Below are 54474 nucleotides of genomic sequence, written 5' to 3'. Positions count from 1 at the left end.
GTCCAAGGGGAATGGGAAAGCCGGAGCTGCTGCAGGTCATGACTGAATCCAGGCAGGGGCAGGTTTAAGGGTCAGAGTTTGGTCAGCAAATCCGCTGCCTGGGGTTCAATGGTCACGTCGCCTTAGGCTTATTTAAACATGAAGAGGAAAAAAACAAAACACACACAAACACCCCAATCAAAAATCACAGGCCTAAACAAAAGTGGACTCTAACTGTGCTGGCTTGCATTTCCATGTATTGGAACCTCCCACCACAGCAACATGTTTCCTTGGCAAAGTGTTCTATGATTCTGTCCAGCTCCAACCTTGCGATCTCATCTTTCTCTGTTTTAAGGAGAGCAAGGTCACGCCGCCGTGTCTGTAATAGTGTTGAACACATATAGTTTTTGACACATCCTAATGTGCTTTTCGCACATTCATCACCAGCCACATTGTAGGGTGAGACAGATTCAACACATTTCCATTTCTGGTAAGGTAAAACATCATCAAGAGAACTTGACACTATGAAATTCAAGTAGCTCTGGACTCCAACTGACAAATTGAACACCTCTATGTCTTTTGTAAAATAATACCTCTTGAAAGACATAATCTTGTGAATTCCTCTGAGTTTAAGAACTTCCTCCTTTGACTTTTCTAAAGTTATTCTGAAGTTGTCTGGGATGGAGGAAACCAGATAGAATAACGACCTCTTCATATCTCTCACACTGAGATTTTAGTTCCCCAATCATATTGTCTAAGACGTCAAATATTTCCTTTGATAGTTATCTTTTGCTTCTAACACAGAATCATGTGCAAATTCATCATCCCGGCGGTGTACATGTCTCTTCCTGTGACTTGAATAGTTTGCACTTTCAAAACCTATTGCTTCTTACCTGTTGTGAGATTCTTTTATAATTTCCTCACACTTTTCTTCAGATCTGAATTTGCATAGCTCATTCACTGTGCTCTCAAATATCCAGAGCACTTGAAACAGATCAATTTTCTTTGACCAAAGGACTCCAGAGACTGCAGCCACCGTGACTAAGATCCTAGGCCACTATAACAGGTTGAGGTAGAACATCCAACCCATCAAAGACAGGTTGCTTTTTGCTCAACATATGTCTCACAACTCTTGCATTCAATAACAATTCCATCTTCTAGGCATTCAATTATACTCTGAAAATTTACTATCATTGCCTCAGTGGCTTTCATTCACACTGCCCATCTAGTCTTGCAGAGTACCTTTAAATTTAAAGGACTCCTTTGTTCTTCAGAAGCCTGTCCAATTTCATCTGTTGCATCAATCCTTCCAACTTCTTCAGTGCACCATCAAGTTCCTCTTCTCTTTGCAAAACTGTACTCTCTCAAGTAAGAGTTTGAAGATACAGATTATTTTTAGACTTAATCTTTAGTTTTTCCAATCAATGATTAGAGTTCGCAAAACATTTATATATTTCCTGCAAAGTTGTGAAAACCTTCAGGGCCAGACTGGCCTTAACTTCAGCAGCATGCACCAAAACTAGGTTAATCTGATGTGCTGGACAATGGATGTATGGTGCATACACGTTGTCTCCCTTTCCTGAAAGCTATTCTCTCATTTTTGCTTGCAAACTTCCATGATCCCCAGCCATAACATTGGTCCCATCATATCACTGTCCAGACATATATTTGGGTTGTAATCCATAACTGCAGAATAAAACATTAGTTAACTGGTCATACAAGGATGCAGCATCTGTCTCATTGCCACAAAACTAACAAAGTGATATTTTATAGCTACTTTTCCTTTGGTATGCTCAATACCAACACAACGAAGCAAAATGGCTATTTGATCAACATGGCTAATATCCGTGGTTGCATCTGCAGTGACAGTAACAAAAACTTAGCTTATTTGTAGCTATTAAACATGCACCTCCTGGTTTCTGATGCCAAAAGACTCATAAGTTCATCAGTAATTGTCTTGCTCAAGTACTGTATTTGGTTCTCTTGGTGTCACTGATATGTTGGGCAAAAGCTGTATTATGTCTGGCAAGTAGCTTAATTATGCTCAAGTACATATCACAACTGTTGCTGTCCAACACTTCACAGTGGCTATGGAAGGAGAGATGTAAACTAGCTAAAATTTTGACCGTGTCAAGCAATATTTTTAGTATTTCTTGCCATTTCCTAATATTTTCAGCTGCTTGTTTATGAAAACAAGCATTGATACTATGACCCTTTGTGAACTGTAGAGCTGCTATATGACTGCTTATGTTGTTTGCTCCTCCCATTAAGAGACGTTGATGTTAACATATTCTTCCCGTCATTTGAAAATCTATTACCCACATTGATTTGTGAGTGTCTGTATTCCTGGACAACCAACAAATGTGACAGTATGCATAATCGGAAAGATATGGGTATGTTAGGCAGTTGGCATGCAAATCTACATGCAGTGCATTTTTCATTCTGTAAAATGAAAAGGAAAAATGGTAGTTCGTCGGGAAAAATGGAAACTGTCCAGTTGGTATATCACTTCCAGTGGACTGGCAAGAATCAATACATGAAGCATACGCAATAGGGCAGGTGATAATACTGAATCTGGAAAGTGACTTTTATCAGATGGGAACTTCAAACCTATTTCAGCAGGAAGACAGCTTTGACCTGCTTCATTGCTGACATGCTCATCTGCATGATCTTTGGTTTGGTTTTTTTGTTTTAAGATAATCTGTGGTATCTTTGGCTTTATTGGTTTGTAGCTCATCGTACAGGATCTTCAGTTGCGCTGGTTCCAAGCAGAGTGTCTCTGGAAATATCATCAGCTCCTTACCACTAGAGGTGCAACTTCCGTGGTACCGCACTACTCGTTTTCCTGACTTAAACCTTGCCACAATGACAGGTTCATACTTGCTGAATTGATATGCAGGTCCTGACTTTCTACTTCAGACTGCGGGGGTTGATCAGGAAGCGTATAAAAACGCGGTTACCTGCCTTTCATATCCGTTGTTCTTCTAGATGTGCTGCTCACGTCCATTCCATGTTAGGTGTGCGTGTGCCGCATGCACCCTGCTGCCGGAGATTTTGCCCCTAGTGGTATTCGTAGGGCTGGCGCTAGTCTTCCCTAAAGCCCTGCACTCATGCGCCTGCATAAGGGGCGCCGCTGGCCCCGCACCATAGGCGCCGACTCCGTGGGTGCTCCAGGGCTGGGTGCTCTGCACCCACCAGCAGCCAAGTTCCCCTCCCCGCCCCACCTCACCTCCTCCTCCGCCTCCTCCTCTGAGCGCGCCGTGTCCCTGCTCCTCCACCTACCTCCCCGCGCTTGCCACCACCAAACAGCTGTAGCAAGCTCCGGGAGGGAGGGGGGAGGAGCAGGAATGTGGCCCGCTCAAGGGAGGAGGCGGGGAAGAGGTGGGGCCAGGGAGGGAATTTGGGAAAGGAGTCGGAATAGGGGCAAGGAGGGGGCGGAGTTGGGGCGGGGACTTTGGGGAAGGGGCTGGAATGGGGGCGGGAGGGGGCGGGGCAGGGTGGAGTTGGGGCGGGGCGGGGCCAGGCAGAAGGGAGTTGAGCACCCACCGGCGCCAGTAGAAGTCAGCGCCTATGCCCCACACCCCTCCAGTTTCTTCTCGCTGTCCACTCAGACAGTGGGGAAGGAGAGTGGGTCATGGAATTGACATGAGCAACACATCTCGAAGAACAGTTACGAAAGATAGGTAGCCATTTTTTCTTCTTCAAGTGCTTGCTCATGTCAATTCCCTGTTAGGTGACTCACCAGCAGCATCTCTGGAGGTGGGCTAGGAGTCCAGGGACACAGCTCTTCTGAAACTTGCATTGTCTCTGGCCTCTTGGGTAGTGGCGTAGTGAGACGCAAATATGTGCACGGATGACCATGTCACGGCCCTGATAATGTCCTGTATTGGTATTTGTGGTAGGAAAGCCGCTGAAGATGCTTGTGCCCTTGTTGAGTGGGCCCTTATGATGGCCGGAGGCGGGGTCCCCACTTGCTCACAGCAGACCCAGGTACAGGCCGTGATCCAGGACAAGTTCCTCTGGGCTGACACCTGGAGCCCTTTCATTCTGTCTGCTACCGCAACAAAAAGCTGCATCGATTTGCACAAGGGTCTTGTCCTATCAATATAAAAGGCTATGGCCCTTCTAATGTCCAGAGAATGCAGATGCTGTTCTTCTTCTGTCTTGTGAGGTTTGGGGAAGAAGACCAGCAGAAAGATGTCTTGACTGATGTGAAATTGCAACACTATGTTGGATAGAAAGGCTGGGTGGGGAAGCAGCCAGTCCTTATCTTTGAAGAAAACCATATTTTTGGGTATGTGGCCAGAAGCAAAAACGGGAAGCAAAAGTGGATGGGAACCTGGGAGGCAGTGACCATGAAATGGTCGAGTTCAGGATCCTGACACAGGGAAGAAAGGAGAGCAGCAGAATACAGACCCTGGACTTCAGAAAAGCAGACTTTGACTCCCTCAGGGAACTGATGGGCAAGATCCCCTGGGAGAATAACATGAGGGGGAAAGGAGTCCAGGAGAGCTGGCTGTATTTTAAAGAATCCTTATTGAGGTTACAGGGACAAACCATCCCGATGTGTAGAAAGAATAGTAAATATGGCAGGCGACCAGCTTGGCTTAACAGTGAAATCCTTGCTGCTCTTAAATACAAAAAAGAAGCTTACAAGAAGTGGAAGATTGGACAAATGACCAGTGATGAGTATAAAAATATTGCTCGGGCTTGCAGGAGTGAAATCAGGAAGGCCAAATCACACCTGGAGTTGCAGCTAGCAAGAGATGTTAAGAGTAACAAGAAGGGTTTCTTCAGGTATGTTAGCAACAAGAAGAAAGTCAAGGAAAGTTTGGGCCCCTTACTGAATGAGGGAGGCAACCTAGTGACAGAGGATGTGGAAAAAGCTAATGTACTCAATGCTTTTTTTGCCTCTGTCTTCACGAACAAGGTCAGCTCCCAGACTACTGCATTGGGCAGCACAGCATGGGGAGAAGGTGACCAGCCCTCTGTGGAGAAAGAAGTGACTATTTGGGACTATTTAGAAAAGCTGGACGAGCACAAGTCCATGGGGCCGGATGCGTTGCATCCGAGAGTGCTAAAGGAGTTGGCGGATGTGATTGCAGAGCCATTGGCCATTATCTTTGAAAACTCATGGTGATTGGGGGAGGTCCCGGATGACTGAAAAAAGGCTAATGTAGTGCCCATCTTTAAAAAAGGGAAGAAGGAGGATCCTGGGAACTACAGGCCAGTCAGCCTCTCCTCAGTCCCTGGAAAAATCATGGAGCAGGTCCTCAAGGAATCAATTCTGAAGCACTTAGAGGAGAGGAAAGTGATCAGGAACAGTCAGCATGGATTTGCCAAGGGTAAGTCATGCCTGACTAATCTAATTGCCTTCTATGACGAGATAACTGGCTCTGTGGATGAAGGGAAAGCAGTGGACGTGTTGTTCCTTGACTTTAGCAAAGCTTTTGACATGGTCTCCCACAGTATTCTTGCCAGCAAGTTAAAGAAGTATGGGCTGGATGAATGGACTATAAGGTGGATAGAAAGCTGGCTAGATTGTCGGGCTCAACAGGTAGTGATCAATGGCTCCACGTCTAGTTGGCAGCCGGTATCAATTGGAGTGCCCCAGGGGTTGGTCCTGGGGCCGGTTTTGTTCAATATCTTCATAAATGATCTGGAGGATGGTATGGATTGCACCCTCAGCAAGTTTGCAGATGACACTCAACTGGAAGGAGAGGTAGATACCCTGGAGGGTAGGGATAGGATACAGAGGGACCTAGACAAATTGGAGGATTGGGCCAAAAGAAATCTGATGAGGTTCAACAAGGACAAGTGCAGAGTCCTGCACTTAGGACGGAAGAATCCAATGCACCGCTACAGACTAGGGACCGAATGGCTCGGCAGCAGTTCTGCAGAAAAGGACCTAGGGGTTACAGTGGACGAGAAGCTGGATATGAGTCAACAGTGTGCCCTTGTTGCCAAGAAGGCCAATGGCATTTTGGGATGTATAAGTAGGGGCATTGCCAGCAGATCAAGGGACATGATTGTTCCCCTCTATTCTACATTGGTGAGGCCTCATTTGGAGTACTGTCTCCAGTTTTGGGCCCCACACTACAAGAAGGATGTGGAAAAATTGGAAAGAGACCAGCGGAGGGCAACAAAAATGATTAGGGGACTGGAACACATGACTTATGAGGAGAGGCTGAGGGAACTGGGGATGTTTAGTCTTCAGAAGAGAAGAATGAGGGGGGATTTGATAGCTGCTTTCAACTACCTGAAAGGGGGTTCCAAAGAGGATGGCTCTAGACTGTTCTCAGTGGTAGCAGATGACAGAACGAGGAGTAATGGTCTCAAGTTGCAGTGGGGGAGAGTAGGTTGGATATTAGGAAAAACTTTTTCACTAGGAGGGTGGTGAAACACTGGAATGCGTTACCTAGGGAGGTGGTGGAATCTCCTTCCCTAGAAGTTTTTAAGGTCAGGCTTGACAATTTAGTCGGGGATCGGTCCTGCTTTGAGCAGGGGGTTGGACTAGATGACCTCCTGAGGTCCCTTCCAACCCTGATAGTCTATGATTCTAAGCCCCTGCAGATCCTGCACTTATCTTGGACTTGAGCCTCCCCCAAGCATTTTTGGCAGCTGGAATGGGGGTTGCTCACCGGCACTGGCATGAGTTTAGTATAGGGTGCACATGGTTTGAAGCCCAAGGATCAGAGCATGCCCCGTCCCTGGAGCAACGTCCCTTAAGGGGACTAGCTAACTAACAAGAACTAGAACTGACAACTACTAACTATTTACAAGAAGAGATCTGTAAACCACTAGGGGAGGCTTGCCGAAGCAAGAGAAGAGGACTGTTCCAGCAGCCGTCATGGGCAGTAAGAAGGAACCGGAGGAGTGCGGGGCTGGCAGCACCCCTTATGCTGGTGCATGAGTGCAGGCCACCAGGGGATACTAGAGTCAGCCCTATGGATACAACTAGCAGGGAAATCTTTGGCAGGAGGGCACGCGGCACACACACAGCTAACATGGAATCGACATGAGCAAGTACTTGAAGAAGAATGATAGTTTCTGCTGCTTAGGATCTCTGGAGGCAGTTTGTAATAAATGTCGTTTTGCTTTCTAAAACCAGACTTGTATGTGTATTTATGGTTTTTCATTTTCAGACATCTTCCAGTGTGAAAATAACTAAGTTGGAAGTCTAGGTCTAAATAGAATGTATTTTTGTGCTTCTTAATTTATCCTTCAGTTGTGAGGGTAGTCCTAAAAAAATGTTGATTGTCTCTGCAGAATTTAGCAGTGACAGGCAGAACCAGAGTGGGGAATGGGTGCAGAGAGTGCTGTGGGAGCGGCTGGAACGTATGGCGTATTCAAGTAGTCAGAATGCAGGGGTGCAGCCTTTAAGCCCGCTCACCCTGGATATGCCGGGCTAACTGGATGTCCTTAAGCATAATGGTGACTCTCTTGCCGTGAATAGCACAAAGGTTGGTGTCCTCAAAGAGCCCCACCAAGTAGGCTTTGCTCGCCTCCTGCAGGGCCACAACAGCCGAGCTCTGAAAGCACAAGTCAGTTTGGAAGTCCTGGGTGATTTCATGCACCAGGCGCTGGAAGGGCAGCTTGCGGATGAGCAAAGCTCAGTAGATTTCTGTGAGCAACAGATCTCTTGCAGGGCAACAGTGCCGCACACGCCCCTGGGCCCTGGTCTACACTAGGACTTTAGGTTGAATTTAGCAGCGTTAAATCGATTTAAACCTGCACCCGTCCACACAATGAAGCCCTTTATTTCGACTTAAAGGGCTCTTAAAATCGATTTCCTTACTCCACCCCTGACAAGTGGATTAGCGCTTAAATCGACATTGCTGGCTCGAACTTGGGGTACTGTGGACACAATTCGATGGTATTGGCCTCCGGGAGCTATCCCAGAGTGCTCCATTATGACCGCTCTGGACAGCACTCTCAACTCAAATACACTGGCCAGGTAGACAGGAAAAGAACCGCGAACTTTTGAATCTCATTTCCTGTTTGGCCAGCATGGCAAGCTGCAGGTGACCATGCAGAGCTCTTCAGCACAGGTGACCATGATGGAGTCCCAGAATCGCAAAAGAGCTCCAGCATGGATCGAACGGGAGGTACGGGATCTGATCGCTGTTTGGGGAGAGGAATCCATGCTATCAGAACTCCGTTCCAGTTTTCGAAATGCCAAAACCTTTGTCAAAATCTCCCAGGGCATGAAGGACAGAGGCCATAACAGGGACCCGAAGCAGTGCCGCGTGAAACTGAAGGAGCTGAGGCAAGCCTACCAGAAAACCAGAGAGGCGAACAGCCGCTCTGGGTCAGAGCCCCAAACATGCCGCTTCTATGATGAGCTGCATGCCATTTTAGGGGGTTCAGCCACCACTACCCCAGCCGTGTTGTTTGACTCCTTCAATGGAGATGGAGGCAATACGGAAGCAGGTTTTGGGGACGAAGAAGATGATGATGATGATGAGGTTGTAGATAGCTCACAGCAAGCAAGCGGAGAAACCGGTTTTCCCGACAGCCAGGAACTGTTTCTCACCCTAGACCTGGAGCCAGTACCCCCCGAACCCACCCAAGGCTGCCTCCTGGACCCAGCAGGCGGAGAAGGGACCTCTGGTGAGTGTACCTTTTAAAATACTATACATGGTTTAAAAGCAAGCATGTGAAAGGATTACTTTGCCCTGGCATTTGCGGTTCTCCTAGATGTAGTCCTAAAGCCTTTGCAAAAGGTTTCTGGGGAGGGCAGCCTTATTGCGTCCTTCATGGTAGGACACTTTACCACTCCAGGCCAGTAACACATACTCGGGAATCATTGTAGAACAAAGCATTGCAGTGTATGTTTGCTGGCATTCAAACAACAGCCGTTCTTTATCTCTCTGTGTTATCCTCAGGAGAGTGAGATATAATTCATGGTTACCTGGTTGAAATAGAGTGCTTTTCTTCAGGGGACACTCAGAGGAGCCCATTCCTGCTGGGCTGTTTGCCTGTGGCTAAACAGAAATGTTCCCCGCTGTTAGCCACAGGGAGGGGGGAAGGTTGAGGGGGTAGTCACGCGGTGGGAAGAGGCAAAATGCGACCTTGTAACGAAAGCACATGTGCTATGTATGTAATGTTAACAGCAAGGTTTACCCTGAAAGAGTGTAGCACTGTTTTATAAAATGTGTCTTTTTAAATACCGCTGTCCCTTTTTTTTTCTCCACCAGCTGCATGTGTTTCAATGATCACAGGATCTTCTCCTTCCCAGAGGCTAGTGAAGCTTAGAAAGAAAAAAAAACGCACTCGCGATGAAATGTTCTCCGAGCTCATGCTGTCCTCCCACACTGACAGAGCACAGACGAATGCGTGGAGGCAAATAATGTCAGAGTGCAGAAAAGCACAAAATGACCGGGAGGAGAGGTGGCGGGCTGAAGAGAGTAAGTGGCGGGCTGAAGAGAGTAAGTGGCGGGCTGAAGACAGGGCTGAAGCTCAAATGTGGCAGCAGCGTGATGAGAGGAGGCAGGATTCAATGCTGAGGCTGCTGCAGGACCAAACCAGTATGCTCCAGTGTATGGTTGAGCTGCAGCAAAGGCAGCTGGAGCACAGACTGCCACTGCTGCCCCTCTGTAACCAACCGCCCTCCTCCCCAAGTTCCATAGCCTCCACACCCAGACGCCCAAGAATTCGGTGGGGGGGCCTCCGGCCAACCAGCCACTCCACCACAGAGGATTGCCCAAAAAAAAGAAGGCTGTCATTCAATAAATTTTAAAGTTGTAAACTTTTAAAGTGCTGTGCTTAAAGTGCTGTGTGGCATTTTCCTTCCCTCCTCCACCACCCCTCCTGGGCTACCTTGGTAGTCATCCCCCTATTTGTGTGATGAATGAATAACGAATGCATGAATGTGAAGCAACAATGACTTTATTGCCTCTGCAAGCGGTGATTGAAGGGAGGAGGGGCGGGTGGTTAGCTTACAGGGAAGTAGAGTGAACCAAGGGGCGGGGGGTTTCATCAAGGAGAAACAAACAGAACTTTCACACCGTAGCCTGGCCAGTCATGAAACTGGTTTTCAAAGCTTCTCTGATGCGTACTGCGCCCTCCTGTGCTCTTCTAACCGCCCTGGTGTCTGGCTGCGCGTAACCAGCAGCCAGGCGATTTGCCTCAACCTCCCTCCCCACCATAAACGTCTCCCCCTTACTCTCACAGATATTGTGGAGCACACAGCAAGCAGTAATAACAGTGGGAATATTGGTTTCGCTGAGGTCTCAGCGAGTCAGTAAACTGCGCCAGCGCGCCTTTAAACGTCCAAATGCACATTCTACCACCATTCTGCACTTGCTCAGCCTGTAGCTGAACAGCTCCTGACTACTGTCCAGGCTGCCTGTGTACGGCTTCATGAGCCATGGCATTAAGGGGTAGGCTGGGTCCCCAAGGATACATATAGGCATTTCAACATCCCCAACAGTTATTTTCTGGTCTGGGAATAAAGTCCCTTCCTGCAGCTTTTGAAACAGACCAGAGTTCCTGAAGATGCGAGCATCATGCACCTTTCCCGGCCATCCCACGTTGATGTTGGTGAAACGTCCCTTGTGATCCACCAGAGCTTGCAGCACTATCGAAAAGTACCCCTTGCAGTTTATGTACTTGGCGGCTTGGTGCTCCGGTGCCAAGATAGGGATATGGGTTCCGTCTATAGCCCCACCACAGTTAGGGAATCCCATTGCAGCAAAGCCATCCACTATGACCTGCACATTTCCCAGGGTCACTACCCTTGATATCAGCAGATCTTTGATTGCGTGGGCTACTTGCATCACAGCAGCCCCCACAGTAGATTTGCCGACTCCAAATTGATTCCCAACTGACCGGTAGCTGTCTGGCGTTGCAAGCTTCCACAGGGCTATTGCCACTCGCTTCTCAACTGTGAGGGCTGCTCTCATCTTGGTATTCATGCGCCTCAGGGCAGGGGAAAGCAAGTCACAAAATTCCATGAAAGTGTCCTTACGCATGCGAAAGTTTCGCAACCACTGGGAATCGTCCCAGACCTGCAACACTATGCGGGCCCACCAGTCTGTGCTTGTTTCCCGAGCCCAGAATCGGCGTTCCACAGCATGAACCTGCCCCATTAGCACCATGATGCATGCATTGGCAGGGCCCATGCTTTCAGAGAAATCTGTGTCCATGTCCTGATCACTCACGTGACCGCGCTGACGTCGCCTCCTTGCCCGGTATCACTTTGCCAGGTTCTGGTGCTGCATATACTGCTGGATAATGCGTGTAGTGTTTAATGTGCTCCTAATTGCCAAAGTGAGCTGAGCGGCCTCCATGCTTGCCTTGGTATGGCGTCCGCACAGAAAAAAGGCGCGGAACGATTGTCTGCCGTTGCTCTGACAGAGGGAGGGGCGACTGACGACACGGCTTACAGGGTTGGCTTCAGGGAGCTAAAATCAACAAAGTGGGTGTCTTTACATCAAGGAGTATTTCAGGCAGGACTTCACGGAGGGTTCCAATAAGAAATGGTGCACCTAAGTTATCGTTCTTATTGGAACAAGGAGGTTAGCCTGGCCTCTGATTGATACATGGCTAGATTTACCTCGCTGCACCTTCTCTGTGAGTGACTGCAGTGTGACCTAGAGGAATGAGTCCCCTAGACAGGGGAGGAGGCAAATGAGTACAAAACAAATCTGGTCTATTTCTTGTTTTGACCCACTCCATCTATCTTTTACATCTTTGGCTGGCAGCAGACGGTGCAGAAGGACTGCATGCCATCCACATCTCATGGCTGCTCGGCAGAAGATGGTACAGTACGACTGCTAGCCATCCTCATCTCTTGCCTGCCTGGCAGAAGATGGTACAATACGACTACTAGCCATCCTCATCTCTTGCCTGCCTGGCAGAACATGGTACAATACGACTACTAGCAATCCTCATCTCTTGCCTGCCTGGCAGAAAATGGTACAGTACGACTGCTAGCAGTCCGTATCGCCTGCCCGCTCACCATAAGATGGTTCAATAGGACTGACTGCAGGACTAAAGAGAATGACCTGGTCAAGTCACTCCAAATTTAGTCCCTGCACCCATGTCTGCCCAGGCGCTCCCAGCCGACGTGGCCAGGAGCACCTCGGACACGACGAGGACGACTACCAATCGTATTGCACCGTCTGCTGCCAGAAGGCAATGGGTTGCTGCTACAGTGCAGCAAAGCCGTACCGCGTCTGCCAGCACCCAGGAGACATAGGGTGACGGTTACCTGAGCGGGCTCCATGCTTGCCGTGGTATGGCGTCTGCACAGGTAACTCAGGAAAAAAGGCGCGAAATGATTGTCTGCCCTTGCTTTCACGGAGGGAGGGAGGGAGGGAACGGGGGCCTGACGATACGTACCCAGAACCACCCGCGACAATGTTTTAGCCCCATCAGAGTGCTCCATTGTGACTGCTCTGGACAGCACTCTCAGATGCCCGATTGTTTGCCGTTGCTCTGATGCCGGGAGGGGCGACTGAGGACACGGCTTACAGGGTTGGCTTCAGGGAGCTAAAATCAACAAAGGGGGTGGCTTTACATCTAGGAGTATTTCAGGCAGGACTTCATGGAGGGTTCCAATAAGAAATGGTGCACCTAAGTTATCGTTCTTATTGGAACAAGAAGGTTAGCCTGGCCTCTGATTGATACATGGCTAGATTTACCTCGCTGCACCTTCTCTGTGAGTGACTGCAGTGTGACCTAGAAGAATGAGTCCCCTAGACAGGGGATGGGGGGAAGCAAATGAGTACAAAACAAATCTGGTCTATTTCTTGTTTTGACCCACTCCATCTATCTTTTACATCTTTGGCTGGCAGCAGACGGTGCAGAAGGACTGCATGCCATCCACATCTCTTGCCTGCCTGGCAGAAGATGGTACAGTACGACTGCTAGCAGTCCGTATCGCCTGCCCGCTCACCATAAGACGGTTCAATAGGACTGACTGCAGGACTAAAGAGAATGACCTGGTCAAGTCACTCCAAATTTAGTCCCTGCGCCCATGTCTGCCCAGGCGCTCCCAGCCGACGTGGCCAGGAGCACCTCGGACATGACGATGACGGCTACCAGTCGTACTATACCGTCTGCTGCCACAAGGCAAGGGGTTGCTGCTACTGTGTAGCAATGCCGTACCGCGTCTGCCAGCACCCAGGAGACATAGGGTGACGGTTACCTGAGCGGGCTCCATGCTTGCCGTGGTATGGCATCTGCACAGGTAACTCAGGAAAAAAGGCGCGAAACGATTGTCTGCCCTTGCTTTCACGGAGGGAGGGAGGGAACGGGGGCATGACGATATGTACCCAGAACCACCCGCGACAATGTTTTAGCCCCATCAGGCATTGGGATCTCAACCCAGAATTCCAATGGGCAGCGGAGACTGCGGGAACTGTGGGATAGCTACCCACGGTGCAACGCTCCGGAAGTCGACTCTAGCCTCGGTACTGTGGAAGCGCTCCGCCGAGTTAATGCACTTAATGCACTTAGAGCATTTTCTGTGGGGACACACACACTCGAATATATACAACCGATTTCTAAAAAACCGACTTCTATAAATTCGACCTTATTCCGTAGTGTAGACATACCCTCAGTGTCCCACAGCAAGAGGAGGTTATGGAAACAAACTACAGTTCCCAGGCTGCTGCTGAGAAATGTGGTTTGTTTCCATAACCTCCTCTTGCTGCATACTCCACTACTGGAGCATGCCCAGTGGCTGCAACCCCTGCTGGATAGGTAAGAAATTCCTTCGACTCCCAGCCACTGCTGGGCATGCTCAAATGCTGTGGGAAGTTTGCAAAAGCAGAGCAGGACAGGTCGGTGGGTGGAACCCTGGGGCTGATGGCCAGGTGAGATGTTAGAGTGTAGACACATGCAACCCATTCAGTTGCCCTGAAGCAGCAAGATGAACCCTGCCCCCTTGCCATGGTGACTGACTCAGTTACTTGTGAGAGTGGGACCCTAGAATCGAGTGGGAGGGGGCAGATGGCAGAGGAACAGGTGGTGCAGCTGCTCAGGGGTCCATGTGTAACGATGACAGACCCCGGTCATCAGCGGGCGAGATCAAACCTGGGGCCTCTGGAGCTTAGTGCATGAGCCGCTACTGCATGAGCTAAAAGCCAGCTGGCTCTTAGCTAAGACTGTAGAGCAGACTCATTTTAACTCTGTAAGTGGTCTCGGTGCCACTAGATGGGACAGAACACCACACCCAGAAGGTGTACTGTATGGGTTACATATGCACTTGCAGGACCCCTGCAGGCTCAGCGCTGCTCAGCCACACAACATACACCTGGCCCAGGCTGCTGCCATTGTTTGCAGCCTGCTGGAACCTGTAGGAGGAGCAATGCACTGGTCCCCACTGCTCACTTTTGAGTTTGCCTGCGGAGGGAGGCCTCCAAAATGGTGGCTCTGCCATGAATTCTGATTAGCGGGTACCACCAATGATCAGAGGCCCCTCCTCCCCTCCAGCTGACCAGGCAAATTCAAATGTGGGCAGCAGCAACCAGCAAGGCTGCTCTTTCTTGTGGCTCTGACTGCAACTCTGGTAGCAGCAGCAGCAGCAGCGATTCAAGGCTCTGGCTCCGGCTCCTACGAAAGCAGTTCTGTCTTTGGTGGGAGCAGTGGTCCTCGCCCTAGGAGGCAGCAGCAGCACTGGTACACAGCCCGGGCCAGAGGGAGCAGATGGCAGAGCCTGGAGCTGGGGAGGAGGGGAACAGGGGAGCAGAGGCAGAGATGACTGCAGGGGTGGGGGAAGGGAGTTTATTTTAATGAATGTGGGATATGTGATGGCATGTGGGGTACCACAATCTAAACCTGGACCGCGGGCCATCTTTTTGTTCCTCTGCCACTGGCAGATGGGAGAGGGAGATGGGGGACCCAGATTCGGAGGAGTGGGGAGGCAGTCAGCATTTGCTGACCCTTCTTACTGTTAAATCTGCCACTCTAGCCAGGATATGGCATAGCAAAGGCTAGCACAGGTCAGGACAGAAAAGCATTGGCAAAATTGTACAAATGGTCCCCAGAAACAGAATGCCTGAGCAGTGGCCTCAGAGTCTGCTTTTCCACAGCCAGCTGGGATGCAGTAAAAGATTCTTTCAGTACACTGACAATATTTCAGTGGCAGAGTGCAATTGACAAATCAGAAAAGATGGAAGGTGATTTGGGCACTTTCTGTGCTCAGGGTATTCTGGCTTGGATACCCCAGTCTGTCAACCTAGAAGCCAAGTGGCATTATGCTGGTGAAATTCCCCTTGTCACCACTGCCTTTTCTTGGAGGATAATCTCTTTGGATAATCTCCCAATCTCTTTCAATTGTTCCACGCTGTGCAATACCCCATGCTCTAGGTCTAGAGTTTTTCCATAGTTCAGGAACCAGCAAACTTTCCTTATCCCTTCAGCACCTTCTTACAAACCAGAGAGCTATCAGTGTCTTTTCAAGTTGGAAGAGGAATAACACCTTACCACCCAACCGTGTGTGCACACATGCATAACCCCTTCTCCCCGTGTTCCCTTTCTTCCCATGTACCCCTCCCCATCTTGTGTATTTTTAAATACTAAAGAATACAAAAGACAGTGAATGAGGGAAATTTCAACCTTCCTCTATTTGTTTATTTGCTGTTGTTGTTTTAAACTCTAAAATTACAAAGACAGCAAATTATTTCCTACACAAATTACATTTACAAAATAAAATGAACAAGCGTCAATCCTATGAGATTTTCACTTGGTTTTAAACAGCAAACCCACCAAATATACTTTTTTGTTTTTACTGGAATATTGGAAATATCCCCTCCACACTGCCCTCCCAACCACCCCTCCCCCCACCCCCATCCCCACCCCCCAAACCTTAAGCAATAACAGTACACAGCTCCAGTTCCATAAAGCAACTTTTGACAGATTCAGTATCGGTTACATTTCTTTTTTCCCCATTCCCCCCCCATCAAAAAAATCCACGCCTAAAGAAACTGTTGGTCTTGTGCCCTTTCTATTGTAGATGTATGGCTACATACCAAAGCTATGGATCAGGAAGTGGGCGCTGCAGAGTTGGAAAGCACTCAGAGAACCCAGCATAACAGTCAGTGGTGAAGAGATGGTTTTCTTAACCCCTTCTCTTAACCCACAAGATATTACAGACTCTGGAGGGATTAGGATGATGCTTCTCATGCAGTTGGAAGCAGAACCTCTTTTTTCTCTCATTTCTTTTGAGGGGGTGGGGGAATTAGACCTCACCCCCATTTCCACTTCAATTCCATCAACCATGATTTTCTGCAAATCCAGCCTTTTTAGGAAAAATCCACTTTGCAAATCCCACCAGGAAATTTCCACTGATCCCCGTTTTAAAGCCTCTCAGTTAAAAGGCAACCTCCTCCCACAAGAGCAAAGTAGGTGGACAGATTACCAACTCCAGCCCATTCCTCTCACTGGGGTGGGGAAGACACATCACATGCATCATGAGCTGGTCTCCCTGTCATTAGTGTGTGTGTGTGTGTGTATATATATATATATATATGGGAAATGCTGAACCATCAGACTGAGGTTAAAGAAAATGTAATTTATGCTACAGCAATTAATCCCATGTAATCAAGATCTTCCAGCACAATTATTTTTCTCAGACCCCCTTCATTTAGAGGTCTTTGTCCCCACACTCTGGCATGGGCAAGTTCCATGCATAGCCAATTTACCTGTATGATACCCTGGAGCTGGTAGGAGACTGGGGAACTCAATTCCCTTTTATCCAACATGGATTCCCCCCTGCTCCCAACACACAAATAAGTATTTCATACATTAAAAAAAATAGAGAGCTCTAAGATTACAACAGAAGAAAAAACAAACCAATAACACTTGTAAGACAAGTCTCAGCACTGCGTTGTTGTTTTTTTTAGTAATTGAATTATTTTAACTATTTCAGGGAAATAACAGTCCAGTCTTTTATAAAGTTGCAATAGAAAGAGAGAAGAGAATAAAGAAGAAAACTATTTACAGAAGTAGAAGTGAAGAAAAATGTCCAAGAAAGATCCCAGACTTGCACTTCACTTCTTCTTGGCTGATTTCTTCGCACTGGACTTTGCTTTGGGTTTCGATGGCTTTGCCTTTTTGGGCTTCAGTGCCTTCACTGGCTTGGCCTTGACAGTCTTTGGCTTCTTGGCTTTCTTTGGAGCAGCCGCTGGCTTCTTTTTGGCTTTCTTGGTGGCAGCTTTTGGCTTCTTGGCTGGGGACTTGGTGGCAGCTTTCTTGGGTTTAGCTGTTTTCCTGGGCGTCGTGGCCTTCTTGACTTCCTTCTTGGCTTTCTTGGCTGGAGGTGGCTTCTTGGGTTCATCGGCCTTGGCCAGGCGGAAAGAACCAGACGCGCCGACCCCTTTGGTCTGCTTTAGGACACCAGTGGTGACCAGCCTCCTGATGGCCAACTTGATTTGGAAGTCAGCGTTCTCCCCCACTTTGTAGTGGCTCTTAATGTATTTCTGGATGGACTGGCGAGAGGAGCCGGCCCGGCTCTTTTCAGCCTGGATGGCGGCCACTATCATGTCAGAGTACTTGGGGTGGTCTGTTGACTTCTTGGCCGCCTTGGCCCGTTTGGGCTTGGCCGCAGGAGCCGAGGCAGAATTCTCCGTCATCTTTTGCTTTCCCTTCGGGCCAAGGGAATTGGAAGAGCCCTGTGCACGGGGTCCTCAAGCCGCCTCGCTGCCCGCTGGCTCCCACGCACTCTCGCCACGTGCGATGCTTCGTCCCAGTGGCCACGCGGAAGGCCGGCCTGCGAGACGGGCGCCGGGCTTCTCCTGGCAACGGGCAGACGAGCTGGCCCCCTCACGACCGGCGTCCCCTCCTGGCGGTGGCAGGTGCTTCTCTGTGGCTCGGTCCCTTGTGGGCCTGGTCTGCGTTTCGGTGTCTGTCAGTCAGGGCCTGGGGTCCCCCTGTCAGGCTGTGAGTGGCCGCCCCTCCCCCCCGTCCGCGGGTCTCGGTCCCCCCCGGCAGGCTCGGCTCTGCCTCCCTCTCCGCTTCCCGCGCCTTGTCTGGCTCTCCAGGCAGCAGCCGGCGCATCCGGGTATTTAGCGCCGCGGCGCGGACCGCGGTGAGGACAGGGCTGCTGGCTGCCTGCTCAGGGCCCCGAATGGCGCCGCGCCGCCGACATCTGTGTTTCTTCCGCCGCCCCAAGCGGCCCTTTTCCCCCTCCCCGGGCGGCCCCGCGCCCCCCCGCCGCCGCCCCCGGCTGCCCGGGTCCCTGGACTCCCCGCCGCCGGGCCCCGCTCTCGCCGCCGCCGCCCCCCGCCCGCTCAGGCCGCCCCAAACGGCGCCGGGTGCCGCCGGGGCCCCGCCACATTTCCCCTTTGCGCCCCCCTAGCCGGGCGGCCGGGGGGGCCCCGGCCCGGGCCGAGCGACCGGGGGCAAGGGCCAGGTCTGGGCCGCCGGGGGACCCCGATCCCGGCCCGCTGCGGGCCCCGGGACCCCCTCGGGGGCCCCGGGAACAGACCCCAACTAACACAGGGAGCCCCGAGCCGGGCGAGGCGCAGCCCGACCTGGCTGAGGAGGGGGGGAGGGGTGGCTCCCCCAAGCCTGGGGAGGGTCCCCAGGGGGGAACCTCCCGCCCCCAGCCCCGGGACCCCCACTCCTGCCCCCTCCCCAAACTCCTGCTCTGCAAAACTTTCTTTGGTATTAGATGGGAAGTTTGCAGCCATCCCCCTCCCCCAGAGTCCCCCTGGCTGCCCCCTGCCCGGGGCTGGGGGCACACGGGCAGGGGGCACGGCCCAGCCCTGCCTGAGCTGTAGGCGGGGCACCGGGGGCAGGGAGGGGGGTTCCCTCCATTACCCCTCTTCCCAAAAAACTACCGCACTGGGCTGAGAGATTCCTAAACAATAACAAGCTCAACTGCCATGGAGAAGAAATTGGGGGACACAGACACCCCACCCGCCTCATACCTTACTCCAGCCCTCCGCACACACCCAGCCAGGTACCCCCGGGGCTGCACCTGCCCCCTCCCCATCCCGTTTGCCCCCCACAAACTGGTTTGGGGGCTTGCACAGGGGCAATCCTGAGCTGTTTTATTTCCTCCTGCATTTTTTAGTGAGGAATCGATTTTAGCGTTTCAAAACGGATTTCTACCCTCTTTGAGGGGACCAGGGGAGGGGGAGCCTGGGACTGGGAGAGGGGCAGATTATCACTAGTGTAACCGTAATTTACATACATATCCCGGGAAAGTGTTTAATTGCTATCAGGAGATTAAATGTACGTGCCATCGCCATTTTGCTGGAAGGATAGGTTGTTTTTCTTCCCCCTTTTCCATTTATTTTTTATAACAAATATGAATATAACAACATCGGGGATGCAAACATTGAGGTGCGGAGCTGAAATCTGAGATCTTATGGTACCGAGTCACTTCAGGTGGAGAAAGTTAAAATGCCTCTGAAACACTTTTTAATAGCCATAAAATAACCTGGAATCCTAACAACACGAAAACCACCACCAAACAAATATATCTACATACATGGACCCACAGATCGGTACCCACCCCCTCTTCCCAGCTCAATTGCAGGGTATGACATAGGGAACAAGCATACAAATAGTTTGTCAGTTTATAAACCATGCACGGGCAGAATTATTTTATTTAAATACAGGATTTAAATAATCAACCGTTTGTCCTTGAAATTTCCATATCTGTTTCTCTCCAGCCCTCTCTCTGTGTGCTTGTCCACCCCGTCTAATAGCTTTCTCCTTTTTGATTCAGATGGGTGTTTATTTTAACTGCGGGGAAAGGGGAGAAGTGAACACACGATTTAAAAATAAATAAATACACGAAGCAGAGAAAGAGACAATCTAAGAGGTGCAGCTCGATAGTTTTTTGGGGGGGAGTTATTCAGTGAGCTCTGGGCAAAAGTGAGATTATTAGGTGAGGAGGGGGTAGGATCTGACCTCCTAACATATTTTGATCCAAATTGTGGATCAATTCCTTTACAATAGGCACGCAGGGATTAGACGCAGCACGCTGTTGCTTCATTCAACAGCTACATTTGCATCGAGTGCCTCGTGTACTTTAGTAGCAGTTTAACGTGTATGTGACAGCTTATTAAACACGAGGGGATTTTTTTTAAAGACGTGGATGCATAACGAAACCAGCAGGTTTAAAAAAAAATTAATACAAACAACAAAAAACCCCAGCATTCATCTTGGAGTGGCTCATGCAAATGAGTCTATTAACATGCTTTGCTAGAACGAAAATTTAGATAGAACCGCAGCAGCAAACAGCAAAGTAGAACGGGGTGAAAAAGTAATGCATTAAATTATTTGCAAAGTCCTGAAGCGCAACAGGGAAATAAACGGTGGAGAGGGATGGAAAAATCCCATTTTTATGCAAGAGCCATGCAAAAAGATATATCGAGTGCATTGCAAAACAACAACAACAACAACAGAAAAGGGGCATTTGCTAAACATTGAGGTGGGCAAACTTCTGGGAGGGGAGATCAATTTATACAGTATTGTCCCCATATATATTTATGTATTTAGTCGTGTTGGCTGTAGATACAACAGGAATGATTTCAGTGGGGGGGGATTTTAAATAGATTTTCAAGGCTTAAATAAAAAACTAAACTTAAATATACTTTGATATCGTTCTGTGTTATGCACTCGGGGAACAATACATTGCTCTCTCTAATCTTTTAAATTTTAAATCACCGACGCTAACCCATTAACAATCCTGGTGGAAGGTAGCCATAGCTGCTTTGAAGTATTTCAGTCAGCTGATTAACATTTAAAGAGGCGGATAGATAAAGGATCCCTGAGTTTAACTACAGGCCACCGTAGGATGCCCCAGCAATGCACTATGGGAAATGTAGTATCCTCCTCAACGCGTTCTCTTGCTAAGCAACCAATCCTGTGGCTACGCTGCTGCTTAGGGTGACCTTGCAAGGCTGTTGAAGGCTACTGTATGAAAAATAGAAGCTAAGCGTTATTTCTGATTAATACCACGCCATAGTATCATGTTTAGGATACAGAAATATATATCTGTATAAACCAGTCGGAGAACACTTCAATCTCTCTGGTCACTCAATTACAGACCTAAAAGTGGCAATTCTTCCACAAAAAGACTTCAAAACCAGACTCCAGGGAGAGACGGCTGAATTGCAATTAATTTGCAAACTGGATACAATTAATTTAGGCTTGAATAGAGACTGGGAGTGGATGGGTCATTACACAAAGTAAAACTATTTCCCCTGGTTTATTCCCACCCCCCACTGTTTCTCAGATGTTCTTGTCAACTGCTGGAAATGGCCCACCTTGATTATCACTGCAAAAGGTCGTCCCCCCCCCGCCCCGGCTCTCCTGCTGGTAATAGCTCACCTTACCTGATCACTCTCCTTACAGTATATATGGTAACACCCATTGTTTCATGTTCTCTATGTATATAAATCTCCCCACTGTATTTTCCACTGAATGCATCCGATGAAGTGAGCTGTAGCTCACGAAAGCTTATGCTCAAATAAATTTGTTAGTCTCTAAGGTGCCACAAGTCCTCCTTTTCTTTTTGTATATACACACACAGTACCTACTGTCCTTGTGTGGTTTCAGGCAATACTTTTGTGATCAAATGCATGGCCATTTGTTGTAGCTTATGGAACAGAGTTATAGTACATAAAGCACCTGTGATGCAAAGCTGGCATGCCCATTATTTATGAAAAATGCAAGAATGCAATAAGTAATCCTACCTCCCTTTGACTGAGACTATGCCCCCATCACGTTACCTGTGTTCACAAAGCGGGGGTTGTATTGGATCCCAAGCTGTTGTCTTGTTGGATGATCACATAGCAGTAGATCTAGCTGGAAATTTAAGATGGTACAGAAATTAAGCAGCAGCCATCTATAAAAGCGGGGCTTCCTGTTGGCAGCATGTGTCACTGGTGATTTATGATCAGCATTGCTAGCTGTTGTTTTTTAGACTGAATTTAAACTGCAGGTTTTGATCTATAAAGCCCTAAATGGGCTGGGATATTGCTGCTAGAGAGACTCTGCCACACTGCCACAATTGCAATCAGTGAAGGCATTTGTGTGGGATCCTCCTTGATCTAAAAGAGCAGTGGCTGGTGGTGGTGGTTTCTGTGAGCAGCCTCTGTGCTGACACAGGCTTCCTCTCCCATCTAAAATAGCCCAGACTTATTGAACTTCTGAATATACTGCAAGACACGACTATTTGTGTGAGCTGCCATGGAGGTGGGCCTTTGAGATTCATCAGATGGGTGGGAGAGAGAAGAGTTGGGTATTTTATACACAATCTAATTTTGTTTATGTAGTTCATGGCAGGGACAACACCTAGCATCTTGAATAGGATCCCCCCCCCCCTTCTTTTTAAATAAATCTAATAATACTACTTCTCCCTTCCTACCATTGCACCCTCCGTTGTACTGAACTCTCTGTTCAAATTTTCTTTGCCTTAGAATCATGAATATTTCATTCAAGACAAAATTAACAATAGCAGGGAGTTCTCTACCCTACTGGAAGGGACAGTAGTAGTTGGTGCTCTTACAGATTTCTATTTTCTGTTTGAATGCATAGTCTTTTGATCTTGGAGGAATGCTTATTTTCAAGCCTTGGCTAAATGCAGAGCCTGCTTCATGTATTAACAGTCCACGTGGCATATTCAGATGATGTACAATCTGAGTTTTTCTACGTTTCTAGCTCTCAGGGTTGCAAAGAAAACATTTAAAAATGGGAGCCGAGTGTAACTTACACACTTGCTTTCTTCAGTCTGCAGGCAGCCTGAAATAACAGCCCAGCAGCCCCTTACTAATCTCCATGGACAGTCAATGCCAAAGGCTAATGAAAACACTTAATGTTGACATTACCTATGCCAATATTGATCAGTATAATGGATGGAACGTTGGCGGGGTTGGTACAGGGAAGCACCTGGGAGCTGCACAAACAGTCAGGGAGAGCCACAAAGACAAAAGGGCTTAAAACAGCAGTGCTCTTCAAAATGCCACTACTTTCCCACTGAGTGATGCTGAATGACAAGAAGGCATCAAATAAATAAAGTTTAGATACTAGCTAACAGCCATATCTAACCTTTGGTCTTTGTGTAAACCTCCCATTGCCAGCAGGGGGAGTTGTGGTACAGCTGGTGAACAGTGTGCAGTCTGAAATTCAGACCCCAGACCATAGTTAACAATGGAACTTTGCCATCTCCACTGAATGAGTTGAGACCATGGGGCTTGGCAGAACCTTACTGCAGGTCAAGTGCATCTAGCTGTGGCTTGCGGAGAGCAGCATCCATCAGGGCTAGCAAGCACTCAGCCCCTGAATCTTCATGCGCTCAACACCAGGCTGTATAAAGCCAGCAGGAAGGAGCAAGCAGCAGCTGAAAGGCATCAGGTGCTCCCTCCTCAGCCCCTTTCAGGGATATTCAACATAAATAAGAAAAAATGCAGATACTAAAGTTTTAGGATAATCAGCATTAGGAATCTGCCATGGAGATTTGGCCCCATGGAGTACTTCTGCCCTCCCTCTCAACCCCTCTTACTGTGTTGAGCATCTTCTGCATCATGGTGTGTCTTTTGACCCATGACGAAGACCAGATCTACTAGCTCCCAACAGTGGCATCAGAAGAGAAGCAAGGTGACCAGATGTCCCTATTTTATAGGGACAGTCCTGATTTTTGTGTCTTTTTCTTAGATAGGCTCCTATTACCCCCCACCCCGGTCCCGATTTTTCACACTTGCTATCTGGTCACCCTAGGTCTGTAATAGATGAGCATGTTCATTAGGGGCACATTCCCAACTAGCCTTTCATCAATTGCCTACATAAAGGCAGTTCTATTGCCCCTTATTGGAGATATCGTGAGGGTACTGCCCCCAGTACTGACCATCCAGAGGAAGCAGCCTTCCAGTCTAACAAGTCAGGCATCAGCAGCCAGATGGGCTGCATGTCCAGCAGAAGGCCCATGCTTGGGAACTTTATCTCATCATCCCATACGGTAGGCTTAGATGCAGGGTCAAACTCAGCCAGCCCAAAGGAACTCTTTGACTTCTCAGCTGCAATTTCTACCATGCAGCAGTATGTAATTACAGGGATCAGCTCAGTTGGTGGGATTGTGCTCATTACTTGGAGCACAAGGAGGAAGAGAGGGAGGTATGTGTCTCATGCCACCACTCAACACTGATGGATCTGGTGCTTCAGTAATTCAATACCTGAAACTTCCTTGATGGCAAGAGCCTGGTCATATCAGGTGTTTTAGCATCAAGGAAATTTGCATCTACTGTTTCTGTGTGGGCTGCATTGGACTTTGGTCTCTTGGTGTCAGTGAACTGTCAGATCATAGTAGCACAGGACCTACGTGTGCAATGGCATCATCTCAGAGATGAGGAAGAATTATGTGATTTAAATGTGCGTCCCCACATGTGAGGATTTCAAGTGTTGCTGGTGCTAATCAGCAGTGGTTGAGAAGTCAGACATTCTTCATCCAAAACCCTCTGGTAGACAGCTCTCTAATTAATCCAAGTGACATGAGTTACATTCCTCTCCTTCCCCACACCCATTTTGACTATACTGCCTCAGATTAAGTACTTCAGGTAAGGGACTTTGCATTCTTAAATAACTGCATACTAATCGTGCTACAAGAAGGCTGCAGAAGATGCAGCAGCTAGTAGCTGATGCCTTTTGAGATAAAGAAATTCAAAAGGTCACTTGTTAGTGTCTGTGAGTGGATTAAGGGGAGGAAAGGGCAGGCTCATTATTAACGTCCATTTCTTTGAGGGATGGGCTTTTTTCTTTTGCTAGGATTCTAACTCATTGAAGGAATTATTTCCCCAGAAGTAGCGAGTACGCATCTCCCTCTTACTTACGTGTGTGTGTGTGGGGGGGCGCGCCTAAGTGCTTTTTTCTACATTGTTTTACTTAAAAATTGAGTTTGGACAATGCCAACCAGGCCTTTTCAATGGAAGAATGCAACTGGCCAATGACATTTGGGATCATGCAGCCAATTTGGCATAACTGTATAGTTGGTTAGTGCTGTGTTAATTTTGATGGAATAAGTGGACCTAGAGCAGTGGTTTTCAACCAGGGGTCTGTTTACCTCTGGGGATGCACAGAGGTCTTCCAGGGGGTACATCAACTCATCTAGATAGGTGCCTAGCTTTACAACAGGCTACATAACAAGCACTAGCGCCATGAGTATGAACTAAAATTTCATACGGACAATGACTTGTTTATACTGCTCTATCTACTATATACTGAAATATAAGTACAATATTCATATTCCAATTGATTTTATAATTATATGGTAAAAATGAGAACATAAGCAATTTGTCTGTAAAAGTGGTTGTGACGCTTTTGTATTTTTATGTCTGATTTTGCAAGCAAGTAGTTTTTAAGTGAGGTGAAACCTGTGGGTACGCAAGACAAATCAGACTCCTGAAAGGCACACAGTCATCTGGAAAGGCTGAGAGCTGGTGGCCTAGAGAATCAATTACGTTAACATGATCTGTCAATGTCCCACCCTAAACAGTTCAATGTGGTTCAGGGTTTTGAGTACAGAGAGCTCAGGTTGTTTAGGCCCATGCCACCCACACTTGTCCCTTAATATAAAAAAACAAAAAAACAAAAACCCCACAAACCTGCTCCTAAATAGGGAACAAGAGCTGCACCTTTAATAGTGGGTAGTGGTGGGATAGAGCAATTAGGACACATCATTTTTAGGACTTTTTTTTTTTTTTCCCCTTTTTTGGGAAGAGGTGCATGATTCCTTAAATCAGACTGAATTTTAACTTTTACAAGAACACCTTACTAAGAGATCTGGTGGATTCTTCCTCAGCTTGGTTCCCAGAGGTGATGCGTTTCTAGAAGATATCATGGAGTTCCATCACAAGTTATCGGGCTCACAGCAGGAACTGGGTAGTTCTAAGGCCTGTGTCAGACTAGATGATCAGAATGGTCTCCTCAAGGCTGAATCTATCGGACTTTGAGAAAATTCTCTGCTATCCCAACCACTCCAGGCCTCCCAGAGTTTCTCTGAACACAGCAGATAGCAGCAGAGAACATCATCAGTTACATTAAAAACCCACTTAGGATCTCCTTATTTAACATGCCAACATTCTTCAGGAATGACCACAGTCCCGCTTAGGATGTCAGTGCATGGCCTTGGGCCGATATGGTGTTTTGTTTGTTGACTTTGCTGTGGGAGCTCTAAGAGGGGGGAAGAGGAGTTGAGAGTCCCAATAGGATGGACCTTGGATCAGCCAGCTGTTTGTTTTTACTGCACTTAATAGGGCCAGCCCCCTCCAGCCAGGAAGATAAGGCACAAGCTCAAGGTACAAAAGTTCCCTGGCATCCGCTAGACCTAGCTCTGTCTGAAACAGATCTCCCCTGCTCTGTCCCACTCCTGCTATATAAAACTTAGTGGCAGGAAAAGAGAGCTGGGTGGGGGCAGTGGAAGGAGCTGGAGGGTTGGCTGCAGCTGGAGCGAGATGAGCCAAGGGTGATTTTGGACACTGCTTCTGTGACTAAAGAGCTTTCATTCTTCTCGAGGAGCCTGCAGCGAGCGCTGGCCAAAAACAGAGGGCTGCTGCTGTTAGAGAAGAAGGAGTCAGCCACAGGAGGCCAAGCTACAACAGGAGAGGAACTTCAGATGGCTGCTCCGAAGACCAGAGGCTGGTTTATGAGATCAGTGCAGGGCTAATATATCAACAAGTTCTAGTCCCGTATGCAAAGGTGTGAGAACAGGCAGAATCCGGACCTACCTTTAAGCCTCTCAAATGAGGAAGAGGATGCAGCTCAGCAGCCTTCCTCTTGCATCACTGGCTTCTATTGCATGGATGTCTTTACAGGCAAAAAAGGAAGTCTTTAGCTAACCCTGTTGTATTTGAGCTGGGGCCCACAAAAAGCTTATCACAATCTTTAGACACCGGTCAGTTTCCATAGTCCAAGAATCAATTAAGGTGCCACAGACTTTGACCAATTCAAGTAAACATGTGCATAACTTTCCCTTGCTGCTCCCTGCACACCTACCTGACACCCTTAGGGTGAATTCACCTATAATTAAATTAGCAGATGACACTAACATTAGTGGGATAAACACACAGACAACCAAGCTGCAAAAGGTATCTGGATTAGGGCAGCCCTGCACCCAGCGGGGGGAGGAAGCCTCGCACAGATACACCCCTACTCATTCTATAACAAATCAATACATCCACCGAGTGAGAGCACTAGATTTTCATCTCATCCAGTCCATGCTACTCCACCCTACCCTTTTAGCAAGCCGAGCACTAGAGTTGGCTAAAAGGAATTGTGGCATCAGGTTTGTGCCCTGCTCCACCATGAAATTTGAGCCCCACTGATTTCAATGGATGTCAGGAACAGAGATATCTGGGCCTGGATACCTATTTAGCTGGCTAGTGCCTCAACTCTTTCAGCATGGACTGATGTCCCCTCTACCTCCAATTGTTAATGCCTTATGTTCCATTCCGAAGCACAGTTCCAGCATGTGACACCCCTCCCCTGCAATTGATATATGGAGTCTTACATGGGGTCCAAGCAGTGGTGAGCTGGAGCCGGTTTGCACCAGTTTGCTGGAATTGGTTGTTAAATTTAGAAGCCCTTTTAGAACCGGTTCTCCCTCACAGGACAACCGGTTCAAAAAGGCCTTCTAAATTTAACAACTGGCACCTGAGGTGCTGACTCCTTGGGTGCTTTGCACCCACCAAATTTTCCCTGTGGGTGCTCCAGCTCCGGAGCACTCACGGAGTCGGTGCCTAAGGTGCCACTTTTGATGTGATCAGTGGCCACTCCCCCTGCTTCCCTCCTAGCTACTCTACCCCGCCCCTAGGAGCCAGAGGGACCTGCCAGATGCTTCCTGGGAGCTGCCCCAGGTAAGCACCATCAGGACACCACACCTCGCCCCCCCGGCAGGTCCCTCTGGCTCTTAGGGGTGGGGTAGGCACCCACTACAGTGGCCCACGAGACCCTCCTGCTCAGTGCTGGGGGCAGTCAGGGGACGGGGAGGGGATGGATGGGGCAGGGGTCCCAGGGAGGAAGGGAGAGTCAAGGAACGCGGCGGGTTGGATGGGGCAAGAGTCCCGGGGGTGGGGGTGGGCCACGACCCCCTCGTGGGGTGAGGAGTGAACTGGTTGTTAAGATTTGGCAGCTCATTACTGGGTCCAAGTGCCAGGGCAGGCCTGGACACTGAGGTGCTGCTTTTCCACAGCTCCAGAGACTGTTTTCTGAACAAAAGCTCAAGTGGTCACCTGCTAGTCAACAGGGGGGTGGGCGAAAGTGTGAGGAGCAGTTACCGGTAGGTTTCATCCATCTCCTTATCAGATCTACCCATCAGTTCTTCCACACCAATAAGTGATCTGTAGCATCCAAAGTGGTATGGGATGGGGAGAAGAGAGAGGAATTACATATTTCTCATTTGCATCCTTCACTCCTCTACCCCTTCCCCATCACCAGTCCTTTGAACTGCCCATTCCCCGCTTTTTGTTATTGTGCCAATTGATTGTGACCAAAAATAAAAAAAATAAATCCAGCATCAGTTTAACTAAACAGGCAAAGTTTGGAGACACTTAATCTAGCCAAAATACTCTTACCTGTATGGGGGGGGAGGGAGAAAGTGGGCATGGGGTTTTCTGTTTTTAAGGAATCAGTGGGGTAGATCTTCCCCTTGCCACACTTGTGTGGGGAAAGATATCTATCGTCTTCTCAGGCTGGACAGAAGGGGATCCTCACCTCCTTGGACAACCAGACTGGGGATTTTTCTGGGGTAGGGATATGAAATGATCTCCTTCACTCCATCCACAAGCTCAAGGCTAGTGGAGCAGAGCTGCTGTTAAGCATTCCCACTCTGCAGCCAAGTGTAGGAAAGCCCCAAGCAAGCAGAACCTCCTGCTCACACCAGCAGGGCTCAAGACTCCCAGGCCAGCTGTAAAATATCCCCCCCTCCCCCTGGAGACAAATGTAGGTTTAAAGGCAGATCTGACTGAACGAGAACTGTAAGGGCATGTTGGAGGTGACCGCCACTGAATGATGGAGAGTTGACAGCCCTGATTTTACTACACAGATGCCTGTCAGAGCGTCTCATGGGGCATGGGACAACGGCATTTCAGACAACTCAGGAAAGGGAGGGAGAACTGCACATTCTGGAACATTAGACCATTTCCACGCCTCTCTGTATTCAGAGCCCCCACAGCAGATCTCCAAGTTCAATTCTTACCTGGTTTTGTTCTTGCAACCAGCACAGGGGCTGTCATAGCAGGACTCAGGAGAAATGTCTGCAGGAAAGTGAAAACTGGTTCTTCCACCAGCTGGTCCTAGGGAGTCCAAATCCACCTGGCCCCCTGCCCTCCATCGCCTTCTGCCTGCAGCGTTTAACAAGGCAGGAAGGTAGAGCTGAATGGGTTAAACAGCAAGAAGCAGAGCAATAACTCTCACTCACAAAGGGCTTCCTCCATTGAGGCATGGCTGCCCCATGGGCCAACGGTGATGCCTGTTCCTGTGTAGCTGTGCTAAGACTTGGGACGCATGTAGGCATGTGTACAGCACGTTATAGCTTTGAAGAGGCTTTAGATGATATTAAGTAGGTGCAGGGGCCAGCAGCGGAGGAGCAGAGTTGGGCAAGGAGTCAAGCCAACACACACACGCGCACCCTCCCCACCCCCAGCAGCTGGCTCACAATCTAGTCACCACCTGCCAGATCTAGGTATGCTAGAAGAGAGCCCCACTTGTCAGGCACGATCTGCAATCCAGCCTCCCACTTCACCTGGTAAGGATGGAGACCCCCCGCGAAGGTTAAAGGGTGCTGCGGAGAGGGATAGTCCTGCTCCATGAAGACACCACCTCCAATCCAATAATTATAATAGATTCCCCTCTGATAGCTGAAGATTTTATTAAGTCAAACTATTAACGGTGTGGAAGGGCAGTTGCCGCCTTCATTGTTTGGCTCCGGCGAATGCAGCAGTGGCGCGTGTGGAGTCCCCCTGCTTCTCCTCAGGAATGTGTTAGCAGGAGGCAGGCTCTTCCAAAACCTCCAGGGGACTGGCCTTGCCCTGGGACAGACACATGGCCCATGGGTACCGAAACCTGCCTTCGATACAGTCCACAGAGTGAGAGCACAGTCCCCAACAGCTTGAGCACGCTCTGTCCAACATCTCCTCGTCCAGGGGAACGTGTGCAGGACATTGGTTCTCTTGTATGGCTAGCCACAGTCTGTCTCATGGTGCATGGTCCTTCCAGCACATCCAAGCAGGCTGGAGGAGCAGGGAGATAAGAGGGGAGAAGGCCACTCGCGACCCCATAGATGCACCCCAAAAGGAGCACTTGAGGCAGGAGCAACAGCTGTATTTCTTCTGTCTTCAGCTGCTGGTTAAAAAGATACTGTAGATTTAAAATGTTCCCCACCCACAAAACAAAAAAGTGAAGTATCTATAAAATATATCTTTTCACATATAAAATCCTGAAGAAGGTGCACGTAGGAGCCAGTCCAAACGATGTGCTCAGATACGCAGGCGCATGGGATGGGGATTGGTGAAAGACAAGGGAGCTGGTTTCCTTGAGGGGGTGTTAATGGATGGGATGCAGCCACCCGCTCCCCACAAGTGAGGAATCGAGCAAAACAAACCTAAGGAGGAAATAAAGAGTCACGGCAAATGGTTTAAAAGACTTCAGAGTTGCTGGGCCCCAGAACTCTGGGGCTTCCCCAAATCCAGGAGAAGGTCGTTTGTACCCGGAGATGCCAGCTAGTGACACTGCTTGTACTGCAGCTATGCGGGCCCAGATCAATTCAGATCCCCTGTTGGGCACGGATAGGTCAGGGACTCCTCCCACATGTGCATTTGGTCCCTCTCTCTGTGCAGCGGCCATGCAGGCAACACTCCCCCGACCACAGGAGGGGCGACAACCACTCAGGGGTTACTGTATCCTCTCCTCACGCCCCACATCACCCATAAATAAGCGGGAGCAGGGCCTAGACAGCAGGGTTCCCCAGTGCTGAGAGGTCTCAGCCTCCACAAGGGAGGCATGAGCAGGAAGAGAAACCACAAAGAGGGAAAAATTTCCACTCGATTGGATCCAGCAAGCATCAAACAGGCGATCCTGACTCACAGCCGAGCCGACATGACCCAGCAAGCGGAGCAGGCCCCCACATCCACTCCCTCTCCTCTGCCTTCACCTGCCTCCCGCCCCCTTCTTTACAGTGCCCTTGTCAGGAGAGGCCCAGAGCATCTCAGTGCAGGGCGAGCATTTGGCTGAGTGGGAACAACTCTGGCCAGACTTAAAGGGCTCGAGCAACAACAGAGCCCATGCCTAGGGTCCCACTACAAGGCCAGTCCTTCCTCGCCCTAGAGTGCCCTGGAGTACTGGAGGAACTGCAACTCCCTCTGTGCTCTGGCCCCATAAGCTGCCCTCATCCCTGCTGTGGGCAGGCTTGTGCCAACCCCACAGTGCAGCTCGCGGCCCTTGGCTGCTCACCTCTACTCGCTGATGCTATTGCGCAGCGTCTCCTTCTCCTGCAGCGCTGCCATGGCCAGGCGCAGGTGTTCCTTCAGCTGCTCCATTTCCCGTTCCGAGCGCAGCTTAACGTGGTTCAGCTCTGCATAGACGTCCTGGTACTTCCCTGAAGCAAATCTCCTATCCTGCAGTGGAATGCGAGGAGTCACCACCCAGCTTCTGGTATTCATTCTGGGGCGGGCAGCCCCCACCAGGAGGAAAGCCAGGGAGAGCAAGACCTAGGTGTCAATCTGAGCCTCAGCCAGGAAAGCAGTGGGAGCCCAGTAGAGACTCGCACAAGAGGGGACATCCACAGAGTTCAATTCTGACTGGCTGTTCCAAGGCAGGTGGAGGGGAACAAGAGGCCGGGTGGCTATAGAGCAACAAGTCATTGCGGACTGGTAGGGCTGGTTTCTGGAAGCTATTCAGCGACAGGTGGATTAAGAGTTGGGGGCTAGGGGAGTAGACAGCTGTCTATGGCCACCAGGAAGAGGAGCCTCTGCAGGGGTGCGTGACTAAGAGCAACGGGAAATTTGCTGGATCTCTGGAGGGTTCCCCTAATGGCAAGAGCCAGTCAGTTGTGAAAGTCTCCTAAGGCAGGAAGTGGTGGAAGCCACCTCGTTTGGGCCATTTAGAACAGAAGCCAACAGAGCAATGGCGAATATACTGCATGTAGCAAGCCCACCCTGGCCAGGGGAAGGAGCAGTAGGACCCTCAGTAGAGGTCGCCCTTCTCTAATGGGAACACTGTGTTGAGGGAGATGGGGAGAATACTGGTGAGGAGGCCTGGACGTGGGTGGGCCGACGTACAGTCAAGGAGGCGGAAGGAAGGCAAACAAATTGGAGTTCTATCCAGATTTCACTGTTTTTTCCCCCACCTAGAAGGGCTCCCAACACTGGGTGTGTGCACCCCCAGCCCCTCCCACTGCTCTGAGGGTTAATGACCAAAAGCGGCAGGAAACCAAAGTGAATCCAACAGAAATAGGAGACCCAAACCACTCCTGCTCAGCATTCATCCTCTGTATGATTTCCCAGGTCCTTGCTTTCCTCCATCATTTTCCCGCCTCCAACTTAAGTGAGATCTTCACATCCCACCCCTTGATAAACGAGCCCCCGGGAAGGAGAGAATAGCTCCCAGGAAATGGTACCTTTTGCATCATCTGGAGCTCATCCTTAAGACACTGAACCTCTTTCTTCAGGTACCGGAGTTCATTCTCCTTCACTCGAAGCAGCACCTGTGAGGAGGAGAAGGAGAAGAGAGACTCCAGGGACCAAGCTGAGAGATATGGCATCAGTGCAGGGCAGAAGGGTGTGTTGGAGGGGGTGGGGAAGGAAGAGCCAGGAGCACAAGGCCAGGAAGTGCTGCAGATCTAGAACGAGATGCAGTGGCAGAGCTGTGCAGGGGAAGCTTGTGTAGCAACTTCCTGCACTGCGGCTTGTGCCATCAGCTCCTCTGCTTCATGGGAGTTTGTGCCCCCTGAAGGTGTCAGACTGGCATGAGTCCACTGCACACCTTGCTGCTCTTCTCTCATAGTCCCACAGAGCCAGCACTGCAGGGTAGGCGGCGGGGTTGAACGTCAGGCGTCCAGTGCACCCCATTGACAGCCACGCCTGCTGCAGAAGTGGGTCAGCAGCACATAGCACCAGCAGGCCTCTTTACCTCGAGCTCACAGGAGCTCCTCTCGCCGTTGTGCAAGGCCCCGTCCCCTGTGCCCTGTGCGGTGATGAAGGTCCGTAACCTCTGGATCTCCTCCGACAGGCACGTCTGCAGCTCCTGCAGATCAGAGCAGATTCATCAGGGGAGTGCGCATGCACCCACAAACCAGAGTCCACAGGCAGGTGAGAGCCAGCCAGGCCCATACTGCTCCCTCCTCAGATACTCTCCCCCTCCCTCAACCCCAGCTTAAAGGGCCTCATCTCCTGATTCGCTTTGGACAGCACAGCTCATTTGTTAAGGGTTTTCTGGCTCTGGAGGGAACATGCCCCTGGGACCTTCCAGCATGCCATGCAGAAGGCTCAGCCTTCTGGGCAAACGTCTTTCTTGCCTGGTTCTGCCGGAGCAGCTCCTTCCCCTCCTGCTGGCAGCGCTGCAGCATCTGCTCCTGCTCTTCTGCTTTCTCTGTGAGGTTGCCGATTTCCAGGCACTTCTGGGAGTATTGCTCGGAGAGAACCTGCAGCTCCCGCTTCAGAGAGTCCACATCCGACCTGCCACAGCCGCTCAGAACATTACTTCAGAGAAGCAGGGTGCCCCTGTCCCCCTCCCAGGGCCCACTCTTGCACAAACACTGCTCTCCACCCCGGCTGTGGACACCACTCTCTGCCCCTGCCCACACTCCCATGGCCATCACCCACGGCCACCACCGTTACTCAGAAGGGTCCCCTCCCCTGAGCAGCTGGTCATCAGAGCAGGGGAACCCACTGAAGCTGGGAGAGGAAAGAAGCGAAGAATCTTATGGGAGAAAGCAGGGAGCACGGTAGCCTTTTCAGGTCTAGTGGAGATGGGATATCCTGCTCTCACATACACGGTTAGCATCTCAGGCCATCGCATCCCCACTACCCTTCCCTGGAAGCAGTGCTAGGAGGCAGGCTGGAAGCTAATGCTGGCTCTCTGGAAGGCCAAGAGGGGTGGAATATAAAACTCCACCCTTCAGCCCAATTTTGAAGGAAACAGCACCCCTCCAACTCGCCCCACTGGGTGAGAGCTACCGAAAAGTGACCTAGCAAGCCCGGAGCCTGGCCTGGGCAGGGGACAGGGCGGAAGGGACTGTGCAGAGACTCCTTACTGGTGCTGTCTCCGGAGGGCCTCCGAGCCTGACCCGCTCTGCTGGAAACTGCGTGTCCTGCCCAGCTCCTCCTTGTGCACCTTCTTCAGCGCTTCAATTGCTTGGGAGGAGGAGACAAGGAGATGGGGAGTTAAGTGTCCCGGGAGACTTGGCCGCTCGCCAGCTTGGCGGAGGGGGGCAGCGGGAACTGAACAAGGGGAGTTCCTGAGGACTCCCTCCCATCTACCACCAGAAACCCCAGCTCCAGGAATGGCTCAGAATTTCCCTCTGCCTCCACTCTGTCCCGGGCATCTTCCCCAGGGCTAACTCCTACCATGCCAAGCCACAGCAGGCAGCCCCAAGCACTGCTCATGGGCGATGCGACCGTCTGAAGCTTCCTGCTGCAGGGTCCGTGCAGAGACTCCCCTCTCTTAGCTGTAGTAAGGCCAATTCCCAACACGGACACACAGGGTGTGGGGAAGAAAGGAGCTTCCAGGTCAGGTCTTGCTTGTTAAAAAGGGAATCGCTCAGTGGGGGAGGGATAGCTCAGTGGTTTGAGCATTGGCCTGCTAAACCCAGGGTTGTGAGTTCAAACCTTGAGGGGGCCAGTTAGGGATCTGGGGCAAAAACTGGGGATTGGTCCTGCTTTGAGCAGGGGGTTGGACTGGATGACCGAGGTCCCTTCCAACCCTGATATTCTATGATTCTATGAATCCCATCTCATACCCAGGGGACAGGGGTTAAGGGCACAGGGAGAGAAATCCAGTGTGCATGGGGCACTCAGCCACATGGGCATCTATTTGGCCAACGGGGGGGGGGGGGAGAGAAGGAGATGGACACAGTCTTGACAGCCTCAGCTAGAGGAGCTGCTCACTCGCCACCTCCCTTATCCAAGGAGGAGGGTATGGGGAGGGGGTTTTCCAGTCTTACTTCTGAGCCCATTAAAGGGAGGGCAGCCACTCATAATCCTGTTCATACAGAGATAGTTAGCAGCATGGGGCTACATACACAGCATAGGCTCCTTGGAGTTTCAGGGCCAAGGAGGCCACAGAGAACACGACAGACAAGGAGAGGGCAGTTAGTCCCAGTGTGTTTGACCCATCTGTCTTTTCATAGAAATCTCGTTAGCTCAGATTTGGATCTCAGCCAGCGATCATCCCACTGCACAGCCTAAAGGGGAACGGCTGCATCAAGAAGCAGAAACGACTGCTAAAGTAACGCAGAGGCCCCAGCCAAGATCAGGCCCTATTGTGCTAGGTGCTGTACATACACAGAGAGAGCCCCTGCATCAAAGAGGTTATAAAGGTCAGGGGAGGACCAAAACCTGGGAGGGGAAGTGACTTGCCCAAGGTCACCGGCAGAGCTGCGATTAGAACAAAAGTCTCTTGACTCTCAGAGCAACGTCTTAGCTCCTGGACTACACTGCTTCCCTGCAGCACCACCGCCCGACCTTGTGCTTTACAGACATGGCCTGGCCCAGACAGGCTGCCACCTATTGAGGCCAGCAGGAGCAGAGGGTGCTCAGCACCTTGGAGGCTCACCCTTCTGGGACACATCTTAGCTTAGAGAGACCCAAGAGACATTCCAGGGAAGGGAGCGATGAGGGATTCCAGGGAAGGTGGCAAGCGGACTCCAAGGAAAGTTTGAAAGAGGAGAAGGGGACAAGGGGCAGCAGGTAGCCATCTACCCAACGTCTAGAGGCACTCGGATTCTCGCTGCTACCTGCAGCTGTGGCCGCAGCCTCCTCAGCCAGGAGCCGCTCCTTCTCCAGCCGCAGCCACTCCAGCTCCCGCTGATGGTGCCGCTGCAGCTCAGTCATGACCTGCTGGTGAAGAGATTCCATCTCTGCCAAGCTGCGCTCACATGCCTCCTGCCACGCAGGAGAGGGGAGAAAGAAAAACAGGTGAAGGGGAGTGGGACGGAGAGATTCAGTAAGATACCGTACGACTGGGCTGGCATTTGCTGTGCACTGTAGGTGTGAACTCCACTCAGGCCTACCACCAACACTGAATCAGAGAGGGGAGGTGAATACCTGCCAGGATAAAATACCCTCAAGAAGGAGGAAAGTGTCTTATTAAGAGGATAAAGATGTTAAATACAGCTTTTCATCCTTAGATCTCGAAGTGCTTGACTAAAGTATCATCATCCTCCATTTCTCATATGGGGAAACTGAGGCACAGACAGGGGAAGTGACTTGCCCACAGTCACCCAGCAGATGAGTGGCAGAGCAAGGAATAAAGCCTAGGTCTCCCAAGTCTCAGTCCAGTGCTCTATGCAGTAGGCCACACTGCCTGATGCAGCAAAGTGCCTGGCTTTAGGGCAGGGATAAAGCTAACTATTGAAAGCTGAGCTGCCTCTTAAGGAAAATGAAACCAACCGCACCCCCGCTTCAACACGGCCATGTGCTGTTAAAGTCCCTCCCCAAAGAGAGTGGATCCTCAAAGCAGATGAGCAGACATTTACAATATGATCTTCTGTCTTTTACAAGTCTGATGTGCGGGGGGACTTAACACAGACTTTAAAATATCCTCACTGGCACTGGAGTTGGCACTCACTGAAATTAAGTTCACGCCTTTGAGCTACTGTTGCAGGCTCTCTGCAAATTCAAGCAGAGTTGCTGCATCACTGCAGAATAGTCATTTTTTAAGGTTTTCTTTTAAACCATAACTAGAGAATTTCTTTTAGAAGAGTCCTTCAGAGACTCAGCTGACAGTCAAGAGGCCAGCCTGCTTCTCCTCCATAGTCCTTCGCCTGCTGCCTCCTCCACTCCCTAAACCCAAAGAAGCACACATACCACACTTTGGGAAACGCTCCTCACACCAAGATAGAGCGCTGCATCCTGGGACCTGTAGTCTGCAGCTCGTACTAGAACAAGGGCAGTTGCTCTTTGAGCCACTTTGAGTTAATGCAACCCATTGACTCCAGGCAAATTATCAACATAATCCTCAGTGGGGCAAAATGTGGGTGCCCTGTGATTTGCCCAGAAATTGGCTATCAAACATTGACAGGTTAACGGGAAGGAGACAGAAAGCCATCCTGTAGGGAAGGGGCAGTTTGGACTCGGAAGTTACAAAATATCTCATCAAGGGCTGATGAGGGAAGTGGATTACTTGCTATATTTACCACGTGAACTGTGGCTTGCAATATTGACCAGGCTCACAGGGCTGCTTCTAACCTGCTGTATTAGTTGCCACACAGAGTGTGGGCTTTTTCTGTGGCAAGTATAACAGATCATTTGCAATAATCCAGCAACATGGAGATCTTTATTAGCAGCCAAAAAGACAAGAAGGTACGTGACTGGGTCATTTCAATGGGATCTCCCCTTTTACTTTACATGAGTAACTGGCATTACATTAGCATGGTAAAATTAGGGCCAGATTCTGAGCAGCACTCAATGAGTTCTGGGTCTGGTTCTGTTCAATATCTTCATTAATGAATTAGATAATGGCATAGAGACAAAGAAAATAACAGAAAGCCACTAGCTGTCGCCTTCAGCCCCCAACTAAAACCTCTCCAGCGCATCATCAAAGATCTACAACCTATCCTGAAAGACAATCCCTCGCTCTCACAGATCTTGGGAGACAGACTAGTCCTCGCTTACAGACAGCACCAAAACCTGAAGCAAATACTCTCCAGCAACCCCACACCACACAACAAAAACACTAACCCAAGAACCTATCCTTGCAACAAAGCCTGATGCCAATTCTGTCCACATATTTATTCAAGTGACACAATCATAGGACCTAAGCACATCAGCCACGCAATCAGGGGCTCGTTCATCTGCACATCTACCAATGTGAGATATGTCATCATGTGCCAGCAATGCCCCTCTGCCATATACATTGGCCAAACCGGACAGTCTCTACGCAAAAGAATAAATGGACACAAATCTGACATCAGGAATCATAACATTCGAAAACCAGTAGAACACTTCAACCTCTCTAGTCACTCAGTAACAGACTTAAAGGTGGCAATTTTGCAACAGAAAAGCTTCAAGAACAGACTCCAACGAGAAACTGCTGAACTAGAATTAATTTGCAAACTAGATACTATTAACTTGGGCTTGAATAGAGACTGGGAGTGGCTGGGTCATTACACATATTGAATCTATTTCCCCATGTTAAGTATCCTCACACCTTCTTGTCAACTGTTTGAAATGGGCCATCTTGACTATCACTACAAAAGTTTTTTTTTCTCCCACTGATAATAGCTCATTTTAATTAATTAGCCTTAGAGTTGGTATGGCAACTTCCATCTTTTCATGTTCTCTATATGTATATATATCTTCTTACTATATGTTCCATTCTATGCATCTGATGAAGTGGGCTGTAGCCCACGAAAGCTTATGCTCAAATAAATTTGTTAGTCTCTAAGGTGCCACAAGTACTCCTGTTCTTATAAAGTTCATGGATGATTCCAAGCTGGGAGGGGTTGCAAGTGTTTTGGAGGACAGGATTAAATTTCAAAATGATCTGGAGAAATGGTCTGAAGTAAATAGGATGAAATTCAATAAGGACAAATGCAAAGTACTCCACTTATGAAGGAACAGTGAGTTCCCCACATACAAAATGGGAAGGAGTACTGCGGAAAGGGATCTGGGAGGTCATAGTGGATCACAAGGAAAATATGAGTCAAGAGTGTAATGCTGTTGCAAAAAAAGCAAACATCATTCTCAGAAATATTAGTAGGAGAGTTGTAAGCAAGACACGAGACGTAATCCTTCCGCTCTGCTCTGCGCTGATCAGGCCTCAGCTGGAGTATTGTGTCCAGTTCTGGGCACCACATTTCAGGAAAGATGTGGACAAATTGGAGAGAGTCCAGAGAAGAGCAACTAAAAGGATTAATGGTCTAGAAAACATGATTTATGAGGGAAGATTGAAAAAAATGGGTTTGTTTAGTCTGGAAAAGAGAAGACTGAGAGGGGTCATGATAACAGTTTTCAAGTACATAAAGGGCTGTTACAAGGAAGAGGAAGAAAAATTGTTCTCGTTAACCTCTAAGACCACTGCTGCTTGTCCTATCCTTAAATTGCAGCAAGGGCAGTTTAGGTTGGACACTAGGAAAAACTTCCTAACTGTCGGGGTAGTTAAGCACTGGAATAAATAGCCTAGGGAGGTTGGAGAATCTCCATCATTGGAGGTTTTTAAGAGCAGGTTAAACACACACCTGTCAGGGATGGGCTAGATAATACTTAGTTCTGACATGAGTGCAGGGGACTGGACTAGACCTCTTGAGGTCCCTTGCAGTCCTAGGATTCTATCCCCCTTAATACCCACTGAAACCAATGAGAGGTTCAGAGCCTTGCAGGATTAGGCCCTTACACCCTTTTCTTCCACTGCTCTGCTCATAACCACAGAGATCAAAAAGTGGAGTGCAATCAACGCAGTGCCTCATTATTTTTTTGTGATTTGAGGCAACTCGATCGGTTGCATCATCAGGATTATCCCCAAGGACCGTTATCCAACACGCTTCCCGACTGGAGTTAAGACTTGACTGCTTTACATAAGCAACCCCTGTTCCTGAGCTGGTTGACCTCAATTACAAGAGCCTGCTGATTGGCTCCTGGGGGCATATGGCTGATGAGCGGCACACCGGGTTTTAGTCTTGGCTATAGCCCGACATATCGGTTCATGCCCAAATAAAATCAAAGACAGTTACCGCTCAGAATGGAGAGAAATTCGTGTGTTTGAACCAAACCACGCTCTATTTAAAGAGACTGAAGAGCTGTTTACACTCAGAAAGCAGGAGCCTGCTACAACATGGTTCCTCCTGTCCCAGGTGAAATGCAGGACAGTCTCATAACTTAAAACGGGAACAACCTAGGTTTGAGCAGAGTCCTCAGCTTGTGTCCTCCAAGGCTTCCATGGTGTAACCATGCCCCAAACTACACATAAGAACAGCCATACTGGGTCAGACCAAAGGTCCATCTTGCCCAGTATCCTGTCTTCCGACAGTGGCCATTGCCAGGTGCCCCAGAGGGAGTGAACAGAACAGGCAAACATCAAGTGATTTATCTCCTGTCGCTCATTCCCAGGTTCTGGCAAACAGAGGCTAGGGACACCATCCCTGCCCAGCCTGGCTAAAGGCCATTGATGGCCCTATCCTCCATGAACTTATCTGTAATGTGCCTGGGACCCATCATCAGCTTGTTTCCACCTATGGAAAGCCTAATACACATTAACTTCCCTTCTCTCCAGCGAAGGGGCTCAGTCCCGAGGGGGCAGGTGGATGACTGAGCCAAGCCTATCTCCCCAGCATTAACAGGAGTTCTGGTGGGCAAGTCCGAACCCTTCAAGCAACATAACCCTGCTTCAGTGGGAAGGGACAGCTCCATCAGATTCCACCCATCCTTTGCATGCATACTTGGGCACCCCCTTTAAGGACTGGCAGCGCCCATCAGCCACTATATAGTTAACACTGATTGCAGCTGGGCTCACTTTGGATTGCCATGGCAATGCTAGTCAATGCAATGCACACTCTGGCAATGCAGCCAGGGTAGGTGAATCTCCCACCTTCCCCCCAACCCTTGTCAGGACTGGAGTGGACTCAAAGGCAAAATGGGGTTTCTGGCCCACTGCCACCACTGACCCTCACCTGGGAGATGAAGCCCTGGGGCATGTGGCGATCTCCATGGGATTTTCCTGTGTCACGAAGGCTCTCACCACGGGCACGCCAGGACTCCAGCTGTGCCCTCAGGGACTGGACCTGCACCAGGAAACCAGAACGACAGACTCAGCCATGAGAGGAAAAGCTCCGATTTAGAATGAACAAGGTGTCTCTCAGCCAAACGAGTCTCAGCCAGGGGTTTGGGGGTGAGGGACAATCAAAGGAGACACTGGGCATCACAGCCAGCGTCCTTTATCCGGGGAAAGGGGTGGTCACCCAGTGGGACAAACCCAGTGAAAGAGGCCCCAGCACATGAGCAGTGAGAAGAGGAGAGGAAGAGACTCCACCCCACCTCAAGACACACTAGGTGTAAGCCATGCTCGCCTCTAAAGGCGGAAAGGCTGGCAGTGCCTGGCGTAAAGGGTTCATTGCCATCCCCACGGAACTAGTGACACGCTCACTGCTGCCAGGGCTAAGTTGGTCGGGTTAAACCCCAGTTATGAAGGGCAGGGCAAGAGGTTTAGGTGTCCCTAGTGTAAACAGGCTCAACTCCATTTAAGTCAATGGCATTTAATCAATTTATACTAGGGCTGAATTTGGCCTGGGGGTCTCTGATATATGGACAAGCTGCTTCTCAAAGCAAGGGTCTATGAACCTGCTATGCAAGTTAGAAGTCTCCCGACCCAGAGGTGGCAAATGGTGCTGCTTTCCCTATCCATGGAGGGCCAGCAGCGGGAGCAGACGGTGTAACAAGGGCTTCCTGTGACCCCAGCACTTTGGCCTAGAGTCTTGCTGAGCCCCTGGCCCAAAGGGGCCTGGGAATAAGGAGAGTCCCTCTCCCAACCTGGGAAGGAGGAAATGGGGCCCCAAAGACAGACAGCTCCTACCTCTTTCTCCAGCGCCTCTCTCGTGTCTCCATGGCCCCCCTTGCTCTGGTTCAGCAGTGCCGTCAGGGGAAGGCGCTTAGACTCCTTCAGGGGAAGCCGTTCCAGCTCCAGCCATTTCTTCTCAATCTCTTCACTCAGCCGACTACGCTGGTCCTCCGACAGGGAGGGCCCCAGAAGCTCCTGCTCACATGCCTTCCAGCAGAGGGCCCCTGCTGGGCCGTCGCCCTGCAGGACCCCGGTGTCGGGAGCCTCAAACCACTTCCGCCTCTCCGCAGAGCGGAGGGCCAGGTCCCGTTCCAGGTCCTCGTGCTTGGTGACTCGGTCAGAGATCCCCCTCAAACTGCCTCTGGTCCGCTGCAGGGACCCCTGATTCAAGGGGCCCTGCTGCAAGGGGGACAGCTCCACGTAGTCAAAGGTGTGGTGAGGCCCATCCACCTTCCGGTTACTGCCCTTGGAGATAACTTCCGACCCCAAGCCTGGCCACTGCTCCTCTGACCTGAGGGAGCCTTTCTGGGGGACGCAGCTGCGGAAGGAGTTTTCCTTATTGCAGTCAGATAGCCTGAAAATCAGAGCACAAAGGCATGAGAGAGAGAGAGAGAGAGAGAGAGAGAGAGAGAGACACACACACGAGGCTGCTGGAAGTCATGCAGGCAAGCATTGTGCAAACAGCCCATGCATACTCCTGCCGATGCACTGCAAGCCTAGCCTGCAGCCACACCCCTTGCAATTCCAGTCCTAGGAACCTCCAGAGCACAGCCAGCCTGTCACGCCAAACCTCCCAGTGGCTTTGCAATGGGAGCAGACTTCCTGTAGAGTGGGGAGAACCAGACCCAGCTCCAGCGACACACATTTTGATCCGAGCTTGAGCTCCAGTCTCTAGAACAGAGCCCACCAGCTGTGCACTCTAGTGCCACCCCCTTACCCTAGTGGGACTCTTACATGCAAAAGGGGAGCAGGGAAAGAGAAAGGTAAATCCAGTCTTGGTGTTGTCGGTTTCCTTCAGACTCTCTGTTGCTGACCTGCAGTTGGTCAGGGGACTGGTGGTGAAATGACTGGAGGAAAAGAGTGGGTCACTGCAAAGCAGCCAGCCAGCCATCACTTCTCGACTCTTCAAAGGATCCTGGGAGACGTTTTCTGCCCTTGGGTCACCCAGCAGGGCCCTGAGTACAAAGCCCCCGAGAGCTTCCTCCCACACTCACCCGCTGACATGGTAAGACTGGATACCCCCGTGATACCCTCACGAGTATCACTGCGGCAAGCAAGCATGACTGGCAAAGCATCTTCTCTCACGCCAAGGTGGGAGCGGAGGACGAGGAGACCTCTCCTGTCCCAGAAAGGATTGTCTGCTTGTGGCCAAGGTGCTGACACAGAGCCATGGATGGGGGGGGTGGGGGGGGAGGGCGGCGGCTTTCCCAGACAGACATACTTTGTGACATCCGGTGCACTGGCTGGGCGCACGTTCTTCCTTAGTGCCTCGATCCAGTTCCGCCGGATCCCCGAGGTCATTGCTGACAGGGTGAAGGTGGCATCCTTTGTCTGAAAGAGAGAGACGCCAAAGGGGGCTCAGCCCACAACACGCAATGACACCCTCCCCACTGCCACAGTGCAGGATAATGGGCAACACCCACTCGCTCTCCAGACTGCAGGGCGCGCCATCAAGCAGAGCTGGGAGAAGCCTGCCTTTGATAGCCCAGAGTCAGAGGACAGCCACCAGTAGGGTCTTAACAGTCCTTCTCTGCTCTCCTGTCACACCAACAAAAGACAGGCCCTCAAAAAGCATAAGCGGAGGTTAATTCATCGCTTGGGCACTGCTAGACAGGTGCCAGTTAACAGGTCAGCTTCCAAGACATCCTCCTCCCCTACAAAACCCCCCAGCTCCTCTGTCTCTGTTAAGGTTGTGTATGTCCATCTGCGCTCCCGGGGTGCTGGGGAGGTAGGTCCCCTGGGTGAAGTACAACGTAAGAACAGCCATACTAGGTCAGACCAAAGGTCCATCTAGCTCTGTATCCTGTCTTCTGACCGTGGCCAATGCCAGGTGCCCCTGAAGGAATGGGCAGAACAGATAATCACTGAGTGATCCAGCCTGTCGCCCATTCCCAGCTTCCAGCAAACAGAGGCTAGGGACAATCTGCCCATCCTGGCTAATAGCCAGTGATGGACCTATCCTCCATGAACTTATCTAGTTCTTTTTTGAACCCTGTTATAATCTTGGCCTTCACAACATCCTCTGGCAAGGAGTTCCACAGGTTGACTGTGTGTCGTGTGAAGAAATACTTTCTTTTGTTTTGTTTGTTCCCGCTATTAGGGTTTGCTCTCTCTTTTCTAAGACAGATTTCACAAGCAAGGTGAAATAACCTTTGGGGTTCGCCTGTCAGCAAAACAGCGAGCCTATGCTTAGGCTCCCTCCCTCTCCTTGCCCATGAGATACCATACCATCTGCTCCCTGCCATCCCTACAGAACACCGGGCAGAGTCTGCTGTTAAGCTAAGGTCCCTTGTAGTCATTTCATTACCAGGGAAGGTCAGCTGGAACTCCCAGCATGGCTCCATCCACCCCTACCCTGCAATATATCCCCCTCCTGCACTGATGTAGTGCCTTATAACCCCAAGCATCCTAGATCACATCAGAACCAAGCTACACACGCACAGCTCAATTCCTGCGCACAGAAATGAATTATTGGTATTACAGCAGCTCCTAGAGGCCCTGGCCTCATTGTGCCAGGTGCTGTACAGAGAACAAGATAAACTGTAAGATCTTCAGGGCAAGGACTAAGTACATTATGAGATACAACAGGTGGCTCAAACAGATAGATATGGGGATGGGGGAGAATACAAGGTAACGGAGCGGATTACAAATCAGTGGGATAAGCAGCTTGTGTGATGTGACATCAATCACAATAGAGGCAAGTTGATACTATTGATAGCAGGTGTACTGTTAACAGTACATGGCAACAGTACCCAGCAGTTCTTCAGGACAGAAAGGGAATGAAGAAGAATCCCATCTCCAAGCAATTTCAGTGGGATAGCTGAAGGAAGCAAAAATCTAGTTATCCAAGTTGGAATTAGCCTAGGTCACTTGGATTAACACTCCTGCTCTTGCCAGAATTGCCATGGAATCATGGGCCACAAACCCTCAGGGTCCTGGCTGGCAATCTCATCTGAAAATGTCACACACAGTAGTAGCACAGCAGCTCTTTGCATTCTCCTGGAGGACTGCGTTCACTGAGAGGGGTGAGCGTTAGCCGCTTCCTGCAGACCTGGGTAACCTTGGAGGGCTCCCGTACAAGAACTGACCGGCCCTGACTCTGCTTAGCACGCAAACTCCAACAGGAGCCCAGTACAAGTTTGCATGGCTGCAGGTACTCACGTGTATCTGGAAGCCATAGTTGCGTTGCACGGCATATTCCGTCACTTCTGTGCAAGAGCGCAGGTCGATCTCACCATCCAGCTCATCGGCCTGAAACAAGCCCAAGACCACCAGTGGGTACCCGAGCAAACCTCATGCCATCTCCCCAGTGCTGCCTGTATCCCAGCTGGAAGCATGAGATTCTCCTTACTTCCCATTCAGTCTATGCCCACTCAGAATATCTTTCCCATCCTTGCTGGAGCTGAGGTCCCATATTCTAGTCATTAATTTTTTTGATGCCTTTTCAGACCCAGGCACTGGAGAGGTTGCAGCTAAGCTATATAATAAGCTCTGCCACCTTTGCAGTCCCCTTCCACCAGGAGCAAAGCATGCTCCCCTCTGGGAAGGGCACAAGGCAGCTCCAGGATCCCACCACCACCCTACCCCAAGGAAAGAACACACAGGTCAAAGCGCATTCCCCATTCTTACCTCCTCAGCATTGGAGTCCCTGTAATATCTCAGGCTCGAGTCTGTTAGCACAAACCAGTGTTTCTTCCACTGCCGACAGAACAGCGAAGGAGAGGGGAAGTAAACAGGAGAGACACGGAGAAATGAACAGACTAGATTACCAACGAAATGTGTTGGAACAGGGGAGGGTATTCTGCTTACTGACTTTTCACCCCTCTTGCCCAGAAGGCAGCTTCCAAGTCCAACTGTCCCCTTCCTCCTCCAAAGATACCTCCCCCCACCCCCTTTCTATCAGTCAGCTGGGAGCGGACCAGCGAGAGGACTCTGATGGAACTGTGTGATGGCGACTGGACTGCACACAGCAAATTAGGCACCTGAGCCAGGGAATTTCCTTGGCAGAGTTCAGCCACGATGGGGAGAGTCTAAGTCAGCAGCTCACCTCCACCTTCCCCAGCAAGGGATACAGTCACAATGGAGAAGGCAAGCCTCTGGGTACACAGGGGTCTTTGATAGGGACTGGGGAGGAGAGAGACCTCTGGGTGTCACACACCCACCATCCATCTTACCTCTCCCAGCTCATCCAGTATGGACATCCATCCCTTCTTGAAATTGAGGAGATCCGGCTGGAGACAGACAGAGAGCAGGGGGTTAACAACTGGGCTGGGACTGAGACTCGGCAGAGTTTGGTAGTCAGGAATGACACGGATTCCACAACTCCAGGTCTAGCAGTGACTGGAATGGAGCCCCGTGGTACAATGTGAGCAAGCAAGGACAGTCCAGCATCCCGTCCTCCAAACCCACATGGATTTAAGACCAAGTAGCAGAGGGGATGGCTCCTCATACAGTGACAGGCAGGTATTCCTGCCTGAGGAAGCCTGGGAAGGAGGGGTTAAAGAAGTAAAGGTAGGTATGCACCAGGGAAGTTTCCACAAGTTGCTTTGCTGACATTTATTCAGAGATTTTTTTATATTCTCTCCCCCCGCCCCGCAAAAAACAGCTTGCATGGCCACTGAATCAGCTGAGTTTGGAAAGGAGTTGGTCACAAAACTACTGAAACCCATTCCAAATCCAGCGCTCCTCCAGAACCTGGGGCCATGCTTTGACACCAACACCGAGCACTTAATAAAGGCAGGAACAGCTCCACATTATCAACCCTCATCCTGGCTGTGCATGAATTAAATATCATTTCAGAGCAGATGGGGAAACACGCAATATTAAACGACTTGCCCAAGGCCACAGGACAAGTCAGAGCCAGTACTAGAATCCAGAAACTAATTTCTCTTTCTTAAATGCAGGAGTGTTTCTGTGCCATAAAACACCCTGACTGCTCCCCCAGCCTCCCCACTGCACGCAGCCATGTGTGAATACTATTCCAGCTCACCGACAGCCATGGGGGAGGTGCCGCCACCCTCTCCAAACCTCACCCTGCTGCTGCAGCATAACCAGTTCTTCCTCCCATTTCAGGGCTGGAACTGGGAACAGCTGATGCAGGGCAATTGCTCTTCCTTGCTTTACCAAACCCATCCCTCCTTGAACACCATGAACTTCAGGAGAGCTACATCAGGGATGAATTCGGCTCAGTTGCTGTGTTCTCAAGGCCAGTCTCTCTTACCGCCTCCCTCCACCACACACATGCTCCTCCTGCCCCATTCAAGCCCCAGCAACTAAACTTGGTCAGCCAGCAGTGGCGAGAGGGGGAAGAGGAAATATTAGAGCTGTACCTGAGTGTCAGCTGTACCACGTTTGCCAGCCTGGGGCAGGCTGCTGCTGAGTATCCCTAACTGCCACATGCTCCACCCAGGAAGGGGCTGGTGCGGGGAGCAGCTCCGCCACGGGGTGGGTACTTAGCACTCCAAGAGCTTCTGATTAATCCAGGAAACATCCACCTGGTGCCAGCTGGCCACATAAGCCCAGATCTCTTGCGGCCCAACTGGGTGAAGCTTTCTCCCGTTTCATCTCCCAAGGCTGAGCTCTTAGGTTACACCCAAGGTTACAGCAGGCAGCAGCAGAGTGTCAGCCTGCCCCAAACCCAACCAGCCTATGGGTGAGGGGAAGGGGAGCGGGCCACCTGTTATTACAGCTGTAGGCCCATCCTATCCCTGTCTCCCGGGGCTGGGAGCGTCCAATTGCAGGGACAGGATATGCCACACGGAAGCAGAGACACCTGGAAACTGGAGCCTGGTGACCCAGGCTTCCACTCTTCACCTCCAGCACCAAGGCTGCAGGGTGGGCAGAGGCTGCTCAAAACATGCCACCTTAGGGAGTAGGTCAGTATGCTGCCCGCTCCCCTCCTACCACCAGCGTGTACCCTGCGCACATTAACAACTCCTTAACATGGTCGCCAGGTTTGAACAACGTGGGTGAAGCCCCCAGCAGGTAAGGGGCAGAGCCCTTATACTTGGGGATTTGTGGGGCGAAGCTTATTTCACATAAGTATACAAGGGAAAATCTGGTTCATATGGACTGGATCAAACTATGATGCTAAACCCAGCTATAGACAGCTCTGGCCTGGATGGGTACATGACCTCCCCCTGTCATCATCTGGTATAAAGGTGCATGGGACCTAAGTGACTCCTTTTCAACAGTGCCCACATTTCAAAGGGGATGCCCCATGCAGACAGGAGTGACTCTGACATCCCCCTCCAGTCAGTTCCCCTTTCATTATGACAGAGTGGCAAATACAGCAGCTTACTCCTCCATAAACAGGCTTCCCGTGAAGGATCTCCACTGGGGTCCCCCACCCCAAGGAGCCAGCAGCCTTGCATTAGGGATCTATCCCCAAGTGTGCCATTTGCTGGGACTCACAGCATAGGACTGCAGCTGCCGCCCTGCCCAGATGGACTCTGGATCCCCATCCTGAGCAAACCCTTCTGTGTGAGACTCTGAAGGGCACCCAAGGGTACACCGGAAGCTGCAACAGGCCAGAAAGGGGTCCCTGACATGAGGATGGAGAGGGGCCCCACAAAATAGATGGGTGGAACAATGGAGGGGATAATACAGGGGAACTGGAGTCAGGACCTGGGGTGGGGATGGGGGCTAGGACCAAGGGGAGACCAGGACACAAGGGTGGACCAATGGGATGGGGGGCTAGGAAAACGGGGCAGGGAGAAGATCATGGGACAGGTGGGGTGGGAAGACAAGACACAGGGGCAGGATGCTTGAAGAGGGAGCCAACAGCATAGGGAAAAGGACTCCAGGCACAGTTGGGGGAGGGGGGGGGGGCAGGGTACAGTGGAGCAGGATGACTGGGGAAGGAGGCAGACCCTGGGGGTCAGGGGCAGAGGCACCAGAAGGAGTGCATGCGTGCGTGCATTGCTACCCCAACCCTCTCAAAGACGCTGCCTCCCCACACTCCTAACCTTCCCCTCCCTGCTGGTGAGCCAGAGGCCCTCAGGGGACAGACCCATCGGTCCCTGCAGCAGCCAGCAGATTGGGGGCTCAGCTGCCAGAACACCACAGAGTGGGACCTTGGAGCTGGTCAGCCAGGCCATGGCATGCTCTCTCCCAGCCAGGTTTTTGAGAGAGATGGGGTGGATGTGGGTAGACAATGGCCCTTTCACCCTCCTCCCCCGCACATCTCTGGTTGGTGGCAAATGAAGTGGGAGATAAGAGTGGGGGCAAGACCCTGGGTGGCAGATAGGCTAAGACACAGAGGGAAGTGGGGGGGATGGAGAGGAGTGGGTATAGAACAGGGGTTCTCAAACTGGGGGTTGGGACCCCTCAGGGGGTCATGAGCTGTCAGCCTCCACCCCAAACCCTGATTTGCCTCCAGCATTTATAATACGTTAAATATGTAAAAAAGTGTTTTTCATTTATTAGGGAGTTGCACTCAGAGGCTTGCTGTGTGAAAGGGGTCACCAGTACAATAGTTTGAGAACCACTGGCATAGGATTTGGGAGGCAGAGGGGAGCAGGAATGCCACTTACCTGGTTGCCACCCACCTAGAGGGCCCCTCATCCTGAGGCAGCCCACCAGGGGCCAAACCAGGTGGCAGGCTCCTCCCAGGCAGCAGCTGCCTCCACCTCGACAGGCCCTCTAGCCACATAGCCCACGCTGAGGTTTCAGTGAGTGTTAATGCACACAGGGAGCACAGTTTGTTAATTCCCTTTGATCTAGGGCCCTGAAATAGCATTAAGAAACTGTTAACGTGCAGGGGGTCCACCCGGACAGTTAGCTGGCACCAGGGCAGGTTATTGTGGGAGAGTTCACACCCTAGAGTTGCCAGAAATCTCCTGGGCGAGGCAGCTGCTGGCTTGCCTTCGCCTAGAGCAGCCTGAGGGTGGGGGACACGGAGGGAGATACACACCCTTCCCCCAATCTTTTACCATCCTGTTGATGTTGTCCACCCCACAGTCACTCCAGGCTTCCCCCACATGCCTCCCCCAACGCTCCTCACATTATGTGGTTGCATCTATGCAGCAGGTGCTCCCCACCTCCTGCTGCTCCCCCACAGCTGGCTGTGAACTGGGGGCGGGGCAGGGAGGGAAATGGAACATAAAACCAACATGCTGCCAAACACATGTGCATTGCAAACGATACCCTCCCACATATTAAACCAAGGTACCCTGAGGTCACCGAGCAAAGCCAGCCCCACAGTTGCTAGCCAATCCCACCCTTTGTCCCCAGATGCAGTATGGCATCATTCTCTGTTCCACCAGATGTCCACATTGCAGCTTCCCAGAACTTCATGGTGAGTAACAGATAACCTAATAAGCCGCAGGGACTTATAAAAGTCAAGCCTAATTTTTGTAATGCGTAAAAAAAAAAAAAAAAAAAAAAAAAAATCTAACAAACACAGGGACAGAGTACGTGTCAAACTTGGATTTTAGTAATGCATTTGATTCAGTCTCTTTACAAAATCTTAACCGATAAATCAGTTCCAATGGCCTTGGATAAATACCATAGTCAGGAAGATTAAAACCCGACTATTACCCCCCAAAAAAGGGGGAATGATAAAATAGCAGTATACTGAGCAAGAGGTCAGATGTCTAGTGAGGTTGCCACAAGGATCAGTGCAAAGTCTCAACTTATTTGTGATTTACACTCTCAGAGCATTAATCATCAAGTTAACGGATATTAGCAGAGAATATTACATTGGGAGGAGCTGCAAACCCCAGAAGGGACACAGCAATGCCAGAGAACTTCAACAACATATTAGCACCACTGGTCCAGATTCTGACAGCCTACTCCAGCCCCCATGTCTAGTATAGGAACCATAAAGGATGGCTTCAGGAAGAATTCCCCCAACACAGGAAAAACATAAGGGCAGGATATGTGGCCTTGTATTGCTTCCCTTGCAGCCGCACACGTGGGGGTGCACCAGGGTTAGGAGGGGTCTTCTTGACTGTGGCACTTTCTTTATAGCTATTCGGGGTTGCAGAGCAGCCTATAGGCAGCTGTGGGGAGGCTGCCATAAGTTTTAGGACAGCCCTGGGGCTGTGGTAACTTACACTAGGGCTGGTACTTCAAGAGGTGCAAGAGATGGCTTAAAGCCACCTTTGCCCCCTCTCCCACACAAGCTGCACCTTCTGTCCCAGGAAGCACAGCACGGAATCTAGCCAATGGGCAGCATGCTAAAAAGGAGATTCCATTTGGAACAGCATGGTATAATGTGTCTGGGGAAAAATATTCTGAAACATGGAGATTCAGCAGGAGGGAGAAGCTGGAAAGCAGGGATGTTGAGGGGCCTTGGGTGACAGCAGACAGAAAACTAGAGACAAGTTTGCAATCAGATGTGGCAGCAAAACAGAAAAAACAGCCATCCTTAAATGCTGTTTTAGGCTGCATGTCCAGAGGCCTTGTGCAAGGACTACTTAGCTTTGGTGTGCCCCACCCAGAGTGTTTCATTCACTTCTGTACACCACACTGCTAGAAAGAGATTGACAAGTTGGAAGGGCTCTGGAGAAGAAGTGCTCAGGGGGCTGGAGTGACTGGTTTACAATAAGAGCTGAATATGCTTAGCCTGGCTAAGTGATGACTGTGGGGGACATGATAACAGTCTGCAAATATCTGAAGAATGTAAACACCAAAGAAGGAAAGGAATTAGGGTGGTACCAGGGGGTATAGCTTAGAAATAAGGAATTAAGCAAAGAAAGGGAACATTCAGAAGACACTTCCCCACAGTTAGGTCTATTAGGCTATGGAGTAGTATGTCAAGGGTGGGTGGGGGGGCGGTGGAGGCCCCATCCCTTAAACTTTTAAAACCAGACTGGCTAGAACCCTATGGAAGCATCCTTTAGGGGACAATCCTACCCTGGCTGCAGGGAGAGGGACTGGGTGATCTGATAGGTCTTTTCCAATTCTAACTTCTGGGGACCAGCACCACCTCCTGTGTTTCCCCAGATGTTCCCCAGGGCCACTGGCCAGAACCAGCTCCATTTTGTCTGTCATACACAGTGACTTTTGAAACATTTCAGCTCCAGGGAGACACCCTTCCCCCTCACCTTGTTAATACAAGGGTATTCACGTGACAGAGGACTCAGGACAGAAGCAGAGTTACTCCCCCACTGGATCAAGGGCCCACACAGCTCCCAATTTCATTTGTGCTATGAAAGCAAGTGGATGTTGTGCTCTGCCTATCCCTGTGAAAACTGCCTGCAGGCGCAAGGATGCACAGCCCAGCCTGTCACCTCCATTATTCTGCTGTGTGCAGCAACCTTCCCCCTCCAGGGCCTAGGAATGCTGGTCCCCTTCCCGTACCACCCTCAGCAGAGAGAGGCCACTGCTGCCTCTCCCCGAAACCACATCCTCTTTTACAGTGTGTGCTGGAGACAGCAGCACAGCAGGGTTCAGTGCAAGGGCCTCTTGCTTCTAAATAAAGGCCACGTTCAAATCCTGAACAAGGTCATCAGTGATGCAAGTTTGGCATCTTAGTTTCTGTTGGTGTGTTTCACACATCCACCCTCCCTGCCCAGGACTGAAATATCTGAGGTGGAGATCAACACACAGAGGTGCTGCAGCTGAGGACTGAGATGAAGTGAGTGGGGAAGAGCCTCCTGGGTTGAATTAGCAGGGGGTGCTTGGATCAGCAAATCTGGGCAGAACAGGGAAAAAAAAAATAGAGCTTTAGGCAGTGCATTTGTTAAGTCGTGGGTATCTAATCGGCGGGAACCCAGCTCTCCTAGAGATAACAGCCATTCCACCACAGTCATGGGCACTGCTTGGCTGTTTCCCAAGGTAGATCTGCTCTCCCCAAATCAGGGAAAACACAGACAAATGAAGAGAAGGAGGGAGGGGTTAGTGACGGGGGAAGATTCATTGTATTATTTTGGGGGGCGGTGGGGAGGAGAAATACAACACGGTGTCTCACCAGGGAGCTCCACTCCTTCGCCCAGGCTGGGCAAAGTTCCCATGCCATGAGCCCCTCTCTGCCTGCCCCCACATGGGGGAGGGGGAGGAGGAAAAGGAGGGGGTGTCACCAGGAAGGACAGGAAAAGCTGCAGGATGTTGTGATGCTGTAAGGAAGCGTAGGCTGACAGCTCATGACAGCGCTCAGGGTCATCGCATCCCGGCCTCCCTTGGTGCCTCCCCATCCAGTTCCAGCAGGACTCCAGCCAGCCTGGCCACCAGCCCACCCGCTCACACGCCATGGGTCCCCACGCAGCCCAGGACCCAGCCTGACAATCTCTACTCCCCGCTCTCTGAGACCAGGGTCTCTCTCCCTTTTCAAGCTGGGCAGGAGGAAAAAACTCCTTGCCCTGCTCCCCCACTCACTCCTTCTCCCCTCCCTGCCCTCTGTATGCACAGCCAATGCCCCCCTGACAGTCGCCTCGGAGCAGACCCTCCTCTGTTACCCGTCTCGGAGAGCCCCGCCCCGCCCCCGTTCTGCGGTCCCACCTCTCACGTGCCGGCCCCTGCTGCCCCCAGAGATGGCATCATGCCTACAACCCCCTCTGCACGGGCCTCCTCTAGCCCCCACCCCAAAGCGGACCGGCCCCTCGCACAGGCAGCCATGCCATCCCAAGAGACCCACCCGCCCCGGGGCCCCAGCAAACAGCTGCTGCTTAACTTCCTGTTAATAAGAAAAGGCAACTAAAACCACAAGAGCCGGGCAGTGCCAGGGGCGGTGGGGAGGCCAGGCTGGCGGCTGGGGGGGGGATCCATGCAAGGGGACCAGCAGCCCAGGGACTGCAGAAACGGGCGCCCCCCGAACGCGTACGGCAGGACCCCGCAGCCGAGCCGAAGAGCCGGAGGCTGGGTCCCCTCCACCCCCAGAGCTCGGCTCAGGCCCGGGCGAGCCCCAGCCCCCGCGGGGGGCGCGGCACACAGCAGACGTCGGCCCGCAGCTGCACGACACCGGCTCACGCAGGCACCGAGCGGCCCCCCCCCGGACCGCGCCAGGAGAGAGGCGGCCCCACCCCCCCCGGTAAAACCCACCGGGCGCTGGCCGGACCCCGCGGCTCGTTCTCAGCGCCCCGGCCGGGCTCAGCGACTCACCGTCATGATGGCGGGCGGCCCTGGCTCAGCGCTGGCCGGGGGAGCCCAGCCCGTGCAGGGTCCCGGCCCCAGCGCTCCCACGGCGCCCGCCCCGCCGTCGGCTCCTTCCCTCCGCTCGCTCCCAGCCGCCCCGAAACTTTTCCGCCCCCTCCCCCCCCGTCGTCGTCGTCTTTTTTTTTTTTTTTTTTTTTTTAAAAAAACTTCCTGGGAGGGTCCCTCCGGCCAATGGGAGGGCGCGGAGCCGGGACGTGCACGCGGCCGGAGGGGCCGGTAGCCAATGGGGGAGCCGGGGAGAAGCTGGCCAGCCAATGAGGAAGGGAGCAGTGTTAGGAGGGGGCGAGGGAGAGCCTCAGGGATCAGCAGCACAGATGCAACAGTGTTACACCAGGTGACCCCTGGCAGGAAGAGCTGCAGGGGGGAGGGGGGTGCCCGCTGGAGGCAGGCCAGAGCTTCAGCCGCCACCCCACGTTCACAGTCGGCTCCTAACTGAAGGCACTGCCCATGGCGGAGCTCCTCTATCACAACTTGTGCGCCCACAGAGGGCATCCTCCACTTGGTAGCACCTAG

The 54474-nt window shown here is 50.8% G+C and overlaps 2 protein-coding genes across 3 annotated transcripts; both read right to left on the bottom strand.

Annotated features, from left to right (window-relative positions):
* Positions 1-16569: 16569 nt before the first annotated feature.
* On the bottom strand, positions 16570-17967 carry H1-0 (H1.0 linker histone). The gene has a single exon (XM_073325837.2). The coding sequence runs from the start codon at positions 17562-17564 to the stop codon at positions 16983-16985; it is 582 nt and encodes a 193-aa protein (XP_073181938.1). The 5' UTR covers positions 17565-17967; the 3' UTR covers positions 16570-16982.
* Positions 17968-29789: 11822 nt separating this feature from the next.
* Positions 29790-54068, bottom strand: LOC140903884 (TRIO and F-actin-binding protein). 2 transcript variants are annotated; one of them, XM_073325826.2, is made up of 14 exons: positions 53848-54068; positions 46038-46094; positions 45493-45561; positions 45025-45114; positions 43085-43194; positions 41659-42217; positions 40760-40870; positions 35888-36035; positions 34187-34286; positions 33449-33608; positions 33064-33177; positions 32552-32638; positions 31387-31550; positions 29790-30538 (listed from the first exon to the last, which is right to left on the bottom strand). In XM_073325826.2, the coding sequence occupies exons 2-13, from the start codon at positions 46062-46064 to the stop codon at positions 31389-31391; spliced, it is 1737 nt and encodes a 578-aa protein (XP_073181927.1). In that variant the 5' UTR covers positions 46065-46094; positions 53848-54068; the 3' UTR covers positions 29790-30538; positions 31387-31388. The 2 variants fall into 2 exon arrangements, with proteins under 2 accessions (XP_073181927.1, XP_073181920.1); XM_073325819.2 differs by having other exon boundaries at positions 53908-54068.
* Between the last annotated feature and the right edge of the window lie 406 nt (positions 54069-54474).

Source organism: Lepidochelys kempii, chromosome 1 (genome assembly GCF_965140285.1).
Source record: "Lepidochelys kempii isolate rLepKem1 chromosome 1, rLepKem1.hap1, whole genome shotgun sequence".
NCBI classification, from domain to species: domain Eukaryota; kingdom Metazoa; phylum Chordata; order Testudines; family Cheloniidae; genus Lepidochelys; species Lepidochelys kempii.
Note: the sequence above shows the minus strand (reverse complement) of the source record. Positions and strands in the feature narration are given on the sequence as shown.

Excerpts from the sequence above, each read along its gene's own strand:
- LOC140903884 (XM_073325819.2), bottom strand. Across the intron at positions 43,195-45,024 it reads ACTATGGCTTCCAGATACAC|ACAAAGGATGCCACCTTCAC; the intron begins GTGAGTACCTGC and ends TCTCTCTTTCAG. Across the intron at positions 40,871-41,658 it reads GAGAGGCGCTGGAGAAAGAG|GTCCAGTCCCTGAGGGCACA; the intron begins GTAGGAGCTGTC and ends TTCCTGGTGCAG.
- H1-0 (XM_073325837.2), bottom strand. The coding sequence starts at position 17,564 with ATGACGGAGAATTCTGCCTCGGCTCCTGCGGCCAAGCCCAAACGGGCC.